Source organism: Phocoena phocoena, chromosome 16 (genome assembly GCF_963924675.1).
Source record: "Phocoena phocoena chromosome 16, mPhoPho1.1, whole genome shotgun sequence".
NCBI lineage: Eukaryota > Metazoa > Chordata > Mammalia > Artiodactyla > Phocoenidae > Phocoena > Phocoena phocoena.
The window spans coordinates 34,146,386-34,218,474 of record NC_089234.1 but is presented as its reverse complement, the minus strand read 5'-3'; the positions used below and the strand labels follow the sequence as shown (position 1 = coordinate 34,218,474).

At 42.2% G+C, this 72,089-nt stretch overlaps 1 protein-coding gene and 1 pseudogene across 3 annotated transcripts in view; one reads left to right on the top strand and one right to left on the bottom strand.

The window, feature by feature from the left end:
* Positions 1 to 12,818: 12,818 nt before the first annotated feature.
* On the top strand, positions 12,819 to 25,493 carry LOC136136001 (serine/threonine-protein kinase MARK2-like; annotated as a pseudogene).
* Positions 25,494 to 46,926: 21,433 nt separating this feature from the next.
* Positions 46,927 to 72,089, bottom strand: part of IDE (insulin degrading enzyme) — a 109,100-nt gene continuing 83,937 nt past the window's right edge. For 2 of the 3 annotated variants that reach the window (XM_065894840.1, XM_065894842.1), the window contains exons 14-25: positions 71,483 to 71,565; positions 68,268 to 68,412; positions 65,427 to 65,537; positions 63,278 to 63,398; positions 60,297 to 60,388; positions 59,188 to 59,299; positions 57,136 to 57,303; positions 55,276 to 55,548; positions 54,141 to 54,202; positions 48,574 to 48,646; positions 47,810 to 47,877; positions 46,927 to 47,150 (exon numbers count right to left, since the gene is read on the bottom strand). In XM_065894840.1, coding sequence (XP_065750912.1) covers positions 47,055 to 47,150; positions 47,810 to 47,877; positions 48,574 to 48,646; positions 54,141 to 54,202; positions 55,276 to 55,548; positions 57,136 to 57,303; positions 59,188 to 59,299; positions 60,297 to 60,388; positions 63,278 to 63,398; positions 65,427 to 65,537; positions 68,268 to 68,412; positions 71,483 to 71,565 — 1,404 coding nt within the window. In that variant the 3' untranslated portion in view covers positions 46,927 to 47,054. Of the gene's footprint in view, positions 47,151 to 47,809; positions 47,878 to 48,573; positions 48,647 to 54,140; positions 54,203 to 55,275; positions 55,549 to 57,135; positions 57,304 to 59,187; positions 59,300 to 60,296; positions 60,389 to 63,277; positions 63,399 to 65,426; positions 65,538 to 67,635; positions 67,781 to 68,267; positions 68,413 to 71,482; positions 71,566 to 72,089 lie in introns of all 3 variants that reach the window. The other variant, XM_065894841.1, reaches the window with a different exon arrangement.

The following is a 72,089-nucleotide window of genomic DNA, read 5'->3' as shown; positions in this document are numbered from 1 at the left end:
GGCCCGTGAGCCATGGCCGCTGAGCCTGCGCGTCCGGGGCAAAAAAAAAAGAATTGGACAGGGACTTCCTTGGTGGTCCCGAGGTTAAGACTTTGCCTTCTAATGCAGGGGGTGCGGGTTCGATCCCTGGTTGCGGAGCTAAGATCCCACATGCCTTGTGGCCAAAAAGCCAAAACATAAAAACAGAAGCAATATTGTAACACATTCAATAAAGACTTAAAAAAAAATGGTCCACATCAAAAAAACAAAAACCTAAAAAAAAGAATTGGGACAAATAATCCAATCTAATATTCCACTCAGTGTTTTCAAACCACTCATTGTTTTCCCTAAACAGCCCTTCCATCTACTGTCAGGGGTGAATAAACCAAGCTACAATTGTTGTTGAGAACAGGTAGGGGGTTAGGGCTCTCCCTGACCAGTGACAGCAGTCTGTCCTTTATTCCTCTCGTTTTCGGTCTAGCCCTTAGCTACTATTAACCCCACTTGCTGCTCTCCATGTGCTCACTCTTCTTTTTTATGTGGGGACCACACTGCGAAGCTTGTGGGATCTTAGTTCCCTGACCAGGGATTGAACCCGGGCCCTTGGCAGTGAGAGTGCTGAGTCCTAACCGCTGGACTGCCAGGGAGTTCCCTACTTACTGTTCTTAAGTTCTGAACTTCTCAGGTTCAATTTCTCTAAAGAATACACCTCTGGTATCCTGTGGGAGTGAAGGAGGTAGACTTGCTCGATTGCCGGAGCTTTGAAAAAACTCAAACTAACCTCCTGCTTTCACCCCTGCCTTCTGAGGTGTTATGATTCCTAGTCTCTCTCATTAGTTTTCCCTTCTTCAGGTGCTTGTATATTTACCTGTACTCGGCTCCAGTTCCCACTCCATTATCTGCTTTTTGACAGCAGTAGTTGGGATTTACAATTTCATCAAAGATACAGTTTGTGATTTTGTTCCTCATCGGTTTGGTTTGATTCTGGAGTGATTTCCAAGAGTTGGAGAGGCTAAACGGGTCTTCTATTCTCATCCTTAAAACTGGAAATCTAAAGGAGAAAAATCATTTTTAAGCTGTCATTTGTTGATTGCTCACCGTGTGCAAGGCACCTCTCTAAGCAATTTACTCACATTATTAAATCTTTACAAAGTCCTGAGAACTAAGTATAATTATGATTATGCCCATTTTACAGGTGAGGAAGTGGGGGCTGAGTGAGGTGAAGTCTCTCAGCCAAGGCCAACAGACTGGTAAATGGTGGAATCAAGACTATAACTCAAGTCTGTCTGTGAGTCTGCACTGTGAGTAGATTTTGTACATGGTGCCCATGTACCCTTCATCCTTTGCTAAGGACAAGCTCCCAGCCAGACTCCATGCTTGGGGACTGGGGCTCCACAGATCAATACAGGGGGCCCTGCTCTCAAAGAATTGACTATTCCTGAGGCTCCAGCTAGAAGTGCTTACCCTGTCCTTTATGTGGTTACAGTTCTGCCAAAAGTATCTTTTAGAGAATGTACTCCTTAACATGCCATGTTTACCAGGCACTAGTATAGATTTCCTAAGTTCTGAACATAGAGGTACCAGGAGGAAATTCTTTTGTATCTTACTCTCTCCACCAGTGTTTGGCTGTCTTTGGATATTGACAAATCTGACACTTCCTGTAGAAAGTAATCATTGTCTAAAAATGTGAAGGATTGTAGAAATTGCCAAGTTCCATGTAGTTGTTGTCTTTTAATGTATTTATTTGTTTGTTTATTTTTGGCTGCGTTGGGTCTTCATTGCTGCGAGCAGCCTTTATCTAGTTGCGGTGGGCGGGAGCTACTCTTTTTTTTTTTTTTTTTTTTTTTTTTTTTTGCGGTACGCGGGGCTCCCACTGCTGTGGTCCCTCCCGCTGTGGAGCACAGGCTCCGGACGCCAGCGGCCATGGCTCACGGGCCCAGCCGCTCCTGCGGCATGTGGGATCTTCCCGCACCGGGGCACGAACCCGGGTCCCCTGCATCAGCAGGCGGACTCTCAACCACTGCGCCACCAGGGAAGCCCGGGAGCTACTCTTGGTGGTGGTGTGCGGGCTTCTCACTGCAGTGGCTTCTCTTGTTGTGGAGCACAGGCTCTAGGCACGCGGGCTTCAGTAGTTGTGGCTCTCAGGCTCTAGAGCGCAGGCTCAGTAGTTGTGTGGAGCATGGGCTTAGTTGCTCCGTGGCCTGTGGGATCTTCCTGGGCCAGGGCTCGAACCCATGTCCCCTGCCTTGGCAGGCGGACTCTTAACCACTGCACCACCAGGGAAGTCCAAGTTCCATGTAGTTTTTATCAGAAAACACTTCACGTTGTCAGTTTAGAAATGGTCTAAGAAAATCCCCCAAATGCTACACATTCAAAAAATACCACATTCACAATATAAATCTATCATATCTCTTTTATAAAAATAAATTATTATAACAGTATTGTATGCTATAATTTATAAAAAGTCAAACATAAAAGTATAAAATAAGAAGTTAAAGTCTGCCTCGCCCCATTTCCTTCCTAATTTCCTAAATATCATGTGCTTGTTGTAAAAACTTCAATTGATATAGAATCTGTAAAAAAATAATAATAATAATAATAAACAGAAACCTCAAATAAAATAGAGTTGGGAGACCAGAAGGGTGAGTTCTCATGGTCTGGATGACAGCAGAGCCCAACAGGAAGAAGAAAGACTCCTCTTGTTTCCTGGTAACAACTCAGCCAATGAAAAGCCAGTCACTCTTTACTATAGCCCTCTGAACTTCCTTTCTCCTCTATAAAAGTTTCTTTCTCTTGCTGTGAAGGGACTTGCACTTGGCTCACCTTGGTTGCAGACCCTGAAATGCAATTCTGTCCTGATCTTGAATAAACCCATTTTTGCTGGAGAAATAATCTGCAGTCTATTTGTTTTAGGTCAACAAAGCATATCCTCAATCCCATTTCCCACATATAACTAGTGTCTATCTGTTTTTGATATTTCCATCATCTTTTTTATGTTAGTTTAAACTAACAGAAGTCTTTGGGATTGATAACTATATTTTGCTGAGCATTCCTTGGGTACCACTAATTATGTATAAACTGGGAAAAAACATATTTCAGCCTTAGGGGATTTTGTTTCCTTTTGTTTTGATGTGTTTTGAAGTCCAGGCCCCAGTGAAAGTTTCCCATTGAAGAAGAAGCCAGTCCCCACAGACCCAGCACAGTTCATCTCAACTGTAGGGTGGTTTTTAGCAAATGGAATATCACCTTTTAAATAACACTAATACTGGGAATAAGGAATTGTGTTACCTGGAAAAATGCAATTAAGATTCTCAAGACGGAGGACATGAGGAGGGGAAAGGGTAAGCTGGGACGAAGTGAGAGAGTGGCATAGACTTAATGCACTACCAAATGTAAAATAGCTAGCTAGTGGGAAGCAGCTGCATAGCACAGGGAGATCAGCTCAGTGCTTTGTGACCACCTAGAGGGGTGGGATAGGGAGGGTGGGAGGGAAATGCAAGAGGGAGGAGATATGGGGATGTGTGTATATGTATAGCTGATTCACTTTGCTATAAAGCAGAAACTAACACACCATTGTAAAGCAATTATACTCCAATAAAGATGTTAAAAAAAAAATGATTCTCAAGACGAGATGCTATGGATTCCTTGTCTCCTTACCAAGGCAAAATACCATTTGTAAAATGTACATTTATTGTGGTTTTCACCCTATAAAATTAATACATTCCTTTTGTAAAAATGTTAACATTACAGATATATGTAACATAGCAAATAAAAGTCAACCTACTCCCTAGCCCCCAGAAATGACAACAGTTTGGAATATATTCTTCCAAGGTTTTTTTTTTTTCCCTATAGAGCAAAACTTTTCTGTTTTCTTAATTTCCTAAATATTATGTACCTGTTATAAAAACTTCAATTGATAAAGATGCATATCAAAATTTAAAGTGAAATTTTTCTCCCTTCCACATCTTAATTCTTAGAATTAGTTTGGTGTATATCTTCCTTTACAGACGTTTTTCTACATAGATACTAAGACATCTATATGGCTTTTTTTTTTAACACAATAAACCTATTCTGTAACATACTATTTTTCACAAAAAATATATCTTGGGCTATTTTCCGTGTCTATTCGCGTAGCTCTGTCTTGGCTGTTTAATAGTTGCATAGTGTTCAGTGGTATTGGATATATCAGTCCTATTTACCCAATCCATTTTGGTTGTTTCCTTTTTACACATTTGTACAAGCATTTGTCAAGTCTAGTATAGTAGTTACCAGGATGGACTCTGGAGTTAAACTGCCTGGATTGATACCAATTCCAATTCCACCACTTTGTAACTTGTGCAAGTTACCAGACTCTTTGTGCTTCAATTTCCCCAGCGTAAAATGAGAATTATAACACTCTATAATAGAGTATACTGTAAGAATTAAATGACACAGACTATATACAATGCTTATCTCATTGCTTGGCACACCAAGTACTCATTAAATACTGGTTCTTAATGTTTATCATTAACAATAAGATTAATAAATGGTCCCTATTATAATTATCATCATTCTCAAGAAAGCAAAAAACAGAGTAAATTGAGAAAGTAGTAATTAGTAGCTAATTAGTAATTAGTAGTTAAGAAAAATTATATCATTACCACTTAAAGATACTTATTCTACCTGACAAGTCAGTTAATGAAAGTGTATTTTAGGATGTGAAGAATTTTACATTAAGCTAGTTACACGAGAAAGTCTGAACGATTTGTGTTTTAAATAAGAATGAACAGGCCTCTGAGGCCCAGAAGGGAAGACATTAACTGGTAATTAGAAAAATCAATCTCTTAGCTGAAAGTTTTAATAGCTTCCTTTGTTCTTTCATCCTAACTGCTACCTGGACCTAAGCAGTGGCTGGAGAGAGGGCAGAGCCGTGAGGGTTCCTAGCGGGGCTTCCACTCAGGGCCTCATGGGGACTAGCAGCGTCTCAGGGCGTGTCCTACATCTTGGTCACCTTAATATCGTGAATACCTTCCCACTAGGGATTAGTGTCCCTCTTCTATAGCTTAGGAAACTGAGGCTCAGAGACCACGTCATTTAGGGTTTCTGGTTTGCACCTCTCAGAAACCAAGGCTGACCGAAGTGAAGGGGATTTTTAAGCAGGGATGTTGGGAGCTTATAGGGTGGGAGGGGTGGCTAGAGAGCCTGAACAAGAAACAGGCAGGATCTCGCAGGTGACATGAGACAGAGGCAGGAAGCAAGTCCAAGCTTTTCAACACTCAGATTTTGATTCCAGAATCTGGAAGCACCTGATGGCCAAATGCTTGAGAATGGGTGCACAGGCCAGCAGCTTTGGCATCACCCGGGAACTTGTTAGAAATGCAGAGTTTCAGGCCCCACCCTGGACTTCCCAAATCCAGATCTACATTTCAAGAGATTCCCCATATCTGTGCGTGCTACAATTTGGGAATCAGTGGGCAGAGCCCCTAAAAAACATCTAATCTCTGATCAACTTCCCCATGGGGAAGAGGTGATTCCTCAACAGGAAATCTGGGGAGCTGCTCAGAGAAGGAAGAGGAATGGGCTCTAGGAGAGCCATAAAAGGCATCCCTGGGATTCCAGCACAGCCTGGTCTGCATCAGGCTGCCTCCTCCTATCCATCCTCAGGACTTGTGGACAGACAGTTCCTGTTGGCAGCAGGACAGGGTTTTTCACTCTAGATCAGATTTCTTGGAGCTGATGACATCTGGGAGATCTGAGAGAGGGCTCTGCTGTAACATCACTGATCTTTTTAAGCCAATGAATTTAAAAACCTTTTCCCTCCTCTTACATAACTTTTTGGACAAAGATGGAATGTTAAGACAGCAGCTGCACTCCTTCTCAGTGGTGCCTCTTTCACAGGAACCCACTATAGATTTATTGCTATATTAAAGGGAATAATAAAGATTAAAGTTTTGTAAGGCCTTGGATCCAGGTACCAAAGGACAAAGGAAGCACCTGGCTTTGCTAGCACAAAGGCTCTGGTACCAAAAAAGCAAGATGTGAGCACTGGAATGCTAAAGAAGGGCAGCTTCACATTCCTCCATCCGGCGTTGCCTTGACAAGGGGCTTCTACGTGAGAGGCCTCTTTGGAGACTTCCCCCCACCCGCCCTGGAGCCCTGCCCCTCTTTCTGCCCAGGCCTGTCTTGCATGAGCATAGCAAGCCCACGAATGTCTGTGGTCAAAGCAGGGCACATGGACCGCTATCCTTGGTCCTGAACCATAGTTACAAGTTGCGGCAGTAATTCACAACATGGCTGCAAATCTGAGTCAATGGGGAAGGTAGATAAATGTACTGATTGCAAAGCCCCACCCCCAGATATTTTGACTCAGTAGGTCTCTGCATTTAACAATGATAACGATAACAACCAGAGACCAGATGAATCTGATAGTCATTCCATGGATTATAGCTTGGAAATCACTCTGCTAGGATATGCTTAGTGCTCCTAAGCCTATGTAGTAGGCACCCTGTTGCTTTTTTTCTTGTTCGACTTTATTCCCCAGTCTTCTAGAAATGCACCCTGGTTCTTATAATGGAGCCAGCCCAAAGGCAGATAGAGCTGAGGGATGGAGACCAGGTCCAGATGACCTTGTTTAAGTCTCTGAATCAAGTGGCTCTGAAGTCTGAAATTCCCCTGGACTTTTCAGGGCTAATACATTGTCTTTATTGCTTAAGCCAGTTTGAATTGGGTTTCTGTTACTTGTAACCAAATCTGACTAACATTTCTTAGGACTCTGGTGACTCTTACACATCTCCTAAGAATTCTCTCCTATGAATTCTGAATCAAACAAGAAAAGAGGCAGTGTGGAAGAGAAGAGCTGGGGCCAGAGTGAGAACAAGGAAAAGAAGCTGAAAAGTTGCCAGGGAGAAATAAGAATGGCTCCAATTTGGACAATGTGTCCAAATAATCAGTTACTAGGAATGGACTCTAGGAGAATTAAACCTCAAACAACCATGGCTTGAAAATCACTTGACTGAAGGAGAGTCAAAAGAATGGGTGGGCTCAGGGTACCAGAGGGGACCAATGTTAATACACCTCCAGAAGAGGTATCTTAGGTTGTGTCACCAAAGTGTTCACATATTTTTTTTCATTTTCTATCTCAAAAACCTTGTTATTTTTTACTCTGTTCCCCATATCTTTGGTTTATGCTACATGGGTTCCATGGTTGATCTCAGTCAGCTTTTTTTTTTAATTTATTTATTTTATTTATTTATTTTTGGCTGTGATGATGTTTATACCCCCAGGAATTTTAAACCCATAATAAAAAATACTGAAAGATCAAAAGGTTTTCAGGACTGAAGGGAATAACCCCCAATGGTATAACTCCAGAGCATCATTTCTCCAAGTAGGTGGTACATATGGGAGTAGGGAAGCATGATTAAAATGCCTATATCCCTTCCATGTGGTTTTGAGAGTATTCCTGTCTGGCTAGGGCAGAAAAAAAGGTCTAATTAGTGGGCGTTGAAGTGGGTTAACGTTTGCATTACGAAAGAAGGGAGAGTTGCTTGACAGAGATTCCAGGACACAGGTAATTAGACAGGAGGAGAGGATCTGATGAAAGACCACTGGGGAGATCTGAAAAACCAGGGTAAAACATAAAAGGAAGCTATTTTTAGGGACAGAGATGCTAGATCAGATTGCAGGACAAGCAGATCTAGGCATCTGGGAATGGTCATTAGAAATGACTTGAAAGTCAGTAACTCTGAGCAAAAGAATACTAGGGCAAAGCTGTGGTACTTAAATGACTGTCAAGAGATGTGCAATTTCTTTTTTCTTTCTTTAGAGGTGTGCAATTTTAAACAAATTCTGGAGAGTCTGATGTCTCTGAGCTATTTGCAAAGCCCAAGAAAAGGATCTGTCCCTTTTGGACAAAGGTTGCTCCTCTAAATGTGGTGTAAAGTCATTAGATCATGAACATCATATTACACTGAACTTTTAAAATATTTTAGCTGAAAGTCTGGAGGAGGGAGGAAGCACAGAGTGGGCTCTGGGGACTGGTTTTCATCTGTTTCTTGGTCTGGTAAGTAGTCATAAGGGAGCTCACCTTGGATTATTTGTGAAACTATACATTGGTGTTATTTGAACTTTTCTATATATTTCACAATAAAACAGTGGAAAAAGTTATCCAAGTGCTAACAGAGAAATATTCTGAGTCACTGAGAAAGGATGTGAATCAAGGAGGAGAGAGCATCCTCTAGGGGGATGTTATGATATGGCCATTAGAAAGAGTGTTTAGGAAAAGTTTTGATATGGGAAAATGTTAATGATATGGTGTTAAGTGAATAAGTAGGCTACAACATGTGTATGTACACAAATATTTATAAAAACTATGAAATAAGTATACGTATAGGAAAAAGATTGAAAAGAAAGTGCTATCACCACCCAGCTACCCAAATGAAGGGATGTTTATTTGGTAGCACCCTGGCTGCTTCCCATACAATAAATACAGGGTAACAGTTAAGATCACGTTTAAGGCTTTGATGGTCCAATCCCAGCACCGCCACTTACTAGTTGGGTCCCTTGGACAAACCGCTTAACCTCTCCGGGGACATAACAGTGCCTCTGGGGACATAGGTCCTAGGCAAAACCTGCCAGTATGGTTTAGGGAGGTCTGATTTATTAGGCCCATTCCAGCCCAAGATCAAGGAGATTTTCATAGTCTGAACTGTTTCCTTAGTATGGATGGAGCTGGTGATGATTGTTAAGGGTTCAGAACACCCTTGGGCCCATGACTTGCTACTGTCATCTCTTTTTTGTCTGTTTTGTTGTGTAATGATGTTCCTTGATCCTATGGGGGAAGTTGGGAAGGGGGAATTGGAGCTATGCCACACCCTGGAACATTTAAGATGTACCTTACTGCAGCCTGCCCCTGTCCCACAAGCATCAGGGCTGGCTGGCGGCGACCAAGTTCCATCGACTTTGATCCTATTTAGGGAGACAGGCTTTGGAAATAATAAAAATCAAAATATTTCTCTGGCCAGATCACCAGTATAGAATTATTTTGGACCTATCAAATCTTTAAAGCCAACGTTTTCTCTCTGACCCTTGAAAATCAACACTATCCTTGGTTGTCCTTTGGAAAAGAAGAACATTTATGATGAGATTTAGTCAAGGAGAATTCCTCAGGTGAGCATGGACCAACACCCCTTTCATGTTTCCTCATTCCATTCTAGGTTAGAGGAACACAATCAGAGCTTTAAGAGTATCCTCTAAAATACCTCCCTTGAGGTTTTGGAGCTTTAGTGAGAACAGAGCAGTAGCCAGGGACTCAGTTTCTAGTTCTCTAGCCAACCAGCTACAGAATTAAGGACAAGATGCTCCACACCTCAAGGCCTGGATTTCCACTTTAAAATCGGGTTTGTTCTAGTCCATGGTTTCTGGGTACAAGAAATCAAAGTTGACTCAAGACAACCCAGGTGAAATATGTCTGTGCAGATACTGAGTGGGAAGAGAGAGAGATGACTCAAAAGACAAGCACAAGAAGCGAGGTACAGCAGGCAGGGCTTTTTTTTTTTTAATAGAAAACTTTTATTATAAAAAACACATGTATATTATTTTAAAATTTAGCTCAGGGTGTATCAAAGTATTACTTGCTTTATTCTTGCCTTTTCTTATTAAATCCAGTATGTGGTGAATGGGCTATTTCCTTTTTATTCTTAGGTTTTATAATAATATGTAAAGTTATTATTCCATTTTTCCTTTCTGCTCCATATACTACATAGGTCTGGAAACAATAATTTTTTTTTTAACTTTTAACTGATTTCATTTTTTTATGGTAAGGAGTGGTAATTAGGTCCCCTGATTTAAATTGTTCTCATTTATACTTAAATTGTAACCCTTATACAAACAAACTCTTATTCATCAGGCAGGGCTTTGTGGGAACATTTGCTGTCTGCCTCTCTTGGGGGCAGTGTGGGTGTGTCTCTTGGATGGGTTCTGCTTCTCACTGCATTCCCCCATTCTCCTTTCCACTTTGAGTGCCCAACAAATGACTATGACCCCTTCTGTCTCAAAGTCCACTCCAAGAGATGACATTGGAGTCAGGGCAAGGATAAGTTATAAACTCTTAGCTGGTCTTTCAGTTGGCTCTTTGAGTAAAATATCCATCCCTGGCCCAGGACCATGGTTGGGAGTGGGTGGGTGCAGATCTCTCCTTGATGAGGCTTGGTCAGGCAAGCAATGAATTCCATCTTTTGCAGAAATAATAAAAGCCTCATCTGACAAGGATCATATGACATAATTGTGAAACTGCCTTAGGAAGAATCAAGGGTAAGTTAAAGTTATTCTAATTATTATTCAGAATTATTAGAACAAAGAATGAGAGTCAGGAGGCTACTTGAAGAAGTTCCCAGTGGCCAAATCTGATATAGTTTGAGCAAAAAAGTAATGACAATGATGGATTATTGCCCTCAGTAAAATATCTATAAGTCCTGATGATATAAATAGTTGAATAAACTTTAATATGTAGGAAAAGGGGAGGCTCCTCCTTAGAGCAGAATTCCAGTTAAATAAAAATTCAAGGAAGGATTGAAATAGAAAACCACCAATTGGCAAATAACACAGTAATAATTATTGCAAGTGAGGATCATTGATGGATACCAAATTTCATGGGCAAATGTATGATAGAAACAGGGTGTTACATAGTCTCAAAGCTCTCCCAAGATACTTATTAATTGCAAAGGGGAAAATAGTAACTTTACAGTGGAGAAATACGGCAGACACCTCCTTAACTAGCTGTTCAAAGTTAACATCCCTAGTAATGCAACATATCAGCATCGTATGCCTTTTGATATGCTGCAAGGAAAAGGACACACATCACTTCTGTGGTGTTCTGTTAAAAATGCATAACCTGAATTTAACCATAATGAAACGTCTTATAAACCCCAATTGAGAGACATTCTATAAATTACTGGACAGTGCTCTTCAAAAGTGTCAAGGTCATAAAAAACAAAACTGAGAAACTCTCCAAGACAGGAGAAAATTAAGGAGACATGAAAACTAAATACAGGGTCCTGGATTTGATCCTGGGCCAGAAAAAGATCATTAGTGAGACAATCGGAGACACCTGAATAAGGTAAGGAGATTACTAGTAGTATTATGTCAGTACTAATTTCCTAGTTTTGATAATTGTCTCGTGGTTATAGATGTTGTTAACATTTGGGGAAGCTGTAGAAAGGTTATACAGGAATTCTTGTATTACTTATACAGTTTTATCTTTAAGCCTGAAATTATTTCAGAATTCAAAATTAACAAGCCTAAGAAATAAAACAAGAGAGCTCATTAGTACTGATGTGAAATAATCTCCAAAATATATTATTGAGTGAAAAAAGTTACTTTTTGTGTAAAAAGGAGTCTGTCCCTTATTCTCACATTCTCTATCTCATACACACACACAAACACTCTTGAATCTACATAGAATATGTCTTGAGGAAAATGCAAACAGTTGGTGATAGTGGTTGCCACTGGGTTGGGGAACTGGGAACCTGACAGAGTTGGGAGAAATATTTTTGAGGATATAATTGTTTTCTATGTTGTTTGAGGTTTAAAAAAAAGATCATGTCTTGCATGTCTTATCTTTAAAATATCATTAAACTACCAAAATCTGTTTGTCTTGAGAAACCTGGATTCATTTCACCAAAGCTTACTAGGGCCAGATATCCCCTTTTCAAGATCTTCAGTCCTGCGACTTCCCTGGTGGCACAGTGGTTAAGAATCCGCCTGCCAATGCAGGGGACACGGGTTTGAGCCCTGGTCCGGGAAGATCCCACATGCCGCAGAGCAACTAAACCCGTGTGCCACAACTACTGAGCCTGCGAGCCACAACTACTGAAGCCCACGTGCCTAGAGCCTGTGCTCTGCAATGAAGAGCGGCCCCCTCTCGCCGCAACTAGAGAAAGCCCATGTGCAGCGATGAAGACCCAATGCAGGCAAAAATAAATAAATTTATTAAAAAAGAAAAAAAAGATCCTCAGTCCTCTACAAAACTTCCCTATCTCTCTAAGCTAAGAACATAAGCCGATGTGATTGTATTTCTTCCCAAACATATATTCCCATGGAAACTGAAGGGCAACAGTCCAAGAAAGAGAAGCAAAGAAGCAAAGGATATTCATTTATTTATGATTATTTGAAAATTTTCAAGTCACTTTCCGATTTCCACTTACGTTCCATGAATGCTTTGAAAAACACCAAATGTATAACAATTCTGCCATTAAAGAACATGAGTTTTATTACTAAAACCAGGTAAGAAGCCCCCTTTAGTGTTAGGCAAGGTCTGGATAACTAGGACCAATATATAAAATGTACAAGTCTGTCTCCTTGTGCTTTCGAATCTAGCTGGTGCACGTGAAGCCTTTTTTGAGAGAAGTTTGATCACAGGTATTAAAATCTTTAAAATGTGCAGAAATGAGACTTCCAGCTATAACAATATGAAGAGGTAGGCAAATATTCTCTCACCAAACACAAGGAAGAAATCGAAGAAATTATCAAAATCAAACCATTTCAAGGCTCTGTAGATCAACGAAATGCAAATAACAAATTGAGAGATGTTTATTTCTAGCGAATTTGCTGGAACTTTGTGTAAGAACAATAGGTCTGCAGCCTTCTTGGCCAGGACAGCTTCCATCCCACCACCCAGCTTGGTAGGTACAGCTGATTTACTAGAGCAGGACAAAAATTGAAAACCAGCTTGACTGCAAGTAAGTAGGAGCAAACTTGATTCGGAATGGAGAGTGAAAAGTCCATGCTGACAGCAGCAAGCCCGGTAGAAAAGGAACATAGAAAGCCTGCAGCTTGGCTGGCCTGGGGCTGTGGTCCCAGGTGGGATGGGTGGTGGATCAGTTCGACAGGAAGGCTCTGGAAGTGACAGGGTGATAGAAGGCCTAAGTAAGCTCTCCACATGTCTCCAGCTGACTGGAAAACTATACACACGTTCAGGGAGACATGAGAGGGCCCAGAGAAAAGTGAAAGCCACAGCAGACTTGGGAATGCCCTCCTCACCCCACACACAGACCCATGAGGGAAGGGTGAGAATGTTATGGGCTCAAGGTGTTTAAATACAACCTCTGCCCGAATCAATGGCTAACTACTAAGCTATGTTGACACATGGGTTCCCTTAGGAAGTCAGGCTAAAAATAAGCATAAAAATACTGAGCAGAGGGCTTCCCTGGTGGCGCAGTGGTTGAGAGTCCGCCTGCCGATGCAGGGGACACGGTTTCGTGCCCCGGTACGGGAAGATCCCACGTGCCGCGGAGTGGCTGGGCCCGTGAGCCATGGCCGCTGAGCCTGCGCGTCCGGAGCCTGTGCTCCGCAACGGGCGAGGCCACAGCGGTGAGAGGCCTGTGTACCGCAAAAAAAAAAAATACTGAGCAGAGACATCAGCTGCTATACACTGTGGGGAAGACAGATTCTGCAGAGTAAGTTCAGGCAAGTTACTAAAACCAAACCAAAACAGAACAAAACAAAGAAACAAACTAAAAGAAGCCCTCAGGAAAATAAATCAGAATCTCTAGGTGCTATAGAATATATTATATTGAATTTTCTTCAGCTTTTGACAAAAAAACTACAAGACATACAAAGAAACAGGAAAGTGTGGTCCGCACAAAGGAAAACGCTCTATTGAAACAGACTCTGAGTGAGCCCAGATGTTGATTTCAGCAGAAAAAGATTTCAAAGCAACTGAGTTTTTGTTTTGTTTTGTTTTGTTTTTGAGGAAAGAAACGGAAATTTTTATTTGAGCCATCCTGAAGATTATAACCTGGGAGACAGTCTTTCAGAAAGCACTGAAGACTGTTCCCTTAAAGCAACTATTTTAAATATGCCCAAATAATTAAAGGAAACCTTTTAAAACACTAAAGGAAAATATGACAATCATTCAGTAAATCGAGAACCTCAAAAGAAAATATCAACTAGACTAAAACAAAACAAATGGAAACTCTAGAGCTGAAAACAACCAAAATGAAAAATTTCATCAACTGGATAGGCTCAACAGTGGATTTGAGAGGGCAGAAGGAAGAATCAGTGAGCCTGAAGATAGTTCAGTAGAAATTATCCAATCTGATGAACAAAGGGGAAAAAATTAAAAAGAATGAAGAAAAATGAATGGAGCCTCTAAGACCTGTGGGACAACATCAAGCAAACCAACTTACATGTAATGAGAGTCCTAGAAGGAGGGGAGAGAGAGACATAACAAACTGAAGAAATAAGAGCCAAAAATGTTTCAAGTTTCATGAAAAGCTCAACAAACCCCAAATAACACAAACACAAAGAATCCATTCCTAGATACATCATAGTTGAATTGCTAAAAGCCAAAACAAAGAGAAAAGGTTGAAAGAGAAAAATCACTCATTGTGTACAGAGGATCCACAGCACAATTAATCACTCATCATAAGAAACGAGTCCAAAAGGCAGTGAAGTGGCATAGAGAACTAAAGAAAAAGTCAACAAATAATTATAGAGTCAGCAAAACCATCCTTTAAAAATGAAGATGAAAGACGTTTCCAAATAGACAAAATCTGAGAGAATTTGTTGCTAGCAGACCTACCTTGTAAGAAATACTAAAGGAAATCTTTCAGGTGGACAGGAAATGACACAGATGGTAACTTGAATTCACAAGAAGAAATGAAGTACACCCAAAATGCTAAATATATGGGCAAATTAAAAAGAGTACATAGGGGGGCTTCCCTGGTGGCGCAGTGGTTAAGAGTCCGCCTGCCAATGCAGGGGACACAGGTTCGTGCCCCGGTCCGGGAAGATCCCACATGCCACGGGGCGGCTGGGCCCGTGAGCCATGGCCTCTGAGCCTGCGCATCCGGAGCCTGTGCTCCGCAACGGGAGAGGCCACAATAGTGAGAGGCCTGCATACAGCAAAAAAAAAAAAAAAAAAAAGAGTACATAGGGGCTTCCCTGGTGGCGCAGTGGTTGAGAGTCCTCCTGCCGATGCAGGGTACACGGGTTCGTGCCCCGGTCCGGGAAGATCCCACATGCCGCGGAGTGGCTGGGCCAGTGAGCCACGGCCGCTGAGCCTGCGCGTCCGGAGCCTGTGCTCCGCAACGGAGGAGGCCACAACAGTGAGAGGCCCTCGTACCGCAAAAAAAAAAAAAAAAAAAAGAGTACATAAAGATTTCTCAGTTCTCTTAATTTCTTATAAAATATGACTGCAGAATAGAAACCATTGATTTGACACTTTGAACATGTGAACTTCATGGGACATAAATTATACCTCAAAACTATTCAGGGAATACAAAAATACATACAAATTCTAACACTGTATTGTTGGATTCCTAACATACATATGTGGCAATAGCACAAAAGAGGGGGAGGAAATGGAGCTTTATTGGAACAAAGTTTCTATGTTTTACCAGAATCAAGTCAGTATTAATCTGGAGTAGACTGTGACACAGTAAGCTGTGTATTGCGGTCCTTGGCACTACTGATACTTTGTGTCGGGAACTGCTGTGGTGCGCTGCCCTTTGCCTTGTAGGGTGTTCAGCAGCATCCCTGCCTCCTCCTAGTAGCACACCCCTACTCCCAGCTGTGACCAATAAAAAGGTCTCTAAATATACCCTATCCAGATGGCTAGAGGCGGGGGCATCACCCCTAGCTGAGAACCACTGTCCTACAGCAACCACTGAGAAAATAATCCAAAGAAAGAGTTTAAAATCAATAGAAAAAAATCAGAAGAATTAGAATAATACAATAACAATGTTTAACACAAAAGCAGTAAATGAGCAAGGTATAATAGATACAGAAAACAGTAAAGTGTATGATTTTAAATCCAACATTATTAATAATTACATTAAATACTAAATACTCCAATCAAAAGACAGAAATTGGGGCTTCCCTGGTGGCACAGTGGTTGAGAGTCCGCCTGCTGATGCAGGGGACATGGGTTCATGCCCCGGTCCGGGAAGATCCCACATGCCGCGGAGCGGCTGGGCCCGTGAGCCATGGCCGCTGAGCCTGCGCGTCCGGAGCCTGTGCTCCGCGATGGAAGAGGCCACAACAGTGAGAGGCCCGCGTACCGCCAAAAAAAAAGACAGAAATTGTCAGATTGGATAAAAAAGCAAGCTCCAACTATATGCTGCATATAAGAGACACACTTCAGATTCAAAGACACAATTAATTGAAAGTTAAAGGATGGAAAGAGATACACTATGCAAACAGTATCCAAAAGAGAGCTGGAGTGGCTATTTTAATATCAGACGAAATGGACTTTAAGACTAGAAATACTAGAAACAAACAGGGACATGTCATAATAATAAAACAGTCATGACATCAAGAAGGTATAACGATAATTGTATGTGCACCTAATAATAGAGATTCAAAATACATGAAGAAAGCTGACAGAATTGAAATGAGAAATAGAACAACCAGACAGGACCTCAGGAAGGATATACAGCATCTTCCAGTTAGATCTAACTGACAATTATAGAACACTCCACCCAGTGACAGCAGAATATACATTCTTTTCAAGCACACTTAGAACATTCTCCAGGATAAAAATAACAGGATGAAAAAGCAAGTCTCAATAAATAGGAAAGGACTGAAATCATATGAAGTATGTTTTCTGACCACAATGGAATTAAATCAGAAATAAAAGACAGTAGGAAATTTAGGAATTCCACAAATATTTGGAAATTAACACACTTGTAAATAACTCATGGGTCAAAGCAGAAATGGCAAAGGAAAGGTTTTCTAAAGGGTCGCTGTACCTGTAACAGGCCCCCTGGCTAATAAGCAGTTAAACCAGAATTTCCACAGAGGTCTGACCCAGCCCAGAAACCAGAGCCTTGAGTGCTTACTTCCCTACTGAGGATCAGGTCTTAATAAGTGAGTGAAAATCCTGAAACAAGATTTTGTTTCTCCTCCTGTTCCCAATAAGACTGGCTTATTAATGACACCGAAAAACGCATGCAAGGGGCTCAGGAACCTCTGCTTTCCATAGAAATTCAGGTTTCCCCATCACCACCCCTTCCCCCGAAGGAGAAAGCTGGAGATGACAGAAAAGAATGCAATGTCATATTTAATGGAATGTTCCAATTCACCAGTAATAATATTATCCCATTAGAGTCTATCAGTCAAAATGTCTCATATCAGAGAATGAATTATTATTTAACTAGGTGTTAAAACCATACTTCAAAAGGATCCATTCATAATACATCACAATATCCTCAAGTTGAGAATGTGGGTCATCTTGGCACTTCCTGTGTCCTGCTTTCACTGCAGGCAATTCTCAAAACCAGGGCACTGAGTGTCAGCACTGAACGTCCCCAGTCAGACAGGGAGGCCCAGGCTCACATTAGGCACATTTACAGAATCAGGCCCAGCAAGGGGATATAGGTTTCAGGAGGCAGCTTCATGTCTGCTGGGAAGCATGGGCTTTGGAGTTAGACACGCTGGGTTTGAGTCCTGGCTTTTCTGCACTGTGCCCCTGGGCAGCAAATCGCTTAACCTCTCTGAGCCCATTTGCTGTCATCTGCAAAATAGGAATGATGAGCTCTACCTTATAGGTTGCAGTGAGGAGCATGACAGGATGTGCGTTGGTGTGTATGTATGTATGCATGTGTGTGTGTGTGTACATGTATATATAGTATCCTGAGCTCTTTACCTTCCCCCACTCATCCCAACCTCTGTTAATCTCTGCAATTCCAATTGCTCAGCCCCAAGATCTTGAAGCCTTTTTTTAAAAAATGAAGTACAGTCAACTTACAATACTATATTAGTTTCAGGTGGTACAACATAGTGATTCAATATTTTTATGGATTACACACCATACCAAGTTATTATAAAATACTGACTCTATACCCGGTGCTGTACATTACACCCCTGTGACTTATTATCTTATAACCGGTAGTCTGAACCTCTTAATCCCCTTCACCTGTTTGACTCTTCTCCCCCACCCCCTCCCCTCCGGCAATCACCCGTTTGTTCTCTGTATCTCTGAGCCTGTTTCTGTTCTGTTTGTTCATTTGGGGGGGATTTTGTTTTGTTTTGTTTTGTTGTTTTTAATTCCACTCCTGGGTATTTATCCGAAGAAAATGAAAACACTATTTTGAAAAGATATATACACCCCAATGTTTGTTGCAGCGTTATTTACAATAGCCAAGACATGGAAGCAACCTTAGTGCCCATCAGTAGATGAATGGAATAAGATGTGGTGTGTATGTTCAGTAGAATGTTACTCAGCCATAAAAAAGAATGAAATTTTGCCATTTGTGACAACATGCATGGACCTAGAGGGTGTTATGCTTAGGAAAAGCCTTTTTCTTTCACTCCGCACGTATAATCCATCAACAAATCCTGCTGGCTCTACCCTTTAAATACATCCAGAATCCAACCACATCTCACACTGCTGGCACCCACCCGGCTCAAGCCACAGTCTAAGTCCCCATCATTTTTAACCTCCTGACTGGTGTCACTGCTTCTGCCTTTTCTCCCTTGCAGACCAGCAACCAGAGAGATACCATTAAAATGTGAGATACTTTCTGTTCCTGCTCAAAGCCCTCTGAATAAAAGGGTTTGGCAATTCTTGAGCCTGTGGCCGGGGTGCACCTTGAGGCAATGGTGATTCCTTGACCAAGAAAGGATGGGAGAGACGGAAAGTACAGGGAGGAGCTGGATTCGGGAACTGAGCTTCCACAAGCCTATGCCACCAGCTACTTTTAGGGCCCTCAGGGCCGCGCTTACCTCCAGCAGGTCTCCAGAAGCAGGATGTAGAACCAGAGCACAGGCTCGAAGGCCAAGAGCGCGAGCAGGGCTCACCTTTCTTCCTAAGCTTCTGCTTCCCGAGCTCCAGTACTCTCTCCAGCAGCACCCTTATCCCCCGTGCCCCCGCCCCCGCCCCGCCACGATAAAGAAAAGAAAGCAAAACTGGCTTCACCAGTTTCCTCTGAACCAACAGGACAATTTAATCAAAGCCCACAGCATACAGCTGTGCTGAAAAGGACTGGCTCCACCTGTACCATGAGCTGCTGATGCTTATTTTAAAAAACAGCTTTACTGAGGTGTATTTGATATATGTAAAAATTGTGCATATGTAATATATACAACTTGATGAGTTTGAACACATACATACACCTGCAAAACCATCACCAAAATTAAGGTAATAGACATAGCCATCATCTCTAAAAGTTTCCTTATGTCCCTTTGGTTTGGTTTGGTTTGGTTTTTATGCGATTACATGAAGATTACCCTCTTAAGAAATTTTTAAGTGCATAATACAGGCTCTGTGCCATACAGCAGGTCTCCAGAACTAATGCATCTTGCATAAGTGAAACTATACCGATTGAAAAACTCCCCATTTCCCCTCCCCCCAGCCCCTGGTAACCACCGTTCTAGTCTCTGTTTCTAGGAGCTTGACTATTTTAGGTCCCTTACGTAAGTGGAATCATTCAGTATCTGTCCTTCTGTGACTGGCTCATTTCACTTAGCATAATGTCCACAGGTTCATCTGTGGAATCTTAAAGAGATTTCTGCCCTCCTGTGTTCATTGCAGCACTGTTCACAATAGTCAAGGTATGGAGACATGTCCTAAATGTCCATTGACAGATGAATAAAGAAGATGTGGTATATACATACAGTGGAATATTATTCAGCCTTAAAAAGAAGGAAACACCATGAGCTCCTGAGAGGAGCTGCCTGTGGAGCAGGAAGGACATGCAGGTTGAGAAATAGTAGACAGAGGTCTAGAACATAAGGCCAGTGGGGACTGGGTTACTTTGGAGTTGAGGGAGAGATGGTGTAAAGTAATTCAAGTAAGGAGAGTATTAAGGGCCCAGAGAAGAAATCACAGGAACTAGGAGTTTAGAATTTCTTTCTAATTGCTCTTAAGGAACTGATGAACCTTGTGACCAGGTTTTCCTCATGTTTCATTTATCGCAGCATAACAAGTCACCCCCAAACTCAAATTTAAACAATGAGAATTTATCACTTCCTACAAGTCTACAGGTGATTTTGGTGGTTCCTTGGTCTTGACCACGTTCATTTACGCAGCTGCTATCAGCTGTGGGATCCACTGATCATCGCTGGGCTATCTATCTCCCATGTTTGGGCAGGTCTGCAGGCTGGTCTAGGGTGGCCCAGAATGAGACACCTGGGCTGCCACCCACGTGCTCTGTTATCCTCTGGTAGGTGGTGGTAGAGGCCCCAGAGAGACAGAACATAAGTAAGCAAAGCCTCTGGAGGCCTAGGCTTGGAATGGACATACCTGCCATTTCTGCCACACTCCTTTGGCCAGAGCAAGTGGTGAGGTCAAACCCAGAGTCAGGATGGGAGGATATTATCAAATGTGTGGATCCAGGGAGGGGAGAAAAATTGGGACCATAATCAATCTACCGTACCATCCCAACCCCAATTTCAAATCTGCCACCCCACTGTCAGAGAGGCCCAGTGAATGATGGAATCATTAAGCCTTTGGGATCTGCCAGACTTGGATTCAAACCTACTTCCTTGTCTGAGTGTGTTTGGGCAAGTTACTTAACCACTCTGGCCTTGGGCTCCTCATCTGCAAAAGGACAATAATAATCCCTCTCTCTCAGGGCTGTGAGGATGAAATGACATGCATTGTGAAGAGGCTCAAGTGCTCAAGGATTGATTATAACGTGGGGTTTGGAGTAGTGGGGGAACCGCAGGGAAACCCTAGGTGCCCCTCTTTCCTCCAGTCTTTAAGTGGGACATGGAGGATGGGAAGGAGATAAGGAGGAAAGGATGAGAAGGATTAAGGGTGGGTGGAGAGGGTTGGTGTGGTGAGAGCCCCCGTGCAGGGCCTCAGGAGGAACTTGAAGAAAGCAGAGCGCCCTTCTGTGCAGTCACAATGGCCCTGCTGTCCGAGGCAGCAGGCATTCATCAACCCTGGAAGCAAACACAGCTGACTCTCTCCAGGGAACAGGGAAGGAAGAACAAGTCATGAATTCATCAAGTCAGCTCAACTACTCCGGGAAAGGGGTCTTTTTTTTTTTTGGCCGCATGGCAGGCAGGATCTTAGTTGGCCAACCAGGGATCAAAACCATGTCCCCTGCAGTGGAAGCACAGTCTTAACCACCGGACCACCAGGGAAGTCCTGGAAAGGGGTCTTGTGTCACCCTCACCTGACATGACAGGGCTGTGGCCTCTCCCCTGACTGGCTTCTGCACACATCTGTTTGTGTGTTTGCATATGAGAAACAGGCAGAGACAAATGCTCCCTGAGAAGAAAAGAACTTCATTTAACAATAAGGCTACAGAAGCCAAGAGACCATTTGGCTTATCCTCCTAGTTTCACAGATGAGCAAACTGAGGCAGTGAGGCCAAGTGGCTCTTGCCAGTTGACACAGCCAGCTACTGAGCCTGGACCAGAGCACAGGGGTCCTGCCTGCCTTGCAAGTTCAGGTTTCCAAAACCACCCTTGGGTTGGACAGATTCACTAAAAGGAATCAAAGAACTCACTGAAAGCTGTTATACTCACAGTTACGGTTTATTTCAGGGAAAGGATACAGATCAAAATTAGCCAGAAGAGATACAAATGGTAGAGTATGGGAGGTTCCCAAATGCAAAGCTTCGATTGTCCTCAGAACATATGACCCTCCAGATGTTGATATTGACATATGGCAATACGCATGGAGTGTGGCCAACCTGGGAAGTTCACCCGAGCTTCAGTGTCTAGAGTTTTTACTGGGGCTTCATTCCATAAGCATGAGTGATTCATTTATTGTCCATAGGATTGAACTTAGACTCCAGCCCCGCTCCACCCCCTGGAGGTGAGGCTGATATCACCTGGCCTGAGCAGACCAAGATCCACCTCATTAGCATAAACTATCAGGTGTGAGCAAAGGGGCCCAACATGAATAATGAAGACATGCCCATCACTTGGAAAATTCCAGGGGTTTAAAGGTTATCTCCCAGGAACCAGGGACAAAGGTCAGACCAATCTGGGCAGGGCCAAGTTCTTTACTACATACCTTCCATCTGCTTATGCCTTATAAAGGCAGTTACAGTGAAAAATAAAGATAGCTATACTGAGCGTGTGCTAGATGTCAGACATTGTACACGTATTTTGTCTAATTCTCACAACAACCCTGCAAAATTGGTGTTATTTAGCCCTATTTTACTGATAAGAAAATTGAAGCTCAGAAAGTTACGTGAAGTTTTAGAGATGGAAAATAAACAGATCTGACTATGTTGACATACTCTTTGGGCCATTAGATTCATGTTGTGAACTTCATTCTTTCATTCATTCATTCATTCAACAAACATTTATTCAAGCCTACTACGTGCCAGTAACTGTTTTAGGTGATGAAGATATAGCAAAGAACAGACAAAAAAACCACTTGCACAGAGTTGATACTCAAATGGGAGAGACAGACAACAGGCACTAAATATGCAAAATAAATAATATTTTGAATAATTTAAAGCATTGTGTGTACTTTGTGTGGACCTTGATCTGGATGCTGGTTAAGTACGTGAATTCAATTTGCGAGCAGCCACCAAACAGCACACTGATGATTTGCGCCCTTTTCAGTATCTACAGTATGGTTGATAAAACATCTTTAAAAAGTCATGCAGGGGTGTCTTGGTTCCCTCCTCTTAACTATTGGTGATGACACCCAGCCACCCCTACCCGCATCTCATGCTGAATAAGAGGGGAACAGAACACAGTGTATTGTTGGTTTAAAAAGAGTAGATGTCGTGCTTTCTCAACTCACAACAGCAACCTCTACATTTAAAGCTGCTGAAACTGACACAGTGAGTTCTCTGGCTTGTGGAAGGGAGGAATCTACTAAGAACTGGGTGAAACTGTAAATAAAACCTGAGAACTATCTTCCCTTAATAGATGTTAATAATGTACCTTATTCTTTCTTATGCAACAGAACATTTTCACACAGTATCATGATGCCAGTTAAGTTGTGGCATCATTTTGAGAGCAATCAATTTGAGTTTAAAGAAAAAGGAATTGAATATTTTAAGTGTAGACATTATGAGCTCTTAAAAAGCCAAAATTACAGCTTTTCAAACTAGAAATGAAAAGGCACTGAAGCATCCTACAGGTTTTAATTTCTAACAAGATATTGATAGGCATAACCCATATAAACAAAAGCCCTTTGGGGTCCTCAATTTTCTTTTTTTTTTTGGCTGCTCTGCTCGCAGCATGTGGAACTTCCCTGACCAGGGATCGAACCTGTGCCCCATGCAGTGGAAGTGTAGAGTCTTAACCACTTGACCATCAGGGAAGTCCCTAATTTTTTTTATGAGTAATGGGTCTCACTTGAGATCAAAAAGTGAGAAAATCACTGTGGTTATCCCCAACTTTGTTGATAGGTCTGTTTCTTCCTATGACCTCATAAGGAGCTATTGTTTTAGAATTCCAAGAACCAAATAAGCTCCCAGTTAGGACTAGTTTATTAGTCCTTCTGGCTCAGTAAGCTGCTTTTCAGTGACCTGAGGGACTCTGACGAAAGTTAGCTTGTTTTCTCCTTGGCATTTTGGTCTATTTTTTCCTCACTTCTTTTCTTTATTCTTTAATTTTACTTTTTTTTTTGCGGTACCCGGGCCTCTCACTGTTGCGGCCTCTCCCGTTGCGGAGCACAGGCTCCAGACGCGCAGGCTTAGTGGCCATGGCTCACGGGCCCAGCCGCTCCGCGGCATGTGGGATCTTCCCGGACGGGGCACGAACCCGTGTCCCCTGCATCAGCAGGCGGACTCTCAACCACTGCGCCACCAGGGAAGCCCTAATTTTACTTTTATTATTTTTCTTTCCCTCAATTTTTTCTTTTTAAATTTAGCTTGTTAGTATTTGCTTTTGTTTCTTTTTAGTTTTGTTTGGCATTGTGTTTTGATTCAGTCATAAAGACCAGTTCATGGGGTGAACTTTGAACTGGTTTTCTTTTGATTTGGACCAAGCTTCTCACCAGCTCTTCCCAGATGTAAGCCGACTTAGGACGCCTCGACTCCAAGCGCAGCAGTGAGTCCAGCATGCTGCGGGGCCTCTGAGCCGTCTCTGTTGAGAAGAGACCCAGATTCACATGGTGTCCTCCAGACCCTCGAGACGGTTGGCAAGGGAGACTGGGCTACGGTGAAGTTGGCCGGCACATCCTGGCTGGGAAAGCGAGAGCCGTGAAGATCGTTGATGAGACTCAGCGGAACTCCTCCAGCCTCCGGAGACTGTCCCGCAAAGCAGGAATCATGAAGGTTTGGATCATCTCAACACAGTGAAGTATTTGAAGTGACGGAGGCTGAGGAAACTCTCCGCCTTGTTAGGAGGACGCTAGTGGAGGAGACGTGTTTGAGTACCTCGTGGCTCATGGCAGTAGGAAAGCAAAGCAGCTGAAAGCAGAGTCCACCAGGAGGGTATTGTCCACAGAGATTTAAAGGCAGGAAACCTGCTCTTGGATGCGAACACGAACATCAGACTTCGGCTTCAGCAACAAATGCACCTTTTACAACAAGCTGGACACCTTCTGGGGTGGTCTTCCTCAGGCTGCCCGGAACTCTTCCAGGGAAGAAGCACAGGAAGTCATTCTGTCGACACTGGCCGATGGATTCCTGCCTCTTGATGGACAGAACTTCAAGGACTGCCAGAGGGGTACTAGGACAGAATATATTATGTTCTCTTCTGCATGTTTATGGAATGAAAATCTGTTTAAGAAATCTCTGATTCTCAGTAAGAAGTAAGAGCAAATCATGAAGGATCCGTGGATTACTGTGGGTCATGGGTATGAGGAACTAAATAAAGCTCTACATGGAGCCGCTCTCTGACTACCAGAAACCCCCAGCAGACTGAATTCATGGCATCCATGGTTACACGTGGAGACAGAGATCCAGGACTCACTGACAGGCCGGAAAGACAAGGTAATGTTCCAATATCTGCTCCTGGGTTATAAGAGATCTGAGCCAGAGGGCTACCGGGTCACCCTGAAGCCTCAGCCTTCAGCGGATCTAACCGCAGCACTCCTTCCCCGCCCCCAGGAACGGCACAGGGTCCCCACCAGCTGCAGGCAGCCCGTTCCCACCTCTAACTGCTGCTCTGAGAACACTCCGCCGGGGAGGAACGCAGATGTGGAGGAAGATCAGGGCGCAGGGCGGAGGCCACAGCACAGCCAGCGAGCGGCAGGGGAAGAAGACCGCCGCTGCCGCCCACCCCCAGCGCCCTCTCCACCGGCACAAATCAGAGCAGGAATCCCCGGCGCTGGGAGAGGGCCAGCCTCGGCCAGCCTCCGTCCGGAACGGCCAAGGCAGCCTAACCGTGCGGGTCCGGGGCCCCCTTGGCTTCGGCTTCGGCTTCGGCCACAGTCTAACCCGGCCCCGCCTGCACCAGGAATCCAAGTGCAGCCCACGGGGGCCTCCGGGCCCCGCCCCGCGGAGAGTACCTGTGAGGAGCCCAAGCCCAGCACAGCCCCCACCTGTCCCCGAGTCCACCCGTCTACCTGCAAGGTCAGTAGGGAGTGGAGCCCCGGCTCTGTCCAAAGGGAACTTGCCCACAGGGGCAGCCTGACAGGTGCCAGACCCAGACATTCTGCCCTGAGGTGAGACCCCAGCCTCCGCCAGCGGCAAAAGCCACGATCGGCTCCACCGGGAGCTTCTTCAGGAAGTTCAAGTCCAAATCGACAGGAAGAAATCGAGGTTTGCCGGAGGAACCTGAATGAACCTGAAAGCCAAGACAGAGGGATGACACTCCTCACTCACGTGGTGAGCAGCCGAGGCAGAGATAAAACGTGAGCCGCGCTCACTACACTTGAGATGGACGATGGAGACCACGAGCTCCGTGGAGCGGGAGGAGAAGATGCGGGGACAGGAGAGGATGCGGGGACAGGAGAGGATGCGGGGGCAGGAGAGGATGCGGGGACAGGAGAGGATGCGGGGACAGGAGAGGATGCGGGGGCAGGAGAGGATGCGGGGGCAGGAGAGGATGCGGGGGCAGGAGAGGATGCGGGGCAGGAGACGATGCGGGGACAGGAGACGATGCGGAGGCAGGAGACGATGCGGGGGCAGGCGGCGCTCCAAGCAAGCAGCTGCAGGTGCGGCCAAAGCAGGAACCGCAGCTATGCGAGCAGCCGGGACTCGCGAGCAGGAAGGGCGGCCTTCCGACCCGGAGGATCGAAACACGGACCCTCGTCTCCATGGCTTCCAGAAGCATCGCCTCCGGAACCAACGCCCGGGGACCAGAGGAGGGCTGCCCCGAGCTGAGGCCGCGCTCGCCCACCTGGTCCAACTTGCAACCAGGCCGGGCGTCTCCCTGGAACCCTGCTCCCACCGCGGCCTCCTCCTCTTCTCTTCCACCCAGTGGGGAGGCACGATGCCCTGTAAGATAAACACAGGCGACTCCAGTGAGAACACACAGCTGTTTACTCAGAGTCAGCGGAGTGGCCACCATCACTTGCGTCTGGCGAGGACCCCAGACAGGCAGGGCGGTAGGAAGCTCCCAGGTGGAAAGGGAAGGCTCAGGGCGAGTTGATGGAAGCTGCTGGCCAGCGGCCCCCTCTCCTCCTCGCTCCACTGGGACACCGAGACTGGGAGGGGCTCGGGCCCCTAGCAGGGCCCACTTCTACTCTGCCCACTCCGCCCCACATTCCCCTCCAAGCAAACCACCAGCGCAGCCTGTCCCGACCTCAGCCCCTGGGCTGCAGAGGTGTGTGTGTGGGGGGCGGGGGGGCGCTCTGGTCTCCTTCCACCGTGTGCCCTGAGCCCTCCCTCCTTCCCCAGAGCTGGCGTTTCTCCACAGGGCGCTGGGCAAGGGGTGGCTGTCCTCCTTGCCAGCTCTGTGCCATCCCTCCCCCACGCACTCTGGGGCTGGGAGTGTGGAGGGGCTGCAGGGACATTAGGCTCCCCCTGGGGCCCCTGGGTCGTTGGTCTCCCTGGTGACAGGGACACAGCATTCTCCGTTCTAGGAAAGCATTTGTCTAAAAGCACCACTATGCCACCACCCACCATCCTCTTCCCCATCGCTTCCCTGGATTGCATTGATCTGGACCAAATCTAGTTCCTCTGCAGTGAGCTCCTCCCACCGGACCCTGCTGCCTCGGCTTTCTCTCTCCCAGCCATCCCTTCCTGACAATGTCGCCTGTCCATGGGCTGGGGGACAGATTGGGCAGAGTGGCTCCCTGCCTGCTAACCCCGCAGCTGGTGTGGAGACAGATGGTTATGGGCGCTGGCCAGTGATGGCGCTGCATCCCCCACTTAGACCAAGGGCTCCCCTTCCCCTCCACTCCCTATTCCTGCCCCGTGGAACAGGCTGGATGCTCTGAGGGGTCCAAGAAAACATGCCTTTGCTCCCAAATGGGGTGGGGGCCAGGGGGACCCCAGCAGGTGGCCCCTCCCCTCCCAGCATCCCCTCCTGCACTTAGTTTCTCCTGGGATCAAATGCATAGTAATGAGAATTACTCATTACTAGTAGGGGAAAAACTTTAGTCCTCTATAAAAGACTTTTAATCTGAGAGAAATGGGGAGACATTGGGGAGTTTTCACAGAGAACTGACATTGGCTGATGCTATGTTTTCTCAGGATCCCTGTGTTTGATAAAGTGTTTAGGGGGACAAGGGCAGAAGCAGACGGATGCCAGGAAACAGTGCCACATTCCAGACGAGTGGTGATGGTAGACTGGACCGGGTCATGGATGCAAAGGTGGGAAGAGGAGTGGGTCCCCGTGGCTGGCAGCTTGCACCTGCTGAATTAGCAATCAGCTGGCCTGATTTCTGACGGCCTCCAGCAGGGCTCTCTCTGCCTCCCAGACCCAGTGTGGCCTCCCATCCTCTTCTCCTGATCTCTTCTCCAAGACCCCCTCTTCCAGCTAATTCTCAGAAGATTCAAGTGGCATAGGCCAGGGGAGTGCTATAAGATGTAAGTAGAGAGTAAAGGAGTAAAGGAGAGATGACACAGAGAAAGACAAGGTTATCAGTTCATGGGTCTCAGGTGCAAGCAATGGAAACCAACTCAGGTTGAGTCTGACAAGAAAGGAATTTATAATGTTGGGTAGATCACGAAATTGCCAATATGGATGGAGAGCCAGGTTCTATGAAACACAGGATCAATGCCCACTACCACATGGCACAACTAATCAAGTGTGGACATGCCTACCACCACCAGCAAGCCAAAGAGTCTACATCTTGCACCACCAACCCCTCTAGCACTGCACCCTGCATACCATTTGCTGCCACTGCTGCCCTAAGAACTCAATCCATGTGGAGGCTCCCAGTCCCTACCCCTTTGAGTCACTGGTTCCTACTTCCAAGTCACTGTAAGTCACTGGACCATGGCCTAGCTGCAAGGGAGTCTAGGAAAGCAAGAGTTTGGCATTTTCATCTCCCATTGAGTGAGGCAACCTCTGCATCCCACTATGGCTAATAAGGGTGGGAAAAGACCAAACATCCAAGGGATTGCAGATGCAATACAGAAGTGTCCATAAGAGAAAGTATATCAGTTGGGGACCAGTGAATGAACTATGATTATAAAATTACCAGACCGATTTCACTCTGTGGCTCTAATCTGCACTACCTGAAGGAAAACCCAAGAGAAAAATTATTCTCCTGAGGGAACCACCTGAAATGAAACACTTGTTTGGATATTTGTTTAAATATTATTGTCAACAGCCTGATAACATTTTTATGAAACAATGTTTCTGATAGATAGACAGACACACATAACACTCAAATCCGGACAATATCATTTGACACCCCCTCTGATCCTGCTGTAACTAGAGCTGAATAAACCCTTGGAACTCCCAGGTATTCAAACAAATAAATTACCTTTTCAACCAGTTAGTTTGAGATAAGTTTCTGTCACTTGCACCTAAGAGAATCTGAAATATTTGAATAAAATTGGCACTTAACATTTGTTGATGCTATTTGTTTGTACTACAGACATAAATGGACTTATATGAGAGTGCTTTTAATTCATATCAGAAGGAAATGGAAAATAAAAACAGAAATGATTGTAGATTTATTTTTATAACCCTTCATCTGTGAGAACTGTGATAAATTTTATTTTCTTTACAATTTTTTCTTAGTTTTTAATGTTTAGTTTTTCTTAATATTTGTAAGTGGGACAAAAGCATGTTTAACAAAAAGTTGAGGTCCTACTGTATTTTGAAAAATTTATACATTCCAGGCAAGGCAGGTTCTACTTGTTCCTGGAAAGGAACAAATATTGACATAGATTTAAGGTCAATTTGTGAAAGAATAGATGTTAAAACTTAAGCTATTTATAAAATATGAAGGGAAAGGAACAAAGAAGATTACATTTGTGATTAAATATAGTAATAGTATAAAATTAGGGTCAATTAAACATTTGAGTCTAGCACTGATGCACCCTTATCCTCAATACACACACACACACACACAGCAGTTACTCTGCTCTAAGGGTTCTAGGACACTAGATTAAACTTAAATAGTACATAAAATGTGTATAAGAATTTTATGAGATAGTTCCCACTAATCATCAAAAAATGAACAAGGGCATTTACCTCTCCACCCCTCCTATAACTTCTAAAATGATAGTAAAGGGAATAATTTACAAGGTCAAACCACAAGGATAAGCAGAAGTGGCAGGAAGACAATAGCAATAAAAGTTTGGAAGCAAGAATGCGTGTATGAGTAGTAACTTTTCTGCAAACGTGGGAAGCCAAAACCTAATCAGTAGCAACAGAGTGTGAGTAAGCTCTTCCCTGCTGCAGCCCCTCGGAAGCTCTGGACCAGAGGCATCAGGGACCCTGTGGAGGATCAGGTGGGTGTAAACTCGGGGAAGTCAGTGCAAGTCTGAACACAGTGGCTGGAAGCCCGTATCCACTCCACTGGTTGAAGACTGGAGGTTTACTCCCTGGAGATGCTCATTCAACAAAGCTCTGGCCTCTAGGGCCCCAGCCTCCCCTGTAGGCAATAAGGCTGTGCTGAAAACACGGGAACAAGTGAGAATCTACACACCAAACAGTGAGCCTCTTGTCCACTAGGCTCCCCGAATATTGGGGGTTAATTTAGGGTGCAGCTTTCAGGCTACCTTTACTCTCTTCTGTTTATATTTATATGTTTTGAATTCTTTACAATAACATGTATCATTTATGTATGCAAACAAAATTCAGGAGGTAAATTACTTCCAACTTAGACATACCAGGCGCCAAAGAATGTGTTGCTTTGCTCCAACAAAGAAATGACATCTTGAGGAGCAGCTAAGTTGGAGTGACCATCCAAGTTGATAATTCACTCTTATTCACCAAGATCCGCCTGCCCTTTGCATAGACATAATCGAGCAATCCTTTAAAGAGAAAGACATTGGGGTTAAGACTGCACAACTGAAAAGTGTCTGACCAGAATTCAAACCCATTTGTCGGGCTCCAAAGTCTAAGCGCACATCCCACACCGTAAGACCTCAGAGGCTCTGTAATCACATCAAGTTGCCACCCACAAATCTGGATTTGCAGATTCGTCACTAGGAATTAGTTAGTCTCACTTTTTGGTGAAGAATACATTTTTAAAAAAATCACCCTCTCGGGGCCTCCCTGGTGGCACAGTGGTTGAGAGTCCGCCTGCCGATGCAGGGGACACGGTTTCGTGCCCCGATCCGGGAAGATCCCACATGCTGTGGAGCCGCTAGTCCTGTGAGCCATGGCCCTGAGCCTGCGCATCCGGAGCCTGTGCTCTGCAACGGGAGAGGCCACAACAGTGAGAGGCCCGTGTACCGCAAAAAAAAAAATCACCCTCTCCCAAACATTAAATAAATTGCAAGGTGGGTACCAAAGTAAGATCCAATCCTTCTCCCGCGGTAATTGAATGATCTCTGATGGAAGTTTAAATCATGACTGTCTTTCTAGATGGCCGTTTGGTAACGAATCAACATCCTTAACGGCTGCGATGGGCGCAAGCGGCGGGACTGCCGAGAGACCGAGTTGTCCGTCGCCCTCCAGCCTCGCGCCTGTGTCCCCGCTTGGAGCCCCAGCTCCTGGGACTCGGGCCACCGAGTCCGCCAGAGCTCCGGGAGGCGCTGAAGCGCTAGGCGAGGGTTTGACAACGACAAGGTCACTTGCAAATTGCCTGCCGAGGGTGAAAAGAGCTTCAACTCTGTGGCCAAACTGCAGAACCTGAGGAGCTTGGAGGAAACGCGAACAGTTTCATCCCGTAGACCGTGCACCAAGTCGAAAAGCCACTGCGGGAGAGGATGTGGAGCCGGCTAAGGCCCAAAATTCTGACAGTGATTCGCGACATTTTATGACCCGTTCCTGGCTGTTCCTCCGCAGATAACAGCAGGTCACCTAAAGCAACCTCACACAAACAGGAACTGCGCGTCCCCTTCACGAACGAGTCCGCAGCGACGAGCGCCGGCCTTCCAGCTGTAGAGCCAAGACAAAGAAAATGATCAGGAATAAAGAGGGGCATTACATAATGATGGGTCGATTCCCCAAGAAGCGATAACAGTCTTTAATGTGGATGAACCTAACAACAGAGAGTCAAAATTTGTGAGGCAAAGATGGATAGAATTGAAAGGAGAAATAAACCAATCCTCTACATAGTTGGTGACTCCAACACCTCTCTATCAGAAATGGACAGATCCAGCAGGCAGAACATCAGTTAAGGATGCAGTTGAACTGAACTGCATCATCAGTCAATTGGATCTGTTGACATCTATAGATTACTTCATCCAGCACTGCAGAGTATACATTTTTCTCAACCTCACATGGAACACTCACCAAGATAGACTACATTCTGGGGTGTAAAACAGACTTTAACAAATTCAAAACAGAAATAATACAGTGTACTCTCAGACCACAATGGAATTAAACTAGAAATCAAAAACAGAAAGCCAGGGCTTCCCTGGTGGCGCAGTGGTTGAGAGTCCGCCTGTCGATGCAGGGAACGCGGGTTCATGCCCCGGTCTGGGAAGATCCCACATGCCGCGGAGCAGCTGGGCCCGTGAGCCGTGGCCGCTGAGCCTGTGCGTCCGGAGCCTGTGCTCTGCAACGGGAGAGGCCACAACAGTGAGAGGCCCGTGTACCGAAAAAAAAAAAAAAACCAGAAAGATAGCTGCAAAACCCCCAAACAACAGAAGATTAAATAACACACTTCTACATAACACACAAGTCAAAAAACAAGTCTCAAGAGAAATTTAAAAAAATTTTGGAACTAAATGAAAATACAACTTGTAAAAATTTGTAGTATCCAACAAAAGTGATGCTAAAGGAAAATATATATAGCATTGAATGCATGTGTTAGAAAAGGAAGATCTAATATCTGTAAGCCTCCACCTTAGTAAACTAGAAAACAGCAAACTAAATCCAAAATAAATAGAAGAAAATAAAAAATTAGAGCAGAAATCAATGAAATTGAATATAGGAAATCAATAGAGAAAATCAAAGAAACCAAAAACTTGTTCTCTGAAAGATCAGTAAAATCGATGAGCCTCCAGCCAAGCTAATCAAGAAAGAGAAGACACAAATTGCTAATATCAGACATGAAAAAGAGGCCAGCACTACTGATCCCACAGACATTAAAACAATAATAGAGGAATATTATGACAACTCCATGTGCACAAATTCTGTTGATCTTTTTAAAGAACCAAATTTAGGCTTTGTTGATTCTCTCTATTTTTTTTTCTATTCTTTATTTCATTTATCGTTTCTCTAATCTTTATTATTTCCTTTCTTCTGTGACATTTGGGTTTAGTTTTCTCCTCTTTTTCCAGTTATTTAATGTAAACAATTAGGTGATTGATCTGAGAAATTTCTTCTTCATTAATATATGTATTTACAGCTATAAATTTCCCTCCTAGCACTGCTTTGGCTGTATCTCATAATTTTTAGTATGTTGTATTTTTTTTTAAACATCTTTATTGGAGTATAATTGCTTTACAATGGTGTATTAGTTCTGCTGTATAACAAAGCGAATCAGCTATACATATAGTATGTTGTAGTTTTATTTTCATTTTCCTCACGCTATTCTCATTTCCCTTGTGATTTCTTCCTTGACCCATTGGCTCTTTAAGTGTATGTTGTTTAATTTCCACATATTTGTTAGTTTTCTATTTTTTTCCTTCTGTTATTGATTTCTAGTTTTATTCCATTGAAATAAGAAAGGTACTTTGTATGATACCAATCCTTTAAAATTTATTAAGTTTTGGCTGTGGATTAACATATAGTCTATCCTAGAGAATATTCTATTTGTGCTTGAGAAGAATGTATTCTGCTGTTGTTCAGTGTTCTGTATGTGTGTTTAGGTCTACCTGGTTTATAGTGTTGTCAAAGTCCTCTGTTTCCTTATTGAGCTTCTGTCTGGCTGTTCTATCCATTATTGGAAGTGAGGTATTGAAATAGTCAACTATTATTGTAGAATTGTCCACTTTTCCCTTCATTTCTGTCAATTTTTACTCTATATAACTTGGGGCTATGTTATTAGGTATTCGTTTATAATTCTTATATATTCTTGATTAACTGAAACTTTTATCAATATATAATATCTTTTTTTGTCTCATAACCTTTTTTGACAATCTATTTTGTCTGATAATAATATAACAACCTCAGCTCTCTTTTGGTTACTATTTTCATGGAATATCTTTTCCATCCTTTTACTTTTAATCTCTTTGTGTCTTTGTATCCAAAATAAGCCTCCTTGAGACAACATGTGGTATTATTATGCATATACAAAATATATATATTATCTGCATGAGGAAAACTACAAAATTCTGATGAAAGAAATCAATAAAATCTAAATAAATGGAGAGATATTCCATATTCATGGACAGGAAGACTCGTGTTAAGATATCAGTTCTTCCTAACACGATCTATAGATTCAACACAATCCCAATCAAAATCCTACCAAGGTACTTTTAGAATACCAACAAACTGATTCTAAAGTTTATATCAAAGGCAAAAGACCCAGAATAGCCAAAACAATATTGAAGAACAAAGTTGGAGGACTGACATTACTGACTTCAAGACTTACTATAAAGCTACAGTAATGAAGATGGTGTGTATTAAACAAGAAACAAATAGATCAATGCAACAGAATAGAGAGCCCAGAAATAGACCCTTACAAATATAGCCAACCAATACTTGACAAAAAGGCAAAAGCAATTCAATGGAGAAAGGATAGTCTTTTCAACAAATGGTGCTGGAACAACTGGACATCCACATGCAAAAAAAAGAATCTAGACACAGACCTTATACTTTTCACAAAAATTAACTGAAAATGGATCTTATACCTAACAGAAAAATACAGAACTGTACTCCTAGATGATAATATAGGAGAAAACTGAGGTGACCTTGGGTTTGGCAATAGTTTTTATTTTTATTTATCTATTTATTTTTGGCTGCACCATGTGGGATGTGGGATCTTAGTTCCTTGACCAGGGATCGAACCCACGTCACTTTGGAACCCACTCCACATTGGAAGCATGGAGTCTTAACCTGGACTGCTAGGGAAGTCCCCTGGCAATAGTTTTTAGATACAACACCAAAAACACAATCCATGAAAGAAAAAATTGATAGGTTGGACTTCATTAAAATGAAAAATTTCTGCTCTGTGAAAGACAACTTTAAGAGAATAAAATGACAAGCCACAGACTGGGAGAAAATATTTGCAAAATACTGTTTCTAGTAAAGGACTTGTAACCAAAATATACAAAGAACCCTTAAAACTTAATAATAAGAAAACAACCCCATTAAAAAGTGAACCAAACATTTGAACAGACACCTTACCAAAGATGGCAAATAGCAGATGAAAAGATACTATTTCAATATCAAATGTCATTAGGGAATTGCAAATTAAACAATGAGATACCACTATACAGCTACTAGGATGGCTAAAATCCCAAACACTGACAATGCCAAATACTGGCCTGGATGTGGAGCCACAGGAACTCTCATTTATTGCTGGTGGGAATGCAAAATAGTAGAGCCATTTTGGAAGATAGTTTGGTAGTTTCTTACAAAGGTAAACATAGTTTCACCATAAAACCCAGCAGTCATGCTCCTTGGTATTTACCCAAATGAGTTGAAAACTATGTCCACTCAAAAACCTGCACACAGATGTTTATAGCAGTCTTACTCACAATTCTCCAAATGTAGACACAATCAAGATGTCCTTCAATAGGTGAATGGATAAACTGTGATACATCCATACAGTGGAGTATTATTCAGCAATAAAAAGAAATGAGCTATCAAAAAAAAGAGCTTGGAAGAAACTTAAATGCATATTGTTAAATAAAAGAAGCCATTCTGAAAAGGCTACATACTGTATTATTCCAACTACGAAATTCTGGAAAAGGCAAAACTATAGAGACAGTAAAATGGTTGGCGGAAGTTATAAGAGGAGGGATAGATGAATAGGTGGAGTACAGGGGATTTTTAGGGCAGAGAAACTATTCTGTCTGTACTGTAATAATGGTTGACATGACATTATGTATTTGTTAAACCCTTTGTACATAGACTGTACAACACAAAGAGTGAACCCTAATGTAAACTATAGACTTTAGTTAACAATAATATATCAGTATTGATTTGTCAATTGTAACAAATGTACCACACTAAAGTAAGAAGTTAATAAGGGAAATTGTGTTGGGGTGGTAAAATGGGGGAGAATGGAGTATTTTGGAATCTGTACATTCTGCTCAATTTTTCTATAAACTTAAAACTGTTCCCCCCCAAATAAAATCTATTAAGTTTTTAGGGGACTTCCCTGGTGGCGCAGTGGTTGGGAATCCCCCTGCCAATGCAAGGGACATGGGTTCGAGCCCTGGTCTGGGAAGATCCCACATGCCGCGGAGCAACTAAGCCCGTGTGCCACAACTACTGAGTCTGCGCTCTAGAGCCTGCGAGCCACAACTACTGAGCCCACGTGCCACAACTACTGAAGCCTAAGCACCTAGAGCCTGTGCTCTGCAACGAGAAGCCACCGCAATGAGAAGCCCGCGCACTGTAACTAAGAGTAGCCCCCGCTCACCACAACTAGAGAAAGCCCGCACACAGCAACAGAGACCCAGTGCAGCCAAAAATAAATTAAATAAATAAATAAATAAATTTATTTATATATATATATTTTTTTTCTTGCGGTACGCGGGCCTCTCACTGCCGTGGCCTCTCCCGTTGCGGAGCACAGGCTCCGGACGCGCAGGCTCAGCGGCCATGGCTCACGCGCCCAGCCGCTCCGCGGCATGTGGGATCTTCCCGGACCGGGGCACGAACCCGTGTCCCCTGCATCGGCAGGCGGACTCTCAACCACTGCGCCACCAGGGAAATCCCCCATCCTTTTTTATTTTCAGTTTTGATGTCAGTTTATATGGTCTATTTTATCAAAGTGAGCTAGAAAAGGAATTGAAAATATTTCTAGATGCTAGTCCTGGGTGAATAAGATATATTTTTCTCCACATGTTGTTCCTTAAGTTAGACCTGGAACTTTTGCCAGTGGTGGCAAGAACAGTACCAACGATAATTTTACCTATCTTCCCACATTTGTGCTTCTTGGCACATTACATAAATTGGAGTTGACGCAGCTGTGACGTCGGAGAATGGGTTTTACGTGGGGCCTTTTTCATGGAGAAGCGCTTTGTCTCCCTCTGGTGGACAAACTCATCTTTGCAACGTCAGCGGTAATTCTCACTTTAGGATCACCAGGGGTGCCACAATCCCAATGTGCTAAGCAAACACACACACACACACACACACACACACACACACACACACACACACACAATTAGACTGGTCCCTGGGCAAAACTGTCAAATAATTTCAACCCAATTTTGATACCCTATGTATTTACCAAAAACTTTCTCACATATTTTCTCATTTAATCCTCTCAAGAACTTGTTAAAATGAGTTTTCCCTCTTCTCTTGAGTACAAACACTCACCTAAGAACACAGAGCCCTTGCATATCTTAGGTGCACATTCAGACCCTGCTTTTCCCTTCATCTTTGTGTTCATTAAATCTTACAGTGCCAGGGCTTCCCTGGTGGCGCATTGGTTGAGAGTCCGCCTACCGATGCAAGGCACACGGGATCGTGCCCCGGTCCGGGAGGATCCCACATGCCGCGGAGCGGCTGGGCCCGTGAGCCATGGCTGCTGAGCCTGCGCGTCCGGGAGCCTGTGCTCCGCAACGGGAGAGGCCACAACAGTGAGAGGCCCGCGTACCGCAAAAAGAAAAAAAAAGGAAACTACTATGAAGGGAAAGAATGCATCACATACCTGCCACGTGTGGGGCTGTGCTTGCCACTGGTTGGAGACAGCCACTCAGTAGCTCTGAGGAACTGCTCTGAAGAGGTGGGCGAGGAGCCAGGATACACATGACTTTGTTTTGGCTGGGAAATACGTGTAGTCAGGCATGCATCTTGGTAAAAGATCACTGCTAATCACAAAGAACAGACATCTCAAGTTAATGATTTTAGGTTTTTCTGTGTGTGGGAAGATGCAAGAATCTGGGGTCATTGAAATTCTTCCTGAGACTTCCGTAGTGGTGCAGTGCCTAAGAATCCGCCTGCCAATGCAGGGGACACGGGTTCAAGCCCTGGTCCGGGAAGATCCCACATGCTGTGGAGCAATTAAGCCCGTGCACCACAACTACTGAGCCTGCGCTCTAAAGCCCGCGAGCCACAACTACTGAAGCCCGCACGTCCTGGAGCCTGCGTGCCACAACAAGAGAAGCCACCGCCATGAGAAGCCCACGCACCGCAATGAAGAGTAGCCCCCGCTCGCTGCAACTAGAGAAAGCCCGTGCGCAGCAACGAAGACCCAACTCAGCCAAAGAGGAAAAGAATAAAAATAAAAGACATTCTTCCTGAGATATGCACCTAATTATCTAGGGGCCAAAGCACAGAATGCCTCATCCTGTTTTTTCATCCTGAATTCCCCTTAGGGTGCACTGTTGGTGGGTGACTGTGGTGGGTTGTGATTTAACCCACTTGTATAACTGGGTGATGAGTGACGCTGTTTATTCTTTTTTGTTCACAGTCTCTCCCCTTTTGGTCATAAATTCGATTAAGGTTTGAGAGGCATTTTATGACAAATTTGTCCCATGGTGCTAGGAAGTCTCATTCCTAGGTTTAGTGAGGATTTAATTGAGAGCCCATTCAAGTGCTATATCTAGATCCGGTCCTGTTAATAACCTAAAAATTCTCTGGATCATCTGTCTTACTAGTCTATTATGATCCGGGAAATGTTTCTCCCTTGCTGCTTCTTCCTATATATATTAAAATTAATTTTATACAGAGCTATATATGTGATCAATTGCCTCAAGATGTTTAGCTGTCATCAACTTTGTCAGAGAGCTGGTTACACAGCAGGTGATGCAAGAAACAACAATCATAAAATAACAGGATATCACTAGTAACTAGTGATACTAGTATCACTACTAGTAACATTACTAAGATTATAGTACAGCAGCAAGAGTCACAAAGCATAAACAGTTTAAAAACTACAAAGGGAGATCAATTAGAACAATGATTAGTATAACTAGTTGCAACCTGGATCATAAAAAAACACCAAGTCCAGAGGGGAGCCAGACAAAGAAGCCAAATTCTGGATGGATCAGGTAGAGAGAAATAGATGTTAACTAACTATAACTTAAGAAGGCTTATCATCACTTATTTGACAATGCTTCCCATGTAATTTAACCAAATAAGTATAATTAGTTTAATACCTCTCCTTGAGATGTTTCAGGGGCCCTCTGAAACATCCCAAAGTTAGCTAGAGGTCAAAAGAACTCTTTAGAATCTGATTTGGGGAAGTTTGTCAAAAATATCAAAAGTTTTAAAAACAGTTGATCAATTAGGATCGTAGCGTAGATCACTGTGAAACAGTACTTATTCATTTAACCAAAGTGATAACAGAAGATTTCAAAGGCAAATATAGAAAGTTACAACAGATTACTTAAGAGGTAAAGAAACCGTTATCAAAAGCAGATATTCCAAAAAAACTTTGTCCTCTTAACAGAAAGAATAAAATTCTAGTTTTGTACAACCTTACTTTTAAGATTCATTTATTTCATTTGTTCTAATCCTAGCCAGGCCTAACCATACACAAAACTCTTTTCTCAGGGTTCTTTTTCCATAACCTTTCTATAACTTCCTTTTTTTAATCTTTAACCTTAGCCTCCATTAGGACCCCATCAGCAAGTCTTGGTCTTATAAGGAGTTCCAGAAACTTTTCCTTTTTATCCGCCAGCTGTTTTATCCATTCCTGTATAAAAGGCTTTGGGGTCCCCAGTGAGGGGTCCAGCCAAGGAACCCAGGCCCTTTTGTCAATGTTTAACTTGATTAATTGGCCTAACTGTTGCTCTAAGCAATTGCTGATGGGGTCTCTCAGTGTAAATTTTCCCTTCCAGCCCCTTTTTTCCAAACTGGGGTAAATAGAGCAAACTTGTTTGGGGCCCTTTAATATTGGGTGGACCCACAGAGGGTCCCTTTGGCTCATCCAACCTTAAGTAGTGCTGTTTCAAAAGCTTTGTTTCAATCCCATGAATATCCAGGCCACAGGACTTTCCCCTTAATAACCCTTTCTATTCCCTTGTTAACCTAATTAACATTAATTAACCTAATGTTTTATTAGCATCTGTAAGACCCAGTGAGGGAAGCTGATTTCACAAATTCAAATCGGCTTCCCGAACAGATGTTTTTTTCTTTTTTTAAACTAAGGGAGTCCTTAAGGTTAGTCATTACATTTGTGTCCACCTTTTAATTTGGTCTTTCCATAGCTACCAATAAAATAGCTGTTTACGAGGAGAGCTCTCTAAAAATTTAAGTTTAGAAGTTTAGAAGTTTTTCCAATTTAAAGGATCCATGATTTGGCCATTGATGAGTAGGATCTGAATAGGGATTCAAACGAGTAAGACACAAGAGGTGTCCCCACAGGATCGTGCGAAGGATGCAGTAAGACACAAGATCCAGAAAGTTTATTTGCAAAAATAGTCTAAGAAAGTAAAGGCCTTAATTGTACAGGTGGATCCAATGAAAGTTGACATGATGAAGGCCCCTTATGGATTGGGAACCCTTATGACAAACTCTCCTGAGAGCTGACAGGGCCAAAGGGACTGCTCGGAATCCTAGTCTCTTCAACTGGCTTCCAAATGTACACTGTATGAGTACCTTCCAGATGGCAGGGGCCAGAAAGAGTTTTCTCACTGATCAACAAACCAAGCTCTCAAGACAGAACAAGATGCCTAAGAAGATCAGGTACCTTTACATCTCAAAGGCACAGGGAGATAATGCAAGTTCCTCCTAGAAGCGTGTCTGGGTTTCTCCCTTCAGCAGACTAAAACCACCATGGGTGCTCAAGCACTGGATGGCCAGTTCTAATGTGTACAACCCCAGATGAGCATATCTTTAATTAATGAATGGGTTTCTCTACGGGACCGCTGCATGGTATGAAGACTTGCCTCCACCACTCCTGTAAATTTCTCAGTTGCCTGAGAAAGCTGTAACCAGCTGGGAGGAGCATTTTGTCTCTTTTTTTGGAGCTAAAAGCTCTCATATGGTGTCTTCATTTTTATTCCAACAAACTCTGTTAAAGTAGCCCATTCAAGGAAAGACACCAGGTTAGCCCTTACCTAATCACCCAGTCCAAACCTTCCCAGTGTCTTTCAGCTAGACAATTTTCTCAGTGCATTTGAACTGAGCAACCTTCCCAGTGTCTTTCAACTGAGAATTCAGGTACCTCTTCTTGAACTGCCTTAAGTTCAAGGAAAACCTACTCCTCATAACAAGTTTACCACCCACTGAATAAAACTCAGAATCGTCAACCAAGACGGGAGATCCAAGACCAAGAGAGACTTACCCAGTCACTGAGGAGGTCGATGAGCCTTCTCTAAAAAAGTTTCCTTATGTCCTTTGATCCCATCTGCTGACCTCAGTCTCCAGGCAATCACCCATCTTCCTTCTCACTGTAGTTTTGCTCTCCTGTTGGCTTAAATTTGCATTTCCCCAAGACTCATGATGTTATCTTTTCGTGTACATATGGACCATTACTTACATCTCCTTTGGTGAAGCATCTATTGAACTCTTTTCCAACCTTTTGGTCTTATGAGTTTCTTGTATATTCTTATATGTAAGTCCTTTGTCTGATTTATGTATTGTAAATATTTCCTCCCAGTCAGCAGCTTGCCATTTTCTTTTCTTAATGGTGTCTTTTAAAGAGAAGACAGTTTTAAACTTGAAAAACTTCAATATGTCCATTTTTTCTTTGATGGTTAGTGACTTTTGCATCCTAAGAAATTTTTGCCTAACAAACTTCGAAGAGATTTTCTCCTATGTTTCCCTGTAGAACTTTTACAGTTCTAGTTTTTATGTTTAAATCTGTAGGCCTTTCTGAGTTAATTCTGTATATACTGTGAGATAAGGGTTAAGGTTCTTTTTTTTTTTTTTCCCATAAGGATATCCAGTTGTTCTTGAACCATTCATAGAAAAGACTACTTTTCTCCCATCAAATTACCATGACACTTTAGTCAAAAATTAATTGAAAGTAAGGTGGGGCTCTATTTCTGGACTCTGCTCCCTTCCATTGATCCATATGTCAATCCTTAGGCCAATACTCACTAGCTTGATTATAGTTTCATATAAGCCCTGCTATCAGGAAGGATAAATTTGTTCTTCTTCAGAATTATTTTAGCTATTCAAGATTCTTTGCATGCTCATGTAAAATTTTAAATCAGCTTGTCTGATTTTAATGTCTGTCCAAAAAGCCTGCAGGAATTCTGACAAGCATTGCTTTAGAATCTATAGCTCAGTGGGGAAAAACAGATATCTTAAAAGCACTGTCCTACAATCCATGAATATGGATTTTGTCCATTTATTTTGGTCTTTAAAAACTTTCCTTCAGTAACGTTTTGAAGTTTTCAGTGTACGGGTTTTTCACACTTAAAAATATTTTGCCCCTAAATACTTTTTTGGTGCTATAATAAATTATTTGAATTTTGTGGACAGTATAATTTGTTGACATAAAATTGACTTGTTAATGTTATTTCCTGCAATCTTGCTAAATCAATTTAGTACCATTTTTGTAGTCCTTAGAGTTTTTTTGGTATGTGCTCATGTCATCTGTGAACACTTTTTACTTCATTCTTCCCAATCTTTATTATACTGACGAGGACCTCATATACAAGTTTGAAAAAAGTAGTGAGAACATACATCCTCATCTTGGTGCATCTCTTAGGGTCAAAGTATTCAATATTTTATCCTTATTTATGATGTGACCAGTAGGTATTTTTAAAATTCCCTTTATTAGGTTGAGGAAGTTCCCTTCCATTCCTTGTTTGCTGAGAGCTGTTAGTATGAATTTTGTAAAATGCTCTTACTCTACCTATTGAAACGACTATGTGGTTTTTCCTCCTTAATTCTCTCACTATGGTAAACAATACTAATTGATTTTCAAATATACCAACCTTGCATTCCTCCTACTCTGTCTTCATGTAAAGTTGGTATAATATATGAAAATCAACTGTATAAAAAAATTCCTTTTTATACATCGTTGGATTCAAACTGCCAACATTTTGTTAAAGACTTTCAGGACTTTTAAAAGGGTAATTGATTTAGAGCTTTCTTTACTTGAAATACCGTTGTCTGAGTTTGGTATAAGGGTAATGCTGACCTCATAAAAGGGTTCCCTCCTGCTTTCTAAAATGTAAGATTGGTATAATTTCATCCTTAAATGTCTGACAGAATTCACCAATGAAGCCATCTGGGTTTGGGATTTTCTTTGTGGAAAGGGCATTAATTCAATTTCTTAAAACAGATTAAGGGAATATTCATATTTTCTATTTCCTTTCATGTCTGTTTTGGTAATTTGTGTCTTTCAGGAAATGTACCTCTTTCATCTAAGTTGTCAAAATTACTTGTCTGTAATGTCTAAACAAAAACAAAGGGGACATAGGCCAGACCTACCTTTGGGTGAGACCCAATTCCTGACTACACATCGACAATGTTATTAGGAGATACGTGATGAAGTATGTAGGGGTGAGGAGTCAACATCTACGGAGAGAGCGGGAGGGAGGGAGCAATGCACAGCACACATTATTAAACTGGTGAATACAGGGTGAAGGCTATATGGGCGTTCACTGTACTATCTCTACAACCTCTGTAGACTTAAAACTTTTCCAAAAAGAAGTTAAATGATATATTCATATTCTACAACCCAGTGATTTAAAGAAATAATCAGAAAACCACACACATACTCTGTCTGCACAAGGAGTTTTATCATGGATCAGAGTTTGAAAACACCCTAAATATCCCACTCTTAAGAGGACTGGATAAACAAACTACAGTATGACACCAAAAACTCAACAATAATGACAACAACAGCAAATACCACAAATTTCCCAAGAGTATCCACGTGGAACATTCTCAATATAGACCATGGAAAATGTTGTAACACTGAATATATGAGCCCATTCTACTTGCACGGGAAAAAGACTGCAAAATAACAATGCAAAAAATGTGGTTGTCCTGGAGGGGTGGGGTTACAGATGAACTTGACTCTTCTTCACACTCTCGTTCAGAATCACTTGAAGGATTCCAGATCATCTCATCACTCCAGGGGCGACAGCAAGGAGAGCTTGCATTGATTTAAGGGCCTAGCAGGCCAGGAGGCATGGGTCTGGATGGACTCCAAGAGGGAGGGAGATCCCAGTGGTGATAACTGGCCACAAGGGAGTCCAGCAGAGGGGAAACAGCAGAGGACTGGAGGAGAGGCACACAGACTCTGAGACTTGGTCTCACTCCCTCCAAAATAGGCAAAGGTTGGGAGACTAAGGTGGTATCGGTGAAAAAAGTTAAGTTTCATACACATGTAAAAGCAACTGCCCTTCTACTTTGTTCCACAAGTACCTTTGTAGACTTGGTACCCAGTATTACAGGAAATCCACATGGAACACTGAGAACTAGAGTTTAAAGATCTGAGTGGAGGTTTGAATCCGTGCTTCCTGCACGGTCTGGGGCAAACTGTTTAGCCTTTCTGAGCCTATTTTCACTTCCGAAAACCTGGGATGATGATGATTTTAATCATCGTCCTCCCATGTCAAAAGATTGGGTGAGAAAAGTAGCAATTCAGTACTACCAAGACGCTTTGCCACAAGAAACCATGGAGTGGTCAACGTTCAGGTTGATAAGGACAGTGAATGAACTTCATCGGATGGGCAGCACAGAACGCTAGGGATCTAGAAGCCTACTGGTCAGAGGCCCTTCCAGGGAGGGCTTAGGAGGGCAGGAACCATCCTTACAAAGGGAGATGAATGTGTGGGAATCCTTGGTTTTCACCATGAACATGCTGCGACTAAGAGAAGGGGACCAGATGATTCCCCTCACACACCACGAGAGAGGCGGAAACTGCACCAAGGCCTAAAACCTGGGGTGGCTCCAGGCCTCCGGATGGGGCAGCTGCGTCCTCCCTGAGCACGAAGCTGACCATGTGCCCTGCACTACTGTCCTAGGTTGGAAACTGAAGAACCACCGGATTCCCTCTTGAAATGCTCGGTTGAACCAGCTGGTAACCACACGAGTAGAAAGATTATTTTGACAGGGAGTAAGAAGCCAGGGATCGGACAAGGTATCTGCCTAACCTGCCGCTGGAGACACGCGAGGAAGATGAGGAGAGAAATATTTTTTCTACCTTCTGAATTCTCCTCCCTGAAACTCACAGGACAAATCTTTCTGGGTTTGGGGTCAGCAAGGAGTTCAGCCTCTCACACTGAGATTCCTGTTTTACAAAAGTGATCTACTCTTAAGACTGTGAAATTGACCCATTTATTTGACTAAATCACTGTTACCCAGATTCACTTAAAAAAAAAAAAGAATCCACTGCTTTCTACATTGGGAACAATGAAAGCAAGAAACATCGTCAAATCAGGATGTTGAGAGGTAGGTTGAGGACTGGCCACTGAAACTGTAAAAATAATACAAATGCAAACTCCAGAGGTGGAATTCAGGCAATTTATTGCAAACAGGATTACCCCAGCACTCTACCACGTACTGGCTGTGTCACATGCTCTCTCTTCCACATCAAGCAGTGAAAAAGAAGACTTTTCAAAAAGTCACGGGTAGCTAACACCTTAGTGTGTTTCGCAACTCTCATTTACTAAGCGCCGAGTAAAGAGCAGCAGCCAGGTAGTCTGTTATTGCTCAGGGACTGCAGCTTGGACCCATGTAGCTGAATCCATAAGGATGCCTGAGTGATCCAACAGTAGCTCTAGATCCAAAGTGGAAACCAGACAACGCTAGAGTACGCTCAAGAGCAACCACAGGCTCCTGTAAGACGACACGAGATGCCGTTCAGATTCCTTCACGTGACTTTCTCATAAAAGTGACACCGTTCAATTTCACCCCCTCCCTTTTTTGTTTTAAAGAGCAAAAAGTTACCCAGTAGCACATAATTTTCCACAGAAAAGATATAAGTGGATTATTTACTTTTCCAGTGGTGGATTTATGCACTCAGGACTAGTTTTTGATCCCTCTCGTATATATCTGCAGTTTGATGAAAAGCTGCATAGTCTACAAATGCATAAAACCAGAAGGAAGTGATGATGACTCACGCACCTTCTGATGGACAAAGACAGGCTTCATACAAGGAAGCTCTTGAAGGCAGGGATAAAAAGATGGTTACAGCACCACATATGTCTGACAGTAGAAATGGAGCCCTGCTTTCGAAAGCAGCCTCCACAGTTGGGATTATCATTCTTGCCCCAAATTCAGATTATTCAGAAAAACAGCAAATGTGAAAACTTAAGATGTGAAAAGACGTGACTCTACAGAAAGAAGTCCTGGCAAATCAAGTCATAGGGAGGTGAAATGTCATTTGAAAATGCCATTCTTTACTTTGCCTGAGTTAGTGAACTACAGGGCCACTTACTGTTACTAGTGCCTGTATGTCTCCAATTTCTCTTTAAGTTTTAATAACAGTAAATATTTCAAAACAGCTGTTAAATCTACAGTAACAATTTCATCCAAAATTGTATCTCATGAAAAAAAATATTTTTTAAAAGTTCACTCCAGTCATCATCTGTGTGTTTGTATGTTTGAATTTATATATTCAAAAAGTAACTTTACACTTAAGGCAGTATTAGACTGGTAGCAAAACAGGATTCAGAGTCTCTATGGAGAGCACGCTATTGAAGAATCCAAGGCTTTCCTTTTTATACCTCCAAAAAGGTGTCTTTGCATGTGTTGCCTTTTATATTCATAATGGGGCAAATATTTTGGTTCGTATACTGACTGCAATTTCGTGGTAGTAAAAAGTTACAGGTGTTTAGAATAGATGATGTTGGAAAAGCATGTCACACACTCAGTGGGATCTGAAGTTGACCCTGTTTGTTTCTGTTAAATAAATACAGCAACGTGTTGATGGGAAAAAGTGACACTGATGGAACACTGCAAACCAACTATGAACAAGAATGTCAATATAATTCAATCAGAAAAAAACAAATCACAGTAATCCTGAGAAATTCAGTTTGGGACAAAATTGATGTAAGGTAAGTCTGTATTTCTAGCACTGTAAATAAGTAGGGTGTTCTAGAGTTTTCCAGCATTTTACTAGTTTGAATAAAAAACATGTTCAAATTCTATAAAAAGATTAAAACCATGCCTTATATAATCAGCAATTTCACTAATAAAAGAAAATTACATTGCTTTGTTCATTATCTGCCAAATGTAATGTTCTCCATTATTTACATGAAACCATTAAGTAGAAAGCGAAGTTGAGGATCCATTTTTAAAAAGGTATTATCTTTCTACATGTTTTGAAGTCTTTTCTGTCAACCTAGGAGGCTTTTAGAAAAAAGCTAACATATTTTTCTTCTGACAAGTGACTATTTTACAGAATAAGGAAGAAAGTTTCTATAGGAATATCATCCATCATTTTAAGTATTGTTATATAAGGGACATTTCTCTTAGTAATGAAAAGAAAACTTTTAAAATATTAAGAGGCATGTATTTAAAAAATATTCTACATCTATAAGATTTTGTAATTTAATTACTTTGGATTTTTAATATTTCTACATAATGACATTTGACAACTTTTTTTTTTTTTCTGTTTTTCTCTCTAATAGTGAACCAGAAAATATTAAAGTGGCCAAGATTGTTTTCCTAGCCCTTGGAAGACTCAGGAATGCATCCACTTGCACTTTCCCACACGTGAGGAATCTTCAGAGTTTTGCAGCCATGAAGTTAATATGTGGTTTCACAAGGGGAAACAGTGGCAAACCACGCTTGAACTCAGTCATGTTCTGAATCACTTCAGGCTGCAAAGAAAAAAAGTTTTCTCTTAGTGTATTTAGCCTAAAAAGCAGACCGAACAGGACATAAACTTTATTTTTACATAAACACACTAGTTTCTACACTATATATTACATATTATATCTACTGACCTCTCTTCCTGGATCAGTAAGGTCAGAGGGTCTATGCAAACCTATGGTGAATGTCCCCAGTGGGACTCTGGGCCAGAGGGAAGAATCTTGGCTCTCCTCTGGGCACTCGAGGGCAGGCCCACTGAGGGCTCAGGACCGCCGCTTTGGTGGAGTGGTAGAGGCCAGTGCGCCCACCCAGCAAGAGCCTAATTACACTGCCAGCTTCCTCTTCTTGCAAGTAAATGCCAACCTTTCCAGATGATTAAAATGCACAAGCACCATGGAAAAGGCTGGGATAAATGTGGCTGGAGATGATTCATTGCAGAGTAACACAACTGTTCAAGCTAGAGGACAAGGCGGACAAGAGCAAAGGCTGAGTCTCTGCAGCTGAAAAAGGAAAGAATGGCAACCTGGTCTTTAAGGGAGACCTGAAGTAGATGCCCGAATACCTCGTAACCTGAAATCTCTAGGTCTTATGTGTCCTGGTGAACAAGCTCCTTCTAAGTAGGAAGTCCTCTAACAGGGCAAGCTAACATGAAATTTATATTTCTTACTTGTGGCAAGGCTGGTGCTTGTGACAAATTTATATCATTTTGACATGGGAACTCTCCAACCACAGGACCTATAAAAAACAAAAGGTTTAATGCTTTGCACTTACTGATACTTGTACACAAGAGCAAACAAACAAACACAAACCAGACTCAGCTCACTAAAAATCTGCACCAGGTCTCGTTCATGTACCTTTCAGATCCTTTTAGGGTGTGTGCTCCCAAGGCCTTGTTCGCTTGTCCTGCCTCCTATCCAGAGTGTCCCTAATGATGGTTCATGATGTTACTGTGCTTACATAGCCTTGGCCGCAGCTGCCTTAGTGCCCAGCTCTGACCTCACGGGACCCTGAGGCTCTGGCCACCCGGAAGGACCCAGTAAAACAACCTGGAAGGCCGGGGGAGTAAATGGTCATGGGGCAAACCGTCAAAGACAGGAGATGGGAAGGACAGATAAACTGCTCACCCTTCCCCTGCCACATGCAGTTGTTCCATACAGCTTCTTTGGAGATGCCCTACCAGCACCTGGCCTTGTTTTCTTATGGAGCTGTGGCCAGCTCGGCACTGTGTCCTCTGCTGTTGGCTTTCTCCTTCACTGCCTCATTTCCTTTTTCCCCTTATTTTTGCTTTGACAGAGGAGACCCTGTCTCCAGTTAGTTCCCCTTCTGTGCCCCTTTACTTCCTGGTGGTCTGTAAGGGCTGTGGCTATGGCATGATACAGCTATCGCGTGCCTAAAAACACACTTTTGAAAAAGCCAATACTCAATACTTACAAGAATCCATTTCTCTGGCAAGAACATGGACGGATACCTTATGTCTTCTCGGGGCATCCACTGCCAACATTTCCTGAGTGGAAAGAATAGCAAGGTCACCCTTTTGCCCCACTAAGGAACTTAAAATGAGGTGCTCTCTTAAGACCATGAAGAATCAGTTCTCACGCAGTCAGAAACAGTAAAGACGCCTCCCTTTCTTTCCCCTTACCTATAGTATTTCATTTGAACTCCACAAAAATTAGGAGGTAGGCAAGAATTATTCTTAACCCCATTTTACGATGAGAAAAGTGAGTCCAAGGAGATTAAGTGCTCAAGCTCCTACAGCTAGTAGGTACCTGGGCTGGGATTAAAAGCCTAGCCTAGTTCTCATTGGGGTGTGATGCAGGGCTGCACCTACTGATCTGCAGTGTCTGCAGAGACGACGGCCTGAGCTTAGCTAAGGGATGACCACGATGCCTGCCCCCCTAAGGAAAGAAGAAAACTAACATCTCTCGAGTGTCATCTTGTACCAGCCTCTCTCCTATGTTAGCTCACTCGATTCTCTGTAAGCTAAACACCATGATGATTCCTGTTTTAGAGACTCTGACTCTAAAACAAAGAGTCACACAGCTGGAGTCACACAGCTTGGAAGGGATGGTGCCAGAAGTGAGGTTTGCTTGTTCTCTCCATTCCACCACGTTGCTTTGAGGGACTCCCCTTAGTTACTACCAAGAAAGCCAGGAGCGGTATGTTGGCAGAAGGATCCTGTGGGGAAGTGTCTCCTCACCTTTTCCTTGATGCTGCACCTGTATTTGTCTTTTCCAAAGGGAAAACACAAGTTGTGATGCAGCTTCCCCTGATGCCTCAGCCAGCAGCAATGTTTTGTAACCTCAGAGGAAGAGATCATCAGCAAAGCCAGACTGACTCACGGTTATTTACGGAACAGTTATTGCAAGCCTGGCCCTGTGCAGCTGCAGTAGAAGCCCTGCTGAGGTTGCACAGCAAGCTTGCCCACGGCTTTGCCAGCTGGCAGAACAGCCTCTTTCAGGAGCTCAGCCCAGGTCAGCCTCCAGCAACATGCAGTGCCTCATCTGAGAGCATCTTACTGGAGTAAAACGCTTGCTTCCAAAGATCTATTCTTGATCCCTTATCACCCAAACCTTCACTGCCCTCTTAACCTGTATCGGTTACAGCAGAATATCCTGTTCAATTTCCTGACCAACTTTGGATAATCTCCATTTTTCTAAAAACCAACCAACTGCAGAAATTTCTTAGAATTTCTCTATTCTAAGGAACACTAGAGTCCTAAGAGATACTTATAGGTATTCTGTGCAAAAAAAAAGAAAAAAAAGTGTCCATAGTGACAGCAGCTTAGGAAATATTTTGTTAATCAAAACAACAAATGCTGGGCTAAAGAAATCTTAACTATGGGGTTCTTAGAACTTTTCAAAAGCTAACATGCTCTGTGATTCACCAAGAATGAGAATAAAGAGTAATCATTCCTAAACGTACATGGTCATGAAACCCTTTTTTCTAGGTACCCCCTACCAGTATCTTGTACCATGGAACATAGCTAGGGAAAGCCTGTTCTAGATTTAGCGTAAGCTTGGTAATAAATACTCTCATTTTTTCAAGACAAGGAAGTCAGTCTTATAACTGCTATTTTCACAAATTCAATAATCAGGTACCACCTGTAACTTCAAATAAATAACAGAATTTGTGGAAGGAAAGAGAAATCTTCATTTCTTCTGGAAACATCACAGTAAGTCATATTAAGTCATCATTCTTTTTGAACACACATAACTAATAATGTCTTAAAATAAATGTCTTAGGAACCAAAAAGAGCTGGACATGAGCACCCTCTTTTGTAGGCAGTTGAGAACCTCACAAAGTGTAACAGTCTTAAGTAGTAAATCAACACAACTAAAACCCACTGTGTAACACCAAGGAGGAAAACATATTCCGATCTAAAACATTCTGATTAAAATATTTAAAAATCCTAAGATTGAGTATTACTAATAAAGAGATAACGATAGAGACTGTTTAATAAATGCTACTAAGTGCCAATCACTTTACATACCTCATTTCAATGAATACCCCATAATCTCTATTTTGTAAATAAGGAAGCTTAAGTAATTTGGCCAAGGTCACAGAGCTAGCTAGCTGGTGATAGGGCTGAGCCCAGAGTCTGTGCTCAGAGGCCATATGTGCTCCTGCTGCTGCCCCACAGATCACTGAGTGAGGCCAGCAGCTCTGAGCAGGGCTCTGGATGGCTGAACAGCCTGGCAGCGGACACGTGTCCTGGAGCCCTGCTCTCACACCCAACTCTGCCCCTCATGGTCCTACTGCAGCTCTCTCCCCACAGACACAAAGACTACCTGGGGTTGTATTTCAGAACAGAATCTTATTTTATATATTGTTTTATTTAAAAAATATGTATGTGTTGGGAGTTCCCTGGTGGTCCACTGGTTAGGACTCTGTGCTTCCACTGCAGGGATTATGTGTTTGATCCCTGGTCAGGGAGTTAAGATCCCACATGCTGCATGGTGTGGCCAAAAAATAAAAGAAAAAAAATTAAAAAAAAAAAAAGTATGCGCTTTTGTTACATACATACACACACATTTTTTAAAATAGATTTTATTTTCTCAAGCAGTTTGGGTTCACAGCAAAATTGAGTGGAAGGTGCACAGATTTTCCATATACCCACTGCCCCTTCACAGGCCAAGCCTCCCCCTTGTCAAAATATATATATTTTTAAAAGACTATCACTGGGACTTCCCTGGTGGTGCAGTGGTTGGGAGTCCGCCTGCCAGTGCAGGGGACACAGGTTCGAGCCCTGATCTGGGAGGATCCCACATGCCGCGGAGTGGCTAGGCCCGAGAGCCGCAGCTGCTGAGCCTGCGCTCTAGAGCCCTCGCGCTACAACTACTTAATAAGCCCGCAACAGGGGAAGCAGCCACCACAATGAGAGGCCCGTGTACCGCGGCAAGGAGTAGCCCCCGCTTGCCGCAGCTGGGGAGGGCCCTCATGCAGCAGCGAAGACCCAACAGAGCCAAAATTTAAAACTAAATAAATAATATTTTAAAAAAAAAGACTATCACTGCAAAAAAGCACAATTCCTCTACACAATGCAAGGGAGCCATGAGGTAAAGAAAATGGTAAATTGCCCAGCCAGCCATGTCCATAGCCAAAATGGTTCAAATTCCATTGCTGAGAAAGGAACATTCAAAATACTGTCTTTTACTGTCAAATTTTGAACCTAAAATTGCTGCTGTCTCTCTTTTCTTATTGCTAAGGTGTTACTGGCTATATGAATACTTGTTTGCACATACAGAGACCAGAAACCTTGTCATCCTGCAGAGGATCTGGGGGGAGAGTAACTGGTAGGCAGTGCTAAATGACCCTTTTCTTCTATGAAACTATCAGCACCTCCTCCCCAGGGCTATTTCCTTTTCCTCACTCTCCCACACAGCACCAACAGTGGTGAATTCGATCAGATTAGCCTTCACTGTACAATTAATTTCACAAAATCATTCCAATGAGAACTGCAAGCACCACTCCTGTTATGGCAGTTACAACAGATCCCTGAGAAATGACCTTGAAAAGCAGATGACATCCCTCCCAGAGATGTTAGCATGAGGCAGGACCTGAGCTCCCAACGAAAAACCTGGTGTCTGATAAATCAGATATGAACCAGGAGAAGTGGCTAAGGATACTAGATAGGGTATAATTCTAAGGTACTATGGTAATTACGGAGTAGAATTTTGTTCCTTGTCCTAAAAAACAGACATAAAAGTATTTTACACAAATTAGAGGTCCCAATACATTACAAAGAATATATATAGTGCTTTAGGTACAACTCTATTGCAGCATAAATTTTTAATTTCTGCACTTAGCATGGTTACTACACATTATATGCCCACTTAAAATTTTTGCTACCCTTCTATGAATTCTGTTACAGGTGGGGAAAATTTGGATGGTGTAAACCTCTTCAAGCTGTACTGGGAAAACTTTAATGGTGGTGCCTCTCTTTTCTCTTGATGAACTGAACTTTCTCAGTGAGCTCAGGCATTTAAAGCTTACAAATCTGGGACCTCCCCGGTGGCGCAGTGGTTAAGAATCCGCCTGCCAATGCTGGGGACACAGGTTCTAGCCCTGGCCTGGGAAGATCCCACAGGCCACAGAGCAGCTAAGTCCGTGCGCCACAACTACTGAGCCTGCACCCTAGAGCCCACGAGCCACAACTGCTGAGCCTGCGTGCCACAACTACTGGAGTCCGCGCTCTGCAACAAGAGAAGCCACTGCAATGTGAAGCCCGCGCACTGCAGTGAACAGTAGCTCCCCGCTCACCACAACTAGAGAAAGCCTGCGTGCAGCAATGAAGACCCAACACAGCCGAAAATAAATAAATAAATATAATAATTAGTATAAAAAGTCATTCTACTTTAAAAAAAAACTCACAAATCTCCAGTTTGGGATTAGCAGATATAAACTACTATATATAAAATAGACAAACAATAAGACTATATTCAATATCTTATAATAACCTATAATGGAAAAGAATATGAAAAAGAATATATATATATATATAAAATGGAATCACTTTGCTATACACCTGAAACTAACATGACATTGTAAATCAACTATACTTCAATAAACACAATTAAAAAAAACAACTCAGAAGATCTCTGAACACAGTTCAAAGGTGAGTAATCATTTATTTATTTATTTATCTTTTGCCGTACGTGGGCCTCTCACTGTTGTGGCCTCTCCCATTGCAGAGCACAGGCTCTGGACAAGCAGGCTCAGCGGCCATGGCTCATGGGCCTAGCAGCTCCGCGGCATGTGGGACCTTCCCAGACCAGGGCATGAACCTGTGTCCCCTGCATCAGCAGGTGGACTCTCAACCACTGCGCCACCAGGGAAGCCCAGTAATCATTTATTTTTAAAAGGAGCCGTAGTGGCAACTAAATTAGTGAAGATGATTTATAGTTGCCAGAGACTGGAAAATAATCTGATTCCCAAGTTCTATTTGTTTTCTTTGCTCTTTCTTCCCACCAAAAGCTCAGCGATGTTCTTTGTGGGCTGGGGCGAGGAACAGAGAGAAGAAACAGAAGGGTAACCTAAACAGGTGGATCTGGAAGCCAGGAAGGGCCACCACGGTCCTCGGTCCAGAGGGAGAGAAAAACAGTACTGGGTTCAATAGGGACTATCTCTTTTTCCTAACAGTAATATGTGTCAAAAATACTTAAGTCCAGGGCTTCCCTGGTGGCGCAGTGGTTGAGAGTCCGCCTGCCGATGCAGGGGACACGGGTTCATGCCCCAGTCCAGGAGGATCCCACATGCCGCGGAGCGGTTAGGCCCGTGAGCCATGGCCGCTGAGCCTGCGCGTCCGGAGCCTGTGCTCCATGACGGGAGAGGCCACAACAGTGAGAGGCCCGCGTACCACACACACACACAAAAACTACTTAGGTCCATAAAAATGCCTTCATAAATCCGGCCTGAATGGGTACAAAGCAGCAACACACAACACAGTGCATACAATATTTCCTTATCAGTCAAAATCTAAACATGCAAATTGAACCTACCTTATAGAATTTGATAATATCCTCCTTGGTAAGTGTTTTTAAATAGGCAACTTCTGTATTATCTAAAAAAGTAATCAAACAAGAATTTACAATATTTTCATTTTAAGTATCCCAGAACACTACACTAAATGACAATATACTTCACTCCAACACTCTTAAGAATCCATCTTTTTGAGTGATCATCTGCTCCTGCAAGTAGTAAGGGAATAAATTTCAAGTAAAAAGTAAGAGGATATCCTGTCTCTCTAGTTATGAGCTGTTGGGTCTTGGGCTAGTCACTTCAAGTTTTCTGAGCCTGTTTCCTCATCTAGAAATTGGGGATAACAACTACTTAACTGACAATAACACAATACCAGGGGCACAGGGCAAATGCTCAATAAGTGGGAGGTATTGGGTTGCCCAAGAAGTACGCACAGGTTTTTCCGAAACATCTTACGGAAAAACGTGAACGAACTTCTTGGCCAACCTATTAACAGTGAATCCAACTGCTAGAAAAATTACAGGTAAGGAAACACAGGCCCAAAAAATGTTACTTGGCTGAGATCTTTGGCTTGTTGGTGTCACAGTGAGAACACAACCCAACTCTTTCTGACTTCTAGTGTAGCTGAGCGCACTCCATTGTTAATCTGTTCTAAGAAAGGCAAAAGGAAGCTGATAAGCAGGACACTTTGGGGAGCGCAGTCTCCCAAATCTAAAAGCACTAACAAATTTTGGGAGATCCCTAAAGGGAAATGTTTGAACCCCTGTGCCTCCAGGGCAGCACCTGTCTCAAGAGAGTTCAATTTGCACATTTTCCATTTAGAGTTATGAGAAATACCTACATATCTGTGCTCAGAGCCTCAGGGGCGTACTGAATGAACACAAAAAGTGAAATCAGATTTATTATTAGTGCATTATTATGAGATACAGATAGATCCAGCTCTAGTTCAGAGAAGGAAAAAAAAAGCTAAAGTTTCTACTAGGAAATTGTTGTTACATTAAATAAAGATTCTTTATAAGTGGTATGCCTCCACCCCCATCCCAAATCATACTGGAACATCACCTACAAAACAAATACCATTTTGTAGAATGGCATCAATGTCCTCAAATGTTTTACTTGCATGCCATGAATGTCGGGGCCCTCATTTTGCCTTACCTCTGTCAAAATTGTATTGCTGGGAGATGATCTCCCCCCAGTATTTAGCACACTCTGCAGACAGTTTCTTTGGTTTGTCTAGTCGACGAATCGCTAATGCTTGGATGTGTTTTTGGAAGGCCTCTTCTGTCATGTCCTCTATGGACTTTTCCATGGTAATTAAGAAAGCTTCCACTCTGCTTTCTAGGTAGTGAGGTGGCTTTTCCGACTGGATGATGAACCGTAAGCCCTGTATGCCATTGGCTCGGCGTGGCCCACTGAAGACAATATAGCCTGAAACGCAAACACCAGCCAGTCAGGACCTTGGCATTTGAGACGTGGGTCACTCTTAATCTTTCAAAAATTATCCTGTCAGAGCAAATAAAATCGACTTTAGGGCTTTATATTATTCACCTCTGAAGAAATGAGCCATTACAATATCTTCAGTTCCTAAGGACAGGGCAGAAGAGCTCCCTGAAGAATAGTTAGAAATTTGGAGATAAAACCCTTGTTTATCTTTCAGACTCAATATTCCCAGGCTCCTCCCTGTCTGCTAGTTAATCCCCTTCAATCCATGTTAAAGTTATTCTCATCCCTATGAAATGCTGGACTCATTTTCATCCCCTAACCATTGTCCTAGCTCGGCTTCCTTTCACGTCCAAGTTCCTTGTGTGAACTTGCCTCCACTATTGCATTTCTTGCTAGATAACCCATTCCTGGACCAACTCCATTCAGACTGCAAATCTTTAGACCAAGTAACTGAAGGTCATACTTCCACTGTCACCTTGTGAGCTCATACACTACCTACCGTCTACACCTTTCCTAAACAGCGTTCGTGGCTTGCCTTCTCCAGCTGCTCTGCCCCAAACCACACCTCCCTACCTTCAGCATAGCCTTTAGAGTTTGAACACTCTTCGTAGCATTTGCCACACTGTACTACAATGATTCCTTACAGGTCTGCATCCCTGACTAGACTGTGAGCTCCATGAAGGGAAAGACCATCCATAACTTATCCACTTTTTTTTTTTTTTTTTTTGCTGTACGCGGGCCTCTCACTGTCGTGGCCTCTCCCGCTGTGGAGCACAGGCTCCACGGCCATGGCTCACGGGCCCAGCCGCTCCGCAGCATGTGGGATCTTCCCAGACCAGGGCACGAACCCGTGTCCCCTGCATCGGCAGGCGGACTCTCAACCACTGCGCCACCAGGGAAGCCCCTTATCCACTTTTGCTGTCCAGCATCTACCACTGTGGTTATTTAAAAAAAGATTGTAAAAAAATAAAAAATAAATAAATAAAAAAAATAAAAAAAGATTGTTACTTGGGGACACTCGCCCAAATCCTTTTTCATTGGTTATTCAATGTACATTACTGGGGCTTGTTTCTTTCCTTAATTGATCAAAGCTGCCAGGATCTCCAAGGCTTTTAACACTGCCTAGAACTCTGCCGAAACATTTCCTCAACAGACACTTACTGAGTACCTTCTATGTGCCCCAGGCTTGGGAAACAAAGATGAATCAAAGAAAATACCTGCCCCCTCAATGAACCCAAAATTCAGTAAATCTAAGCTTCTGTGGATGGCTTGCTACCCACCTTGTCACCCATAACAGACTTCCCCTAGCATCCCACCCAAAATGACCTTTTTATAGACTCGTATGTAATGTAAACACAGTATCATCTCCTTAAGAACTGCTCTAATGTCCATGCGATGTTCACTGCTTATCTTCTAGAAGTGGATTCCCCACAAACAGGCTTTCACAGTCTTTCTGAGTAGAGCATGCCTGAAGCATCATGCTTGGGGACTGTACATGCAGAGAATGCTCTCGAGAACAATGGCTGTTCCTCAAGGACTGAGGTGTCCTGCCATCCCCTGCTTCCCCCTCACCCAGCTGTTCCTTGGTGCGCAGGGTGTTGAAGCATGGCTCGGAGATGATCTGACAGAAGAGCTCCAGAAACATGTTCTCCGAGGTGCTCTGCATGTCTGTTTGGTAGTATATCTCGATGCCACAGTTATTGTGAACTTCATTCCTCTGCTGATAGACAAACCATCCTCCTAGGAAGTTTCAAGAAGACAGCAACACGTTCAAAAATTTATTTAGGGTTTAATAAAGTTACTGTTTTGTTTGGCTGTTATGAAGTTGTTCAGTTCGGTTGGTGTCTTTTGGCAGTTCCAAACTATTACAGTTAATTCATTAAGAATGTGAAACTCAACTTACCCAAGGGAATCCTAATACAGTGATCTGTACTTGGTAGGCCCTCTATAAATACTCACTGACTTTAAAGGGCAAAACACTTATAAAAAACCCATTTTATGACTAAGTATTGATGCTAAATGAGATCCATAGTTAATGAAATCTACAATGTAGTGTACATACTAGATTAGAACTAGCTAATATCTATAAGAACTTCAACAGAAATACTACCTATGTTTTAATAACCATACAAAACAATTTTTAAATGACTAGTTGTGCCATTATCTACTTAGCATTCTATTCCTAATATTGTTTACCAACACCCACACTGAAGGTCAATTCACAAATTTACACAAATGTGCACAATGCTCAGAGATGACTTAGCCTAACACCTTACTTTAGAGATGAGGAGACTAAGACCCTGAGAAGCGGGGTGACTTGTCCAAGGACACAAAGTTGGATGGTGGAGAGCTAAGACAAAAACTCAGGTACGCTGATCAAGTACTCATCAAAGTTATAAACAGATGGCCATGCTTTATGATCTGACAACTATTTCATGAGCAGTAAGTGTGACTGAGCAAATACACCGTGTTTAGTCATTGCCTGATGACCATGTGCTATGGTTGTTGAATGGCAGTGTGTTCGTTCATTCAGTCATCTGTTCTTTCAGCTGTACCGAGCAGCTTGTGGGGTATTAGTTTCCCAACCAGTAATCGAACCAGGGCCCTAGGCAGTGAAAGTGCAGAGTTCTAACCACTGGACCACCAGGGAATTCCCTTGAATGGCAGTTCCTGAGTCTCCCTCTCTGCCATGCTGCGGTGACTGAGGAACAAGCTAAGTGAAGTTTGAAAGTAACCATTACCAGGTCTGTAATGACTGGCCATGCAGAATAGCAGTGCTGTGCTCAAAGTGTCTTTGAGCATTCAACAGAGAGATCCTGAGGTAATGCTTTAGTAGCTACTCAAGTGAGCCAGACACAGACTCCAGCCTTAAGAAATGTATAGCCTAACGGGGGAGATGGAGATGCACTTCAATCCCAATACAAGAGAAGAAGTGCTGAGTAGGTTAAACAAGGAAAGGTTCAGAAAACCTGTGCTGGGGGTTCAGAAGAGGAAGTGATTACTTTTAGAAAAAGTTCAAAGAAAAAAATCAATGCTTCTCATCCCTGGTCTAACATACTTCCCACCATACAGTTCTGAACAATATTGAAAATAATGCTTAATGAGTTCTTAATGAGTGGTTTCAAAGGAAACCCCTGTTAATGTAAAAGTAACCCAACATTGCAAACTCCAATATATTATTATCAATTCTTTATATTAATTCCTTATCAAATATGCATGCAATGAATACATGGTGTTATCTGCACCTGTGAGTCTTCTGCCAAAGACTCCTATGCACTCCTAATTCTAATTTACATTTTTTATAAATAAATTTTATTTCATGCTTCACAATCAACATTTCTTTAGTTTTGTGATTTTTTCCTAACTCTTCTATACTCAATTACCAGTCAATTCCAGTATCATTCTCTTCAAAATAATTGCCTACCTCCAATTTTACCTCTTTGGCACTCCTACAGATAATTTTCCTGCAGAATTATCTACCTCTAGCTATAAATAGTAGAGGATCCCAGTAGATCTTTACCATAAAACTATATATTATCATCCAAGTGACTTCAACTCATCTGTAATCACACACAATATTATGTCAAAGTAGTCCATTACCAAAGATATAACATTTCCACTTACTGTCAGGGAGCTGAACTTCTCTATACCGAACCAGCTGACTTGGAAGGAGAGGTTTTGTATGAGCATGTTCAATAAGGGTGTCTTCAACCATCTGCATAATTCCTAATGCAGCCTGTGGAAGAAGATAGGTCACAGCACATTACAAATCACAAACGTATCCTGATTAGATAGCAGCCCATGCAACATGAAACAACATGCTTGTGAAACAAACTAACCTAGTTTATCATAAAAGTGGATTTTTAAACCTTAAATACATTTGATCCTGTTCAAATGGATAAAAACTGAACTCATCAATTTGCAATAGAGTCAGTATGGTAGTAGTGAAGAGAAACAGAGACCCAGACAATCATCAGCACTGATCTCGATTCTGGGGAAAAGGCACTGCCAAAGCTGGAGAGGTATTGATGATGGAAAGGTGGTCCCACGTCAATGACCCACACCAGACAACTGGGGCTATAAGCAAAGCAAAGGAGGTAAGCATGAGGCTTTATTCTGAATAAAACTGACCTGGGGAAGAATACTGTCTTAGCCACTTATTAGCACCTGACCTTGGCATATTGTTTTGGAGGCAATATAACAGAGTGGTAGAGAGTGTGGGCTTTTAAGACAGACTACCAAGGGAATCTGGAATGCTTTCCACGTGCTAAACACTTAAGAATATACTATTTAATTTAATCCTTATAAGTAATTTTACCGATAAGGAAATTGAGCATAGAGAGATTAAGACGTTTTCAGAAGATTACATAACTTGTAAGCGGAGGAGTCAAGGTTTGAATCCAGCCTGATTCTACACCATGTGCTCTCATCCACTACACAGTCCTGCTGTCCTACAGAGTAGGGATAATTATTCCCATTTCCGTCAATGATTGCACGAGGCAGGCAAAAACAGAGGAGACAGCTGTGAAAGTAGGTCCACAGTTAACCATGATCATTCTGCTCCCCCTATACCCTCCCCTACCTTCCTGCACAGGGCGGGGAAGCCTGAGTCAACACTAATGTGCTTATACAGCCACACTGTGCTGGTTAGTTAGTAATCTTAGACCAACTAGGGTAAAATTTTCTCTTGCACTGATGCATAAAAGATTGTTGCTAAAACCTCAGTCCCGCACCTGCTTTGTTATGTTTCCATGGAGAAGGGCTTCAATGTGCAGCCGTGACAGGAGCTGAGGTATGAAGGCCTTAAGGCGAGGAAGGGTAACATCTGTAAACAAGAGTAAGAAATAGTAAGCTCTACCTATAAGGTTTTCTAAAAAAAAAAACCTCTGAGATAATTTGAGATTTACAGAAGAGTTGCAAAAATATTACAGGGAGCTCCCATATACCCTTCACCCAGTTTTCTCTTACGTTAACATCTGTAACAACCATAGAATGATGATCAAAACTAAGAAGTTAACACTGGGACAATACTATTAACTAAAATACAGACTTTATTTGGATTTCAGGCTTTCCACTAATATCCCTTTCCTGTTCCAGGATCTAATCCACAATCCCACCTTGCATTTAGTTGTCATGTGTCCTTAGTTTCCTCCAATCTGTAACAGTTCCTTGGTCTTTCCTTGCCTTTCATGACCTTAAGTTTTTGTTTTTTTTTCCAGTATGTGGACCTCTCACTGTTGTGGCCTCTCCTGTTGCGGAGCACAGGCTCCGGACGCGCAGGCTCAGCGGCCACGGCTCATGGACCCAGCCGCTCCACGGCATGTGGGATCTTCCCGGACAGGGGCACGAACCCGCGTCCCCTGCATTGGCAGGCGGACTCTCAAGCACTGCGCCACCAGGGAAGCTCTGACCTTAAGAGTTTTAAGCAGTACTGCTCAGTTATTTTATAGAATGCCCTTTATTTGGGCTTGTCTAGTGTTTTCTCGTGCTTAAATTGAGCTTCTGTATTCTTAGAAAGAATACCCCAGAGGTAACATGTCTTCCTCAGGGCATCGCATCGGGGGCACATGATGCTGTTACGCTGTAATACTGGTGATGTAAACACTGACCACGTGGCTACAGTGCTGTCTGCCAGCGGACTGTTTTAATCTTTTGGTTATAATTAAGTAACTCATGTAATGCTCTACAAGCAATTAGGAAAAGCCACCTCACCAATGCCTTCTTTTCCCATTATAATTTTTAAATATTTACTTTGGAGGAAATACTTTGAGACCACACAAATATTTTGTCCTTACTTAACTTTTACCCACTAATTTAGCATCCAATGGTGGATACTGCCTGTATCAATTATTATTATGGAATCCTAATAGTGTATTTTCTGTTCTTCTCATTACTTTTACATGTACTGATTTAATTCTTCAGTAAAGAAGAGTTGTCCCTTCTCCATTAGGACGCCATACTAAAAAATGCTACAATGGATGCTAAAATTAGTGAATAAAATTTAAAGAGAGACATAGGAAGGGAATTAACAAGTGCTTACTATGCATCAGGCATTTTATAGATGTTATCTTATAAACTATAAATTATGCCTTATTATCCCCATTTTAAAGGTGAGAAAACTGAAGTTAAGAAAATTTAAGTTTCTTGTCCAAAGTCATCAAGCTAGTAAGTGGCAGAGCTGCATCTGAATCTTAGTCTAATTCCAAAATGCATACCCATCCCACTCCACTGCACTGCCCTAGAAGTCCCCTTCACTAGACCCCTCAGCCCTCTCTGCAAACTTCTATAACAATACTCAGTCTCTTTGCCTCTACAAAAAACAATCTGTTTTACATTTACGCTTTGCCACTAGACTGGAGCTCCTTGATCCAAGAAACCCCACCTAGTTGATCATTTTTTAATCTCAAGCACCTGCAGTCTGGCGCCTGGTGCATAGCAGGCAGTCAGTAAATGCGGTTGGACCACACTGAATTCTGAGGTTCTTGCTACCCTGGCACCTGGATAGCTGACAGACGTAGAGTCACAGGGGAGCCAGCCTCTCATATTGAGTTGTCTCCAGATTAAGCCATGTTGGCATTACCGGATTATTGATGAATATATATATCAAAACAGAATGATTATTAGAGCAGAAAATTTCAACCGAAGAAGTGCTGACTTTCTCTTTATAAAACACATTTTAGGAAGGCATCACACGCCTATGTGAAACTTTAGAACTAATTCTGCTTACAATTCATATACCATCTGACCCAGAATCTAACAAAGGGGGTGGGAATCCCCAAATCTCTGCTTTTGGATCATGCTGAATGCAGGTTCGGTCTCTTGAAAATGTATTTGAAATCAATTATGTGGTATTTTTTTAAAAAGGTAAAATTCCTGCTTGTTACAACCGGATGTGACTCATAATCATTTTGCAAAGAAAAGTGTATTAACTGTCCAGATTAAAAACGTATCTGTTCTAGTTAATGAATTTTATAATCTATATGCCTACTCAACCAATAAAATAATGACCTTCAATACTTTGCTCTTGATTTGTCACTAAAGTCATCAAAGGCGCAGTGATACATAATAAGAAAGGACTTGTCATTAAAGATCATTAAAGGGCTTCCCTGGTGGCGCAGTGGTTGAAAGTCCGCCTGCTGATGCAGGGGACACGGGTTTGTGCCCCGGTCCGGGAGGATCCCACATGCCGCGGAGCGGCTGGGCCCGTGAGCCATGGCCGCTGAGCCTGCACGTCCGGAGCCTGTGCTCCGCAATGGGAGAGGCCGCAACGGTAAGAGGCCCGCGTACCGCAAAAAAACAAAAACAAAAACAACAACAAACATGCCTAAGCATTCTTTCTGTGTGATAAGACTTTCAAGCTCAGCCCTTTTTTCCTTTTCTGAAAACTTCAATATTAACAAGGTAAGTGCTTGGGTCAAAACACTGTCATCTGCAGAAATCTATTAACAGTAATAACTGACTGTTGTGGGTCCAGGTTGAAAACAGCAAATGTGGTTAAACTGCCTGAATACAAAAGCCACTTCAAAGGCCACCACTGCTTTTCTAAAAACAAAAACAAAACAAAAACAAAAAAACCCAAAAAACAGTATGCCCAGCTGGCTTTAATGGAACTACAAGTTATTAGAAAGCATAAATACTAGGTAATAGGATAAAACCAAAATGATTTTAGAAAAGAATGAAGAAAGCATTACGCTATAAGTAGAAAGAGTCTCACCATCCAGGGCTTCTTTCAATTCATCTTTAGTCCAGGCCACTTCAGTCATCAGCAAGCGGAGGTAGTACATGGCATGCTGGTGAGGCTGTTCAGCTCGGAAATTGTTAAGAGATCGCATATACTAGTGAAGGGAGACGTGGGTTTGTTAATTTTATCGACCTTTTTAAAATCATTTCAAAAGGTCAGCTATAATCAAACTTCATTTTGCATAAATGATGTGTTAAATGGGATGCAGAGATATCTGCTTCATCTTCCTTTTCGAAGTTATGTAATTTAGAATGGGACTTACTCCTCTCTCCCTTTGATACTTAAACTAAAGAGCATGCTTTTTCTTTTTTCTTTCTTTTTTTTTTGAAGTCTTATTTTTTTAAAGTAATTTTTTTGGTTTTTGTCCCCATAATTAAGAAATGTAAAGTTAAAGTTAAGAAATGTAAAATTCTGAGAACAGAACTTCAATTAAATTCAATTAAAATATATGTTCCTTATAACACCCGAAATAGTATCAAGAGTGAGGTGTGTACACGGAGTCTTAAAAATGATTGCGGACTTCCCTGGTGGCGCAGTGGTTAAGAATCCGCCTGCCAATGCCGGGGACACGGGTTCGAGCCCTGGTCCGGGAAGATCCCACATGCTGTGGAGCAACCACGCCCGTGCACCACAACTACTGAGCCTGCGCTCTAGAGCCCATGAGCCACAACTACTGAGCCCACGTGCCACAACTACTGAAGCCCACGTGCCTAGAGCCCATGCTCTGCAACAAGAGAAGCTACCACAATGAGAAGCCCGCACACCTCAACGAAGAATAGCCCCCGTTCACCGCAACTAGAGAAAAACCCGCGTGCAACAATGAAGACCCAACGCAGCCAAAAATAAATAAATAAATAAATAAATAAATAAATAAAAATGATTGCATGTTGTACTTTCAAAAGGTTTTTTTTTTTTTTTTGGCCATACTGCAAGGCATGAAGGATCTTACTTCCCTGACCAGGGATCAAACCTGTGCCCTCTGCAGTGGAAGCTTGGAGTCTTAACCACTGGACCACCAGAGAAGTCTTGAGCATAATTTTTCTTTGTCCAGGCTGCTGCTTTACCCCCAGCATCTGACATGTACTCTAAGTACCTTCACTACAGGATCTCTTTCATCTCTCAGAAAGTTATCCCCAGTTTTCAAGGCCTCCATCTCTTGGCATCCTTTAATTCTTCACCATAAGGTCATCCCAAAAGTCTCTCTAAGCAAGCAACATGGATATGTATATATAAAAAATATTGAATCTTAATTTGAAAACTGATGACAATTTCTTTGGGTGTACAATGAAGGTCATAGTTTGGCTTTTAAAGTAGCTATCCATCCCATATTTCCATTACTGGACCAACCATGAGTTGAATTTAAGTGGAAGACACATCAAGCCTAAATAGTCTCCCCTAATGTGACAAGGCTGTCATGGAAGGCTGAGGTCCCTCCTGCAGAATAGAGTGTTCTTCTTTTTTTTTCTTCCCTTTTTATTTATTTGTTTGTTTATTTAATTTTTGGCTGTGTTGGGTCTTCATTGCTGCACGTGGGCTTTCTCTAGTTGCAGCCAGTGAGGGCTACTCTTCGTTGCAGTTCACAGGCTTTTCACTGTGGTGGCTTCTCTTGTTGCAGAGCACAGGAGCTAGGCACGTGGGCTTCAGTGGTTGTGGCTCATGGGCTCTAGAGTGCAGGCTCAGTAGTTGTGGTGCATAGGCTTAGTTGCTCTGCGCCATGTGGGATCTTCCCAGACCTGCGCTCGAACCTGTGTCCCCTGCACTGGCAGGTGGATTCTTAACCACTGAGCCACCAGGGAAGCCCTAGAGTGTTCTTCTTAAATGGAGGTTGGATGAAACCTTCAAGGAGTCCCTGAAAGCCACTAGGTCTACCTCAGGCTCCTCTCTGAAAGTCAGTGCTATCCTAGCTCTTAGGGCCTACAGAGAAGGGGGGCCAGGTGTCCACCAGAGTCTCCCAGGCTTTCCTGGGAGATTTCCTATAGGATTCAGCAAAGATAGGATAAAGTGACTGCCACAGGGTTATGAATGCTTCTTTTCCTCCTTGCCTCTTTTTCAAAAATGTTCATAATGTGGCAATATCACCTTATGAATAAAAAAACTATAAAAATAAGTTGAGAAAACTTACTGCCTCTTTGATAATTTCAAATCTTTTTTCATCAATCTCAAAGGTAGCCATTTTTTCAATGATCTTCTTTAGCAAAATTGGCTGCTTGTCATTATAACCTTTCACCGAGAGCTACGGAAAGAGTTCAGGATATTAAAAGTCTAAAATTAACATGAAACAACTTCAACTTGACTTTAAAACATGTAGAAAATCCCCAAACCAGGTGTATCAAAATAAAAATAAAACAAGAAATTAAATGAATTTCATTTCTCATAAATATAGTTCGACACTTAGGAAGATAACATTGACCATCTTTATTTACTAATATCCAAAAGCATATGCTTTTCCTAAACAAAAACAATAGCAGGAAAACTTACCTGGTGCCAAACTACGGCAGGACACACTATGTATCATCAAAATTCAAGTTCTCATTAAGTCAAAATTAACTATAGAATGTGTTTTGAATTTAACCTTCAAAAAGAATTTCTAAAGAATGGCAGGCTTAAGATTTTTATAGTTGTGTTAAGAAGGTAAAAATCATAGGGGAGGGTTACCTAGCAAACTACTGGATATGTCCCCAAATTGTTTATATTTAAATATTCTTAAAAATCATCTTTTAAGAAATCAGGAAGCCCCAATTTTTTATTATATGGCATTTTGCCACTTTTCTTGTCCAATGTTGCCCAATAATGGTCCATAGGTCTCACTACTTGCTTGTTTGATGAGTTCTGCTGATGTACCAAAAGCCAGTGGCAAAACAGATGTGAAGTAAGGATACACTGTATGTACTGTCTGGATTTTGCCTTAGGACAATTTACTTTAATAGTTTCTGAAAGCATAACGTTTTGAAAAGCAGGGGAAGCCTATTATCACACTTCCTACTATCATATTGCCACATGGTGGCACCCACAGAGGTTAGAGGATACACTGGAACTAGAATATCTCTGGACGCCTCTACCTTATGAAAATTGATAGGCAAGGGGCTTCCCTGGTGGCACAGTGGTTGAGAGTCCGCCTGCCGATGCAGGGGACACGGGTTCGTGCCCCAGTCTGGGAAGATCCCACACGCCACGGAGTGGCTGGGCCCGTGAGCCATGGCCGCTGAGCCTGCGCGTCCGGAGCCTGTGCTCCACAACGGGAGAGGCCACAACAGTGAGAGGCCCGCGTACCGCAAAAAAAAAAAAAAGAAAAAGAAAATTGATAGGCAAGTATCTCAGCAGGAGTGAAGGTCACTGCCCATGGAAAGCACATCATGTACCGTGGGAACTAGACTGACAACTAGCAGGAAGCCCATTCTGTCACAAATTTAAAATTATTTATTTTAATGGTGATATGCTACTAAAACTCAACAGCAAAAAATAAACCATGGATTATTACTTTTCTATTTGGATTTTATTTTGACCTCTGAGCTTCAAATTTCCCTGGACTCTGAGAATGGTTAGGTTATATATATACTTATACATTAAACAAAAACTACCAGAAAAGTTACTTGTATGAAGAAAAAAAGTCACTGCAAAATAAATAAAATTTAAAAACCCTAAAACCTTTTGTATAGAATTAGAAAGAGTACACAGTGCATGCTCTCATTTTAGTTGTTACGAAAACATACAACATATTTTTAAGAAAAGTGAAGGTGAATGTGTGCTAGAAGAGGGACGTTAATTTGGAAATGAGATATAAGTTTGGAAACATAACAGAAACGGTTTCAAGAGAAAGGATCTAGTTATTTCTTGGGATGCATTTAATAATGTTTATCTTAAAACACACTTAAAAGTAGTTAATGATACATGCTACAAAATAAATTAAATGAAACTGTCAGTCGTATTTGAACACAGGAACTTTCTACTACTGTCAGCAGAAATAAAGAAGCTCATAATATAAGTAAAATTCAGCACCACAACAGTCACTATGGGTATCTTTCACTTACAGATGTTAATATATTCAAATACATGGAAAGAACAACATGCTTTCAGGATTAATACGTTAAACATTTCAAGCAGAGGAACATGCAAATAAACGTAGCATAAATACATGTTCACAAGATGCACTAAACTCTACTAAATCATTTGTTAGTGGAACTAAGACTAACTTGAGTTCTTCAATCATTAAAAAGGTGCAAGGAAAAAACCATCAATCTTCTTGTTTTAAAATGCAGAAGTTAATAGTTTTCCCAAGCTCAACATAAGCTTAAACGGTGTGACGCCTTTTCTTTCGTTTTCATTTTACTTACAAGTATTGCATTCATTCCTGATGCAATGCCATAGCTCAAACCTGAGAGGCGTGCTGCATATGTATACTCTTTTAAATCATCCTTCAATAACCTGATAAACAGGTATGTCATGTTGCAATGGAGAGGATCAGCATAAATGTAGCGACTAACAAAAAGAAAAACAAAAGAAATGCTTTGATACCTCAAGCAGTGGCATGGTAATGAAGAAACATGACCGAAGAGTATGAATATGCAGCCTCACAATCTGAATTTCTAGGGAAATAGTATAGGCCAACCTTTTGTTTTACAACGGCAGGAAGACTTCATTCTCTGTTGTCAAAGACCAAGACTTCAGGTACAGAATGGGAGAGATCTAAACCTAAATCAGGGTCCAATTTTGTTTTGAGGAGAAAAATATGACAGTCTGATGAAAGATGTTTAAAAAAAAAAAGAAATCAAGGAAAATTTGCATAATATGAATGGTATATCGCTGAATACTTAACAGTAAGAGCTAACTTAAAAATTCAATGATGCGAAAATATGATTAGTCACAAAAAAAAGAAATTAAACTCACACCCTCAATCAAAAATGCTTCCAGCAAATCAATATAAAAAATGTTGATGAGTGGAAGGCTCTAAGACGTGGGTACTTACATACATCCCATAGATGGTATTTTGGAGGTCATAGCTCAAGCCTGCTAGCTCTGCTGCATATGCATACTCGTTGAGTGAGTCTTTGAGGAGCTCAAGGTACAAATAGGCCATGTTACAGTGCAAGGGGTCCACATAAGCAAATGGGCTGGAAGAAAATGTTGACAGTAAAATAGCTGATTTATTACTTCCCAATGTGATATGGCCTTTCGAGATGGATCGAGGAACTGAACAGGGGTTAAAATAACTTCCTGAAGATACACTTTGAATACACATGAATTCTCATGAGGAAAAAAAACAAGATGTTTATAAAAGAAGCTTGAAATATGCTATGTGTGCTGGTAGTGGTGAAGAGGGAGAAGGAATTGCTTACCCCAGATGGCGTGGTAGAACTGACAAGTTAGAAACACTGCGTAGGTAAGGAGGAACAGGCCAAAACGCATGCCTACATTTAGGCTAATAGGAGAAGGCGTGGCTGACAGAGCTGATAACAGCATGTGTGTGTCCTCTTTCTCCCTCTAAGCAAGCCATACCCTTGGTGGGCAGGAGGATGAGATTGAGAAGTTTGTGTGCTATGATTATATAAACTTAAAAGGGAAAAACTGAGACTTGAAAGAGAAAAATTAAGACCTGTGAAAATGTTAGCTTATCTCTTGAGTTTCCTCCCAAACCAAGAGACTGGAACACTGTCAGTAAAGTAATTGATAATATCCATCATACAACTACAGCCAGAACTAGGAAAAAATATTAAAACAGGAAAATTTTTAAGTGAGAAAGAGCAACAAAAGAGAGGAAATAATTACAGAGTGCAAGAGCTAAATAGGACCACAGAGATGACCTAACTTAAATCTTCGTTTCCCAAATAAGAAGCATCTCTTTCCTCATGTCACCTGGGCTAGTAGCAGCAGAGTTAGGATTCAGATTTAAGTCAAATGACCTATTCATTTGACTATGTGACACTGCTTACCTTTATGGGAAGCAAGTAAAAGATTCCTTCATTCAACAAATATGTACTACATTCTCACTATAGTGCTAGGCACTTCTCTAGGTACTGGGAATAAAGAAGGAACAAATCAGGCAGAGTCCCTGACTTCACAGAGTTTAGAGCCTAGTTGGAAGAGACAAATAATAAATTTAAATATGATACATCAGGTGGTGATAGTGTTATGGAGAAAAATTATGCAGGGTCAGAGGAACAGGAGTGATGGGTAGTGGGACAGGAAGATTGCTAATTTACATAAAATTATTATTAATAAATTAAATTGTTATCATTAAAATTATTATTAATTATTAATCAAGGCCACTCTGAAAGGTGACATCTGGGTCCAGACCTGAAGGAAGCAAAGAAGCAAGCCCTGGGGATATCTGGGTGGAGAACTTTCCAGGCTGAGGAAACAACCAGTACAAAGGACCTGAGGTAGCCTCGTGGCTTGGTTTGTTTGGCAGCAAATTAAAAATTTCACTCTATCTATAGCACAGTAAATATAACCAATGCACTGACATCAGAGCCAGAAATTTTATCAAAAACTGATAATTAAGTAAAAATAGGGGTAAAATGCTTAACTACAGAGAATTGAAATCAAAGAGAAAATTCTAAAGCTATACATTCTCCACCTGGCAAATCTAAATAACACTCTCATTTAATTTTTTAAGTATTATACATGATGACAGACTTCCTTCTTTAGTCAAATAGAAGGAAGCAGTTCAGAAACTTACTAGCACAGCTCACAAAAGCATCAAAACAAAAGAGAGTCCTTGAAAGGGTTCATCCCCACAGGCACCCTTAGGTGGAAGTGAAAAGCTAGAAAAAAACAAATCTGGGAGTTCAAAGTCATGTGGATCAAGCTCAGAACGCAATTCCAAGAAGTGTCCTAAAATGCTGCATCCACAGCAGCTATGCTGGTGAACTGGAGAGGGTCCTAAACTAACTTTTAAATGAGAACCTGATTCAAGTGGAATTCTTAAATCCTGGTTCACTTGTTAACTTAAAACATATTATTTTGTAACCAGATGTTATATGCTTAAACATGGATCACAGAGTTTTAAAAACTGTACATATGCATAATATTATCCTATTTCTGAAAAGATTAAAAGGATAAACAGAAAATTTATTTAAGAACGTACAAGAAACCTAATAGTGTTTACCTCTAGAGAGACCAGAACATGGAGAGGGATTGGTGGGAAGCAGACATTTTAAATTCTGAGAACTATGCTAGGCAGTTTAGAGAACGCAAACATATCAAATGGTCTCTCAAAAGGTATTCTGAAGCCAGATCATAGAAGCCAAATGGGAAAGTGTGACAAGCTGCTTAGAGGGTTAAAAATCTCTCTCTGAACTATCAAAAAATAAAACCAGCTTTGTAATGCTCTCTACCAACAGCAAGCCATAATCAGAAAGCCCATGTTTGATGTAAACAAACAAACAAACAAAAAACAACACCAACAATCTCAGGGCAGCTCTAGATAATCTATGAATCTCATGCTATAAATAAACAATGTTTACATCCCTACAGTCTCAACATACTTGTTCATGAACTGTTAACTTCCTACTTAAGAGATTCTTTTTCTCTTTTCTAAAACATTTAAAACACATCCAGCTTTAATTTCATGCCAAGCAAATCAAATAAAAATTAATGAAAAAGTTGATCATTATACTGAACATTATTAAAAAATGATAGATTTATTTTATAAACACAAACCACTGAATTTTAGAAATATAAAATTACAGAGTGCAAACTCACAAAGTAAAATTTGAATTGAGTGATAACATTATCACACAAACAAAAGGAGATAGAGATAAACTAAAGATTTATACTGAGAAATCATTGCAATAGTAGCGTTATTCATAAATTTTATTAAACATCTTCTACCAAGCCAGGAATACAGAAAGCAATATCTGAGGGCTCCAGACAATTAAAGGGCTGGAAGAGATTCGAGATCATTTAGTAACTACTACCTCTTCTTCTGGGCAAGTTCCAGGAATATAAAACCAAAACCACAACAAAAAAAAACCACCCCAAATTATTTAATCTTTCTTCAGTGAAACTTCTGGTGAGTCTACAGCCTTAACAAGAAGGAGCAGCTTTCCTTTGTCTAGGCTAAAAAACTCTAATTCCTTTTATTTCCAGACATAGGTCCTTAAGGAAGCAAAGAAAACTTTCAGAAATGTAATTGTTGATTTTCATAGGAAGCTTTGTAGCTAGATTCATTTTACGTACCTGAAAAATTCAAAGTTGAGACAGGCCTTGGGTAAGAAAAACTTATCATCTTGTTTGAACCAGAGTTTGCTCATAGCTGTATCCTGTGATGGAGAAACAGTATGTTTAGGGAAATACAGGCACATTCGGCAAAAATCTTCAATCAAATCACTCTTCAAGAGGAGGAGGATAGAGGCAATAGCTGAGCTTTGTTCTGGAGAGACTGCTGTCCCATGGCCTTGAAGCATACTCAGAGGGTCAGCTGATGGGAAGCTGGAGAGATGACTGGTGATTCCAGTAGTAGAGAGAAATCACCCTCTTATCAGCACCCTGGGTCAAAGAGATGGGGACACAGTGGAGGAAGAGACAGACAGGTGAAGCCAATACCAACTGTCCTGTCCCTGTCTTTCTGGATGCAGGGACACAGATGCAGGAGTCCTTGGGGGCGGGGGTGTGTGTGTGGCAGCCAGCCACCAAAGTGGGCCACATGGATCCCTGCCTGCTGGAATTCACACCCTTGTGTGGTCCTCTCTCCTGCACTGGACTAGGGTTGGTCTCTGTCTGACCAACAGATTATGGCAGATGTGATGATACGACACTTCTGAGATTAGATTATAAAAGACACTGT